At 39.7% G+C, this 72,089-nt stretch overlaps 3 protein-coding genes across 3 annotated transcripts; 2 read left to right on the top strand and 1 right to left on the bottom strand.

Moving 5' to 3' along the window:
• The first annotated feature begins 42,782 nt into the window (after positions 1-42,782).
• LOC107786989 (DNA-directed RNA polymerases II and V subunit 8A) lies at positions 42,783-53,808 on the top strand. Its single transcript, XM_016608505.2, has 5 exons — positions 42,783-42,886; positions 43,517-43,599; positions 47,860-48,017; positions 52,793-52,887; positions 53,372-53,808. Exons 2-5 carry the CDS (start codon positions 43,527-43,529, stop codon positions 53,481-53,483), a joined length of 438 nt encoding a protein of 145 aa, XP_016463991.1. The 5' UTR covers positions 42,783-42,886; positions 43,517-43,526; the 3' UTR covers positions 53,484-53,808.
• Positions 53,809-53,904: 96 nt separating this feature from the next.
• LOC107786988 (subtilisin-like protease SBT5.4) lies at positions 53,905-60,486 on the bottom strand. Its single transcript, XM_016608504.1, has 12 exons — positions 60,239-60,486; positions 59,742-59,851; positions 59,557-59,654; positions 59,247-59,411; positions 59,056-59,164; positions 58,632-58,851; positions 57,785-58,105; positions 57,270-57,364; positions 56,632-56,877; positions 55,833-55,947; positions 55,536-55,749; positions 53,905-54,860 (listed from the first exon to the last, which is right to left on the bottom strand). The coding sequence occupies exons 1-12, from the start codon at positions 60,320-60,322 to the stop codon at positions 54,304-54,306; spliced, it is 2,334 nt and encodes a 777-aa protein (XP_016463990.1). The 5' UTR covers positions 60,323-60,486; the 3' UTR covers positions 53,905-54,303.
• A 7,577-nt stretch (positions 60,487-68,063) lies between these two features.
• Positions 68,064-70,184, top strand: LOC107786986 (cell number regulator 6-like). Its single transcript, XM_016608502.1, has 4 exons — positions 68,064-68,187; positions 69,140-69,254; positions 69,369-69,634; positions 69,765-70,184. Exons 1-4 carry the CDS (start codon positions 68,089-68,091, stop codon positions 69,996-69,998), a joined length of 714 nt encoding a protein of 237 aa, XP_016463988.1. The 5' UTR covers positions 68,064-68,088; the 3' UTR covers positions 69,999-70,184.
• The last annotated feature ends 1,905 nt before the right edge of the window (positions 70,185-72,089 follow it).

The raw sequence follows: 72,089 nt of genomic DNA, 5'->3' as shown, positions 1-72,089 counted from the left end.
GTCTAGGAGAAAGGAGTGTAGTGGTCACAGGTGCGAAGGTTTGACCGCACCTGCGTGGTCGCAGATGCGGTGAGGTTGAGCACAGAAGCGAGGGGGAAGCGCAGGAGCGGAAGTAAGTCGCACATGCGTGTGCGCAGAAGCGAAGAATGTTTCCGCATGTGCGAAGGTCTGTCCCTAATGAATTTTTGCAGAAGCGGAAGAGGTGTCTCTTCCGTGAAGCTGCAGGTGCGGGTAAGTTGTCGCAGGTGTGAGAAAGCCTGGACAGAATATAAACGTTTGGTTTCCAAGGGTTTTATCATTTCTTGACTTTGCAAACTCAGATTAGGGCGAATTTTTAGAGGGATTTCAAAGGGATTTTTAAGGTAAGTCACTTGTTATTTTTATTCAATAATTATGTTTCTCCATTGAATTTCCCACCTAGATTGTGTGATTTTGAGGTGTAATTTTGGGAGTTTGAGGCTAGGGATTTGGAGAGTTTAAATTAAGGATTTGAGTAATGATTTGGTGTCGGATTTTGGTAAATTTGGTATGGTTGGACTCGTGGTTGAATGGGCTTCCGGATTTTGTGACTTTTATTAGATTGCGAGACGTAGGCCCGAGAGGCTGGAGAGATTTATGACTGAGAGAGGCCGAGGGCCTGATTGAGAGGATATTTATGGGAGCGGGTTGCATGCCGCAGCATGTTTATTTGATTCATGCCATGATTGGCTTATTATAGTGCTTGGGCTGAAATTGCCCCTCCGGAGTCTGCACATCCATAGTGGACGCATGTACCTATTGAGTGCGAGTGTGAGGGTCGAGCGTGAGTGCCGAGCGATTGTGAGGATGGAGTGACTGTCATGTAGTTACTGAGATGTGCAATATCCTGTTTCAATTGAACTTGACATGATTTAACTATTTTGGCTTTAACTGTCGAACTTGGAAGCATGCCTACTTTCCTGTATTGAAATTCTATAATTGAACTGTACCGTGAAGCTTGTCACTACTTTCAGTCCAATAGTTAGTCTTGTTACTTACTGAGTTGGTTGTACTCACGCTACACCCTGCACTTCGTGTACAGATCCAGGTGTTTCCAGACACGGTGAGTGCTGATTATTTGAGCAGCTTATTCATTCGGAGATTTCGAGGTAGTTGCTCGGCGTCCGCATACCTTGACTCTCCCTCCCTATCTTTCAACTTTATGTTTTGATCACGTCCACAACACACTTCAATAAGAGATATGACACGGTCGTATGGAATAATAATTACCCAACTATGAGTCGGGGTCGAATCCACTAGAGTTATGATGGGAGTTAGGAGTATATATTTGAAGCAAGCAAATGGGTTATCTAGATTGCACTTCCACAATAAGGTTTTGGTTTCCAATTTCTACTGTTAATCTAATGATTGCAAGATAAAGAAAATAGATTAGAGATAAATGTTTTTAAGATTTTTTTCCAAATGGGTAAAATGCCTAGGGTTGTAACCATAACCTAGGTGTTTGACTAATGGGATAAAGACGTTAATGCTTGTTTTGTTGATTGGGGTGTATTATATCTCTCAACTCTACGTTAGTAATAGTCTAGCAACTCATAATGAGATTTGAAGAAAATATGGAAGAAAAGCTAATTAAACTCATAATGGAAGATTAAATGATTAAATCTAATGTAAATACACTAAAGTAATGTAAAGCTTCCTAAAGTAGTAAAGAAAAACGGCTACAGCTACTTCAGATGTTCAAAACTTGATCTAATTTTGTGAAACTTGTCTATTTATACAGGGCTGAAAATCTCGGACAAAAATGCCCCTCGGGAGGTTCTCCGGCCGCACAACTCCATGTGCGATCCACAGATTTCTTCAGCTGGCAGGAAGTGGAGTTCTGCAGCCGCACATTTCTGAATTTCGGCTGCGAGGCAATATTCTACGACCGCACATTTTTGCGCTGCGGCCGCGAGGCAATCTTCTGCGGCCGCACAATTCTTGTGTGGTCCGCAATTCACAAAGGCTCCTGGACTTGGTCTTTTTGCATACCCTCTGATCTTTGACTCTTAGCCCAGTTCTGCAGCCGCATAATTTATTTGCGGTTCACACATTGTTGAAAGCTCTGCTAGATTTTCCTTCTTGGTTTGCGGCCGCAGATGGAATTCTGGGATCCACAATTTCTTCTGCGGACCGCACTTTTGTGCTTATGCGTCCTTTATTGCTTTATGCTTCGGAACACTCCTTTTTGGGTCAGATTTCATCTCTGGAGACAAAACTTCTAGCATTCCTACAGTTTGCACAATTTTATTAGTTTCGGGAACACAATTCAATACTTTCGGACTAAAACAAAAGCTAAAAGTGCTAATAAGCATTCAAAATTTCCACTTATCAACTCCCCCAAACTTACGTCTTTGCTTGTCCTCAAGAAAATAAATTAGTTCCCTCCTCCAAAAGTTAAGGGTCATTTCAGCGAGTCAAAGGTGAGCCATCCACACATCAGTTGGGACCAATAATTACCCACACTACTCATGTATTATCAACAAGGCGACAAGTTAAACATTCATGCACATATAGTTCTAATGTGACATTTGAGCTTCAAGAATTGACTTTACTCATCAAGGACTCTTATTCTATCATATAGGTCATGGTGGACTCCAAACCCTTCCTCCTCTACTTTCCATTTTCCTAGATCACTTAAGAAATTTAGCGCTCAATCCAAAGATTTATGAAAGGTTCACTTTTCTCTCTCAAGAGAATGTCGCAAGTACGGCTTCAAGTACCATAGGCTTGTCCCCATGTAGATCGCCACTAATGTAAGCTCACTCGGTTTGAAATCAAGTAGGACTTCTTTCGGGATGTAATGAAGGCTTTCGGGTTAGGGTAGGATACCGTATGGGTAAGTGGTTACACCTTTCCTCAAGCACTCTATTTTTCATTTCTCGGTTCACACTTTGCCAATTCTTAGAGATAATTTCTTTTTATTGGAGATTAAAGAGACTTAGTATCGCTCTTTCTTGATCATTTCATTCTTTTTCTCCCCTTTTAATTTATCCATGTTTGGGATCATTACCTTTCTTTGAATCCCGGCAACTCTTCCACTTATTCTCTTTTTGTATTTTTCTTTTTGTTCTTTTCTTTTCTTGCCTTTTCTTCTCATCATTTCTTTTCTATTTTTGTGCCTTGATACCTTTTTCAAGTTCCTCGTCTCTCCCCCAAACTTACGTTTTGGGCCATTTGTTTCACAAGAGTGTTAAGGAAAGCTCGGGTGCCAAGAGAGGGTCACGACAAAACGGGTAAAGGCTTGTAACATGGTTATCAAATGAGAAAGGCTAGAGGCTCAAAGGGGGTGACTAGAGATAATGACATTGGTTGGCAATAGAAAACTCAAACGGGCCAAGGAGAGCCTACAATCACTTCTCAAACCAAGCAAAACTTAGGATTTCGCCTTGAAACATATTCGGGGCAAGTTCTAGACCCTTCGCACGGATACTTGGATTAGCAACAATGCATCTCACCCCTCACGTAACCGAATTGTTAAAGAGGACAGAGTCAAGGGCCCACAATGACCACATTCAAGTTTAAAGATCACTATGGTCCAATTAAACCACTCGATGATTGCCAAAGTCAACACATAGTCACAAAGTCACTAACTAGAGCTATTTCTTTCAAAACACTTGTCTCTAACCATAAGCACGTAGTTAAGTGTGTTGGTACCAATTGAAGCATGGTTGAATCTTAGACCATGACTTAATTAGGATTTTTTATTCATTACTACTACTATTATTACCTAAACACAAAAATGGACTCGTTCCCTTTAGAAGGTTGTCATCCATCCATCGTTGGGATGAGTCACCCGATTCACACAACAACTACCTTTGGAAAGAACCATGGCATTAAGAAAATCAAAGACTTATTATCTACTAAATTATAAAAAGAAGCTACTAAATCAAACAAAGAACTAATAAAGAAACAAAATAAAGAAGCTACTAAGCAAAAACTAATGAAGATAGAATGAATATACATAATGAGAGAAAGAGAGAGAATATATACATAATAAGAAAATAGAGGATAATGTCAAGTTATTACAGGCCAAATGTCTCAGAATGTATCAAATATGATCAATAAACTCCACCCCCCCCCCTAAACTCCACCCCTCCCCCTCCCCAAATAAAAATAAGCATTGTCCCCAATGCTTAACAAAATAAGAGTAAAATAGGGGAAAGAGTGAAGAAAACTCCCTATGGCTCCTTCGACATCTCTGTGTCCCCAACAATGTCACCACCCTCAGTCTCATCCAACTGAATCTCATCATCCTCAACTCTGGGTGTTGCTGGGTTGGTGAATATCTGACGCACTGCCTCGGCAATATCGGCAGCAAGGTCTGGCTCCTCAAACTGTCCAGCTGGTGCCACCAGTGCTGATGGTGCTGTAGGATCTGGGCTTGAATGGTGTGGATCAATCATCATGTCAAAAGGGAGATCTCCGGCTGCAGCAAGCTTGGTCACCTGTCTCCGGAGCTTGTCCACTAACTTCTTGCTGGCCTAGGACTTTCTCATCTTCTTTACTTCTTTTCCCAGCTCTTTGATCACTGACCCGTGATGTACCAAGGTAGCCATAATAGTGTTCTGGTTCTCTAGGATCTTCTTCAATGTCTCCTCAACTGCCAGGGGAAACTGAGGTGCCTGAGTAGTAAATTGTACTGCAATAGTACTGGATAAGTCAGACAGCTTTGCAGTTATTGTCTGCATCCAGTTGTTAAGGCCCGTCAATGTCTGGGAGACTCGCAGCGCAGAAAGTGGGACAGTAGGCATGTGCACCGGCTTCAAAGCCGAAGTGAAAGTTGTGGCAGGAGCTGCAGTAGGGGTTGTGGATGATGGCAGAGGCATAGCTGCGGCAGTGGAGGAAGGCTCGGCCAAAGTGGATGGAACATCAACTACCTTAGCAGCTACCATAGCTGGCTCGTCAGACTGGCCCGCAGTGGTAGGGGGCTGAACTTTCTTCTTCGGATTGTTAGCATCCATACGAAGTAAAAGGCTTCTTCGGCTTCAACTTTGTGTCATAATCCCTCGGCTCTACCCTTGTATCTGTGAGGTATTCTGTGATAGTGTTGGGATACGGATAGGACGAGTTATCTTGCCGAGCAATCACTGAGATGTTGGATGGCATCACGGCCCCCACATTGATGGGGTACCCGGCCATAATAGAAGCAACCAAGACTGCCCGAGGAATCGGAAGGTAAGTCTCATTCTGGCACGAGTTCAATCTGCTGCAGACAAAGGTTTGCCACCCCTTCGCCTCAGAACTCAAAGTGCTCCTATGGATAGGAATCTTAACGACAATCCATGGTGGTGGTGGCCCTAGTGCTGCTAGAATCTCCGCTAACCAAGGCCGGGCGGCGTCTCCCATTTCAAACTTCTCCAAATATTCCTTTGGCTCAACATCTTCGAAGCCCAAGTATGTGTTGAGTGTATGCTGATCAAATCTCACTTTGAGGTTACGCACTTTGGTTACCTTTGTCCCCTTTTTGATATGCTCCACATTGGCGTAGAATTCACGGACAAGGTACTCTTTGGCATCCATGACACTATGGATGAACCACATCCACCCATTGCATTCCTTGAACTATCTCAACACTGCGGAGTTGAAATTCTCCAAATCTTTCAACTGAAACTATCGCTCAAGAGTTAGGGGCCTCACTGGCCACCATGTACAAAAGCTGGTGAAGGCGGCCAGGCTGACAAAATGGTCCTCCTAGACTTCTTTCTTCTTCGACCTTTTAAGGCCGGCAGCTGTAGCATCTCCCCCTCTGCCATCATCGGGGATATCCTGAATTGGTGTATCGTGTGCCTCTGGGACAGGTGTAGTCGATGGCTCAGAAGCCTGACTAGCACTTTTCGATCCCTCAGAAGTGCTATGAGATGAGGACGACTCATCCCTGAGTTGGTATCTCCCTTGCGGCCTTGACTGTATGGCTGGATGCTCTTGAACAGAGGCTGAGTTGCCTTCTGATACTTCCCTAGACAGGACATAAGAGCTTGTCTCGGAGATATCTGCACCTCTCCCTCTTCCATCTGTAACTTTCTTTGTAATTGTCCTTTGTTCGCCGAGGGGTAAGGCACTCTTGCCTCGACCCCGAGAAGGTTCACCCCTACCTTTAGAAGTGTCGCCTCTGCCTCTAGATCAAACCATTATCTGTATCAAGCAAAAGTGATTATTAGTTACAGTTCAATGTTCAGACATATAAGGAGATATGCAAGTATACACCAGAAAACACAGTGAGGTTCACAGTTAAAGCATGCTTGCAGGATAAGGATCTGTGGTCCGCACAATTCTCTTGTGGCCGCAGATGAGGCCTTGCGTACTGCATAATTTTGCTTTGCGGCCGCAAAAGTGAAGTGTGGTCCATACATTTTCACTTGCGGCCACATCTAAGAAATCCAAAATATGCCAACTCTCTAATGACAGAGAATTGGCTGATGTGCAGCCGTAACATGATTTTTGTTGTCCGCACAAGTAGACCTGCGGCCACACATTTGAGTCACAAAGTGTAGACTCTCTAATGACAGTAAAAGGGCCGTTCTGCGGCCGAAATGGGAATTCTGCGGTCCGCACATTTTTACCTTACAGCCGCAGATCCCTTCTTCACTAATGATGTCCTAGAATCAATTTCTGCGGACTGCACAATTACAGATGCGGCCGCAAAATTCAAAAACTACGAACAGTTCAGTTAGGCCATTCTAGGTTTTGCAATTTTGTGCATAATTTGACATGATAACATCATAGAGGCATGAAAATATGTTGACATAGTCCCCATAGAGCATGTATTAGTTAACCCACTATAGATTTAGCCCCACATGGATACACAATTGAATTCTACTGACAAATGGCCTAAAAATCTACAAATTAAAATAAAACGATTAACAAGAAATTGAAGAATACCAGATGAATGAGTGTGATGAGTGACTAAACAACGATGTTGTGTGTGTGGACAGATAGATTCACCAAAATGTTTCAAGAGAGTGCTATTTTTGTGCTCACGGAGTGAAAAAACGTAACCCTTGCCCCTGCCCTTTTATTTATACTTATAGTTTATGAAAGGGAGAAGAAGGTCGAGTGCGGCTGCACATTTTCATGTGTGGTCCGCACTCTGTTACCTGGGGCTTCATTTTTGGTTCTCCATCTGCGATCTGCAATATTCTGCGTGCGGCCGTAGATCTTCTCTTACGGTCGCACATCGACCTTTGCTCTGATAGACTAAACTTCAGAGAGTTTGCATTTCCAACTTTTCATTTGTGCGGTCAGCAAGATAATTTTGCGGCCGCATTGCTCTTTCGCTACAGCACTCCAAATTGAGCGGTCCGCACAAATCAACTACGGTCTGCACTTCTTTCAATACTTAGCCATATTGTTTTCCACAGTTTCTGTAAGTCACACTCAGCCCTAAAGCACACTTCAAATCAAGTTAGCACAAAAATAACACCTAACTACAAAGAAAAAAAGAAAAGAAACATGGGTTGCCTCCCAAGAAGCGTCTGATTTAATGTCGCGGCACAACGCAGAATACTATCAATTGAAATGAATGACCGCCATGACGTGGCTATCTCTAACTTTTCCCAAATAGTGCTTCACCTAATGACCATTGACTCAGAATACTTCATTGTGTTTGTTCTTCAAGTCCAATGCACTAAAAGGTATCACACCCACAATTTCAAAAGGACCGCTCCATCTAGACTTTAGCTTTGCGGGAAACATCTTTAACCTTGAGTTAAACAACAACACAGGATTGCCCACCTTGAACTCTTTGTTCCAGATGTATTTGTCATGAAGATATTTCATATTATCTTTGTACAAGGACGAACTTGCATAAGCATGGTATCGGAACTCATCCAATTCATTCAAATATGCAACCCTCAAGTTAGCGACTACATCCCAATCAAGGTTCAACTTCTTTAGAGCCCACATGGCCTTGTGCTCAAGTTCCACCGGAAGATGACAAGCTTTTCTGAACACCAACCGGTATGGCGACATTCCGATAGGTATTTTGTAAGCCGTCTGATAAGCCCATAATGCATCATCAAGCTTCTTGGACCAATCTGTCCGGTTAGCATTCCCTGTTTTGGACAAAATACTCTTTATCTCCCGGTTGGAGACTTCCACTTGACCGCTATCTTGTGGATAATAGGAAGTTGTGACTTTATGAGTAACACCACACTTGCTAGTAAAGTGTCGAAAGCCTTGTTGCAAAAATGTGACCCCTCATCGCTTATAATAGCTCGCGGTGTGCCAAACCTTGTGAAAATATTTTCTTCAAGAACGCCACCACACTTCTCGCCTCATTATTGGGTAGAGCAACGGCCTCAACCCATTTGGACACATAATACACCGCGACCAAGATGTAGGTATTTCCACAAGAACTTACCAAAGGACCCATGAAGTCAATACCCCACACATCAAAAATATCAATCTCCAAAATGGCAGTGAGAGGCATTTCATTTTTCTTTGAGATTCCATCGGCCCGTTGACACTCATCACATCTTTTCACTAGCTCACTAGCATCGTTATAAAGAGTGGGCCAATAAAAACCACAACTTAGCACTTTGACCGCGGTTATTGCTCCACCATGATGACCACCATATGGCGAAGAATGATAAGTCCCAAGAATTTCACCTTGCTCTTCTTCCGGTACACATCTTCTAATCACCCTATCCGTACAAATTTGAAAAAGGTATGGTTCATCCCAATAATAATCTTGACAATCCATTTTGAGCTTCTTCCTTTGGTTTGAAGAGAACTCATACGGGATGATTCCACACAAAAGGAAATTTGCTAGATCCGTGAACCATGGCACCTCTTTCATGGAAATAGCCAAGAGTTGCTCATTGGGGAAGGAGTCATTAATTTCAATACCATCATGCGGCCTCCCCTCCTCCTCCAAACGAGACAAATGATCCGCCACTTGGTTTTCACTCCCTTTTCTATCTTGGATGTAAATATCAAACTCTTGCAAAAAAAGCAACAATCTTAGCAACCGAGCTTTGATGCCCTTTTGCTCATAAGATAACGAAGAGCCGCATGATCTATGTGGACAATGACCTTTGCTCCCATCAAGTACAGGCGGAACTTCTCAATTGCAAATACAATGGCAAGAAGCTCTTTCTCCGTAAAGGTGTAGTTAACTTGGGCATTATTAATGGTCTTACTAGCATAGTATATTGCATGAAAAATCTTCTTGATGCGTTGCCCCAAAATAGCCCCAACCGCTGCGTCACTTGCATCACACATGAGTTCAAAAGGGACACTCCAATTTGGAGTGGTGATGAAGGGAGTAGTTGTCAACTTGAACTTCAACAATTCAAAAGCTCTCATGCAATCATCGTTGAAGTTGAACTTAGCATCTTTCTCAAGAAGCTTGCACAATGGATTCACCACCTTAGAGAAATCTTTGATGAAGCGCCGCTAGAAACCCGCGTGGCCGAAGAAACTCCGCACACCCTTTACCGAAGTTGGAGGTGGAAGTTTAGAAATCACCTTAATTTTTGCCTTGTCAACTTCAATTCCATTCTTTGAGAATTTGTGGCCAAGGACAATGCCTTCCTCAACCATGAAATGACACTTCTCCCAATTGAGCACCAAATTTGTTTCTTCACATCTTGCCAACACTTTATCCAAATTTGCAAGACAATCATCAAAAGAATCTCCAACCACCGAAAAGTCATACATGAAAACTTCAAGGTATTCCTCCACCATGTCCGTGAAAATAGCCATCATACACCTTTGAAAAGTCGCTGGTGCATTGCACAAACCAAATGGCATCCGCTTGAAGGCGAAAGTACCATAGGGACATATAAAGGTTGTTTTCTCTTGATCCTCCGGAGCAATAGGAATTTGGTTTTAGCCCGAATTCCCATCAAGAAAGCAATAGAAGCACGGCTGACCAATCTTTCAAGCATTTGATCTAAGAAAGAAAGTGGAAAATGATCATTCCTTGTGACTTTATTGAGCTTGCAATAGTCTATACACACCCTCCATCCAGTCACCATTCTTGTAGGAATCAACTCATTCTTGTCATTGGTGACTACCGTCATGCCCCCTTCTTTGGGACACATTAAACCGAAGAAGTCCACGAACTATCGGATATGGGGTAGACAACCCCGGCATTCAACCACTTGATAATCTCCTTTTGATAACTTTTTGCATATCCTCATTGAGTCTCCTTTGATGTTCAATATATGGTTTGGCACCCTCCTCCAAGTTGATCTTATGCATGAAAAATGCGGGGCTTATCCCTCGAATATCCGCCAAAGTCCACCCAATAGCCTTCTTCCTCTTGTAGCACCGGCAAAGTGGAGTCTACCTGATCATTAGTCAAACAAGAGGAAATAATAACCGATAAAGTAGAACAAGGACCAAGAAATTCATACCAAAGATGTGGAGGCAATGGCTTCAACTCCAAGGTAGGGGGCTCTTCAATAGAAGGCTTTGTAGGAGGATTTGTCCTATTTTCAAGATCCAAGGACAATTTTCGGGGTACATAGTTGTACGACCCCATTCCTTGCAAAGAGTTCACACATTCCATGAAGCCTTCCATCTCGTCATCATCAAAGTTGAGCAAGACGGCCTACAACATATCACTCACATTGATCATAGCACTTGTATCATCAACAATAACATCGGTCACCAAATCCACAAAAGAGCACACCTCATTGCTATTTGGTTGCCGCATTGATTTACACACATGGAAAACCACTTTTTTATCACCAACCCAGAATGTAAATTCTCCTGCTTCAACATCACAAAAAGCCTTCCCCGTAGCAAGGAAAGGTCTTCCAAGAATAATCGGCACCTTATAATCAACTTCACAATCTAGAATGACAAAATTCGCCAGAAGAATGAATTTATCAACACGAATCAAGACATCTTCAATCACTCCCAAAGGTCTCTTCATAGTACGATCGGCCATTTTCAATCTCATAAAGGTGAGTCTTGGTTTCCCAATTCCCAAGGTCTTGAAAACCGAATAGGGCATCAAATTAATACTTGCCCCATGATCACAAAGAGCTTTTGCAAACTCGGCACTTTCAATTGTACAAGGAATCGTGAAAGCATCGAGATCTTCCAACTTAGGAGGCATAGAGTGCACAATTGAACTCACTTGATGAGTGACTTTGATGGTTTCAAAATTCATTGACCGCTTCTTTGTCAAGAGAATCTTCATAAACTTTGCATAGCCGGGCATTTTTTCCAAAGATTCAACTAATGGCACATTGATTGAGAGAATTTTCATCATTTGAATGAACTTTTTGAATTAATTCTCACCATTTTTCTTGGAAAGTCTTTGAGGGTATGGAGGTGGAGGCTTAGGAATGGTGCCTTAACCTTTTGTACTACCGGTTTTGGTATGTCAATAATGTGATCCCTAGACGGGTTCACCTCCTCTTGAGTCTCTTCCACACTATCATCAATATCAATCCGAACTTCATCATTTGATTGTACCATATTGTTTGGGACCTCTTCTTCTTGTACCACTTGCTCATCATACATAAGTTGCCTTTGACTTGAAGTGGGTGCATTCCCACCTCTTCCACTTTTTGTAGTAACGACTATGGCATGCCCTGTGTTGTTTCCACCCTTTGGGTTTACTACCGTGTCACTTGATAGTGTCCCCTTAGGACGAGAATTTAGAGCTTGAGAGATTTGCCCCATTTGCACTTCTAAGTTACGGATCGATGTGTTGTGTGAGGCAAGTTGGGCATCCGAATCAGCATTCTTTTCCATCATTTGCTTTGAACATATTCTCAATACGCCCCATCTCGCTGTTTGAAGAACTTATACCATGGGAAGGATAAGGTGGCGGGTTGCTCGGTTGTTGATACATCGGGGGCCACTCTAATTTCCTTGATTATTGCCACTCTAATTTCCTTGATAGTTGTTGTTATTCCAATTCCCTTGATTGTTGCCACCACTCCAATTTCCTTGGTTGTTAGAATTCCAATTACCTTGATTTTTTTAAGGTAGCCATTGTTGTTGGTTTGGGCCTTGAAAGTTGTTCACGTATTACACCTCCTCTTCTTATTCATTATAAGAATCACCTTGATCAAAACCACTATCTTCTTGCACATGATTCTCCACTCGATTTTGCACTTGTGGACCCTTGGTCCTTCTTTTGTTTACCATCATGTTCACCCCCTCCATGGCATTGACTTGCTTAGGATTTTGCACTTATTGAAGTTGAGCCTTTGCTAGTTGATTCATGGTGGAAGTCAATTCAGCAATGACTTGCCCATGGTCATGCAACTCTTTGTGAAGGTGGATCACGTTCGGATCACCTTGTGGAACATTAGCCCGGGATTGCCACGCCGATGATGTTTCCGCCATTTCATCCAAAATCTTACACGCCTCCAAATACGGTGTAGTCATAAAGTTACCACTGGTAAGTTGATTCACTACACATTGGTTAGTTGTGTTAATCCCACGATAGAAGATTTGTCGAATCATATTTTTCGTCATATCATTGTTGGGACATTCCTTGGCCATTTTTCTATACCGCTCCCAAATCTCATGTAGTGGTTCATTCAGCTCTTACTTGAATGCCAAAATCTCATCCCAAAGTGTAGCCATGTGCCCCAGAGAGAAGAACTTAGAAATAAACTTTTCCGCCAACTCATACCAAGTGTGAATGGAATGGTTCGGCAATCGTTCCAGCCAATCTAAAGCTTTCCCCCGTAGAGAGAAGGGAAAGAGCCTTAGCCTCAATGCATCCTCAGAGACATTTATTTGTTTTCTCCCCCAACAAGTGTCCACAAACCCCTTCAAATGTTTGTACGCATTTTGATTTGGAGCACCGGTGAAGAAACCTCGTTGCTCTAGAAAAGTGAGCATCACGTTGGTGATTTAAAAGTTGCCCGCCCTAATACGGGGAGGGACTATTGCACTAGCATATTATTAATTGGGTAACACCCGGTGTGGAGCTGCTCGTGGTGGAGGTGGTGTGGAGTCGGGACATTGTCATGAGGCACTCGTCCTTTTCTATTGGCTTGAGGTTCAAGAGGAACCTCATCAACTTGCTCATCCTCGACGTCCACATCCCCCAAAGGCAAAATTCAGAGCTCATTGTTCGCCATGGTTGTATCTACGATTTCTCAAAGAAGTTAGTAACATGGAAGGAAAAGAAAATATTCCAAAAACACACCTAAATATATAGGTAACACCGTTTTTAACCCCAGGTAACGGCACCAAAAATTGATCACGTTTACGACACATCTCAATAAGAGATATGACACGGTCGTATGCGATAATAATTACCCAACTAGGAGTCGGGGTCAAATCCACTGGGAGTTATGATGAGAATTAGGAGTATATATTTGAAGCAAGCAATTGGGTTATCTAGATTTCACTTCCATAACAAGGTTTTGGTTTCCTATTTCCACTATTAATCTAATGATCGCAAGATAAAGAAAATAGACTAGAGATAAATGTTTTTAAGATTTTTTCCAAATGGGTAAAAGGCCTAGAGTTGTGACCATAACCTAGGTGTTTGCCTAATGGGATAAAGACGTTAATGCTTGTTTTGTTGACTAGGGTGTATTATAGCTCTCAACTCTACGTTACCCACTCAATACCTCTCGGTCACAGAGTGGTTTTCCCTAATTTGACTTTCTCAAGACCAAATGGGTATCACCCAAAACAGTTGATAAGAGCTCAAGTTGGGTTATTACTATCTCTAGGTTGTACCTTTTAATTGGGTTAATCAATCTCTCAATTGACCCAATTCCTTGTTAGCTAAGTTATCCTAGACTAGGTCCCTTTTTCTCAAGTAGAGACTACGTCAAATAGGCATGAACTAATGTATGCAACCATTAATTCTACAATTAAAGCATGAACTAAGCTAAATAATCAACACCCAATCATAAACAAGCACTAAATTAGATACCCATAAGGTTTACACATTAGGGTTGGGTCACAACCCTAGTAATAGTCTAGCTACTCATAATGAGATTTGAAGAAAATAAGGAAGAAAAGCTAATTAAACTCATAATGGAAGATTAAAATGATTAAATCTAATGTAAATACACCAAAGTAATGTAAAACTTCCTAAAGTAGTAAAGAAAAACGGCTACAACAACTTCAGATGTTCAAAACTTGACCTAATTTTGTGAAACTCATCTATTTATACAGGGCTGAAAATCTCGAACAAAAGTATCCCTCGGGAGGTTTTGCGGCCGCACAATTCCATGTGCGGTCCGCATATTTCTTCAGTTGGCAAGAAGTGGAGTTCTGCGACCGCACATTTCTAAATTTCGGCTGCGAGGCAATCTTCTGCGGCAGCACATTTCTGCACTACGGCCGAGAGGCAATTTTCTGCGGCCACACAATTCTTGTGCGGTTCGCAATTCACAAAGGATCCTGGACTTGGTCTTTTTACATATTCTCTGATCTTTGACTCTTAGCCCAGTTCTGCGGCCGCACAATTCATTTGTAGTCCGCTCATTACTGAAAACTCTGCTAGATTTTCCTTCTTGGTTTGTGGCCGCAGATGGAATTCTGCGGTTCGCAATTTCTTCTGCGGACCGCACTTTTGTGCTTCTGTGCCCTTTATTGCATTGTGCTTCGGAACACTCCTTTTTGGGTTGGATTTCATCTCAGAAGACCAAAATTCCAGCATTCCTACAGTTTGCACAATTTCATTAATTTTGGGAAAATAGTTCAATACTTTCGGACTAAAACAAAAGCTAAAAGATGCTAATAAGCAGTCAAAATTTTCACTTATCATGTATTTAGTTTTAGTTTTTCATAGACAATATTTTCAAACTTGTGTTGTATAGATCGGGGGCTTTGGCTCAGATTTTGACTGTGTTCACCAGTCTTGCTCAGGAGGTTTCTGTTCAGATCATGCCAGCCACTTCTCAGGCCGGTGGAGGTACCCAGACTCCCGCCGCCCGTACTCCGGAACAGGTGATGTAGGGACTTCAGACACCGGGGGTACTACTAGCCCAGCCGGTTGCAGTTGCTTAATCCCAGGTGGATCCTGTGATGATTGATGATGAACAGAGAAGACTAGAGAGGTTTGGGAAACTCCAGCCTCCATCCTTCAGTGGGGTTGAGTCAGAGGATGCCCAGGATTTCTTGGACAGGTGCCAATGGATTCATCGCACGGTGGGTATTCTAGAGGCCAGTGGGGTCTCATTTACTACTTTTCAGTTCACTGGGGCTGCTTTCAAATGGTGGGAGGCCTATGAGAGGTGCAGGTCAGTCGGTGTAGCACCACTTACATGGCATGAGTTCTCCGTTCTCTTCTTAGAAAGTTCGTGCCACAAACTCGCAGGGAGGAGCTGCGCAAACAGTTTGAGCAGCTATGACAGGATGGCATATCTGTGACCCAGTATGAGATAAGGTTCTCAGAGTTGGCTCGTCATGCAGTTGGTTGGTTCCTACTGAGAGGGAGAGGATTAGGAGGTTCATTGATGGCCTTTACTACCAGTACCATTTTGTTATGACTCGGGAGAGTGTATCAATTGCTATATTTGATGAGGTGGTTGATATTTCTCGGCGGCTAGAGATGGTTCGCAGTCAAGAGCATGAGGAGAGGGAGGCCAAGACGCCTCATGGTTCGGGCAGTTTCAGTAGTTGTAATGACCCGGCCGGTCATTTTGAGAGTTATAGCCATGATCCCCTGTTTACTGCTTTCGCCATATCTTTTTCTGCTTATGTGACTTGCCAGGAGGTTTTTGTTGTAGTTTCGGAGTAAATTAAGACACTTAGTCCCTAAACGGAAGCTTAAGTCTTAGGATTATTGACTATAGTTGAAACTTTATGAAGACGACTCCGGAATGGAGTTTCGTCGGTTCCGTTAGCTCCATTGGGTGGTTTTGGACTTAGGGGTGTGTTCGGATTGTGTTTTGGAGGTATGTAGTTGATCTAGGCTTGAATTGGCGAAAGTCGAATTTTTGGAGATTTTGGCCGGTAGTGGACTTTTTGATATCGGGGTAGGATTCTGATTCCGAAAGTTGAAGTAGGTCCGTAATGTTGAATATGACTTGTGTGAACAATATGAGGTCAATCGGGCGTGGTTTGATAGGTTTCGGCATCGATTTTAGAAGTTAAAGTTTTAAAGTTTATTAAGTTTGAATCAGAGGGTGATTCGTGTTTTTAGCGTTGTTTGATGTGATTTGAGGGCTCGACTAAGTTCGTATGATGTTTTAGGACTTGTTGGTATGTTTGGTTGAGGTCCCAGGGGCCTCGGGTGTACTTCGAATGCTTAACGGATTGAAATTGGACTTGTGCAAATTTGCTGAAGTTTCTGGTTTTTGGCGTTTTCGCACCTGCGGTGGGGAGACCGTAGATGCGGACTCGCACGTGCGGAAGGAGGAGCGCAGATGTGGATTTGGGCAGCTCGGGCTGGATTCGCAGGTGCGGATCTATTTGCGCAGAAGCGCCCTCGCTTCTGCGGTGGGATGGTGCGCAGGAGCAGTGAGAGTCGCAAGTGCGGTTCCTTGATCGCAGGAGCGCATCCGCAGGTGCGGCATTTGCCTCGCAGATGTGGACCCAGGGGACTTAAGTTAGGTCTGCACCTGCAATGGAATTTCTGCAGGTGCGGCATCGCAGGTGCGATTATAAGCCTGCAGATGTAGAATCGTTGGGCAGATAAGGGCCAAGTTCGAGGGTTTTATCACATTTTTAATTTTGGGACTTTGAGAGATCGGATTGAGGCGATAATTCAAGGATATTTCAGAGAAAACTTTGGGGTAATGATTCTTAACTCGTTTATGGTTATATTCCACTAATCTATAGTTGATTTCATCATTTAATTAAGGAATTTGGTTGAGATATTTGTGGAAAATGGGAGAAGTTCTTCAACTAAGTTTTTGAGTTTTGATTGGGATTTTGATATCGGATTTGGATAATTTTGGTACGAGTGAACTCGTGAGTGAATGGGTGTTCATATTTGGTGACTTTTACCCGATTCTGAAACGTGGGACCGGGTCGACTTTTTGGGACGATTTTCTAATTTCTTGCTTTAGTTTTGATTTCATTAATTAGATTAGTTTCTTATAGTTGTATTTATGGTATGTAATTGATTTTGGCTAGATTTGGTCCATTCAGAGTCGGATATTCATGAAAAAGGCATTGTTACCAATTGATTGAGCTTGGTTCGAGGTAAGTGGCTTGCCTAACCTTGTATGGGGGAAATCCCCTTAGGATTTGGTACTGTTGTGATATTTGAGCGTCGTGTACGTGAGGTGACGAGTACATACACGGGCTATTTGTTGTAAAACCCGATTTATTTTACAGAGTAGCAACCTGTTTTTCCTTTAATATGAGTTATACCATTTAAATGCGTATTAGTCTGTTTTCATTCTTAATTGAGCTATTCCAATATGTGTAGTTATCCTGTTTAGTCTAATATCGCATGTCTACATGCTTTAACTGCTTATTTGAACTTTGTGAAGCATGCCTAGTTGATTTCCTGCTTTTCCTTGTTCTTTACCAGTATAACTGTAGAAATCTTGTTGTTAACTGTTGTATTTATCGGTTTGATCTGTGTGTTTACTTTTGAGACTACGAGGCGGTTCCTCGGGATTTCTCCCTGTACATTTACTTTTGAGACTACGAGGCGGTTCTTCGGAAGTTCTCCCTCCACATTTACTTTTGAGACTACGAGGTGGTTCCTCGAGAGTTCTCCCTGTTGTTTACCCCTGGGTATTGTATTGTTGCCTTGTTGTGTTTCCTTTTGTTAAATTCTAGTCTCTCATTATACTGTATATTCTCCTGCCTTATTTAATATTTACCAGTGGGCCTGACCTGACCTCGTCACTACTCGACTGAGGTTAGTCTTGGCACTTATTAGATACCGTTGTGGTGTACTCATGCTACTCTTCTGCATATGTTTTGTGTGCATATCTAGGTGCTTCTTATCAGCCCCGCTACTAGCTGAGAGTGCTTGCTGTTGTACGGAGACTTCAAGGTATATTTGTCGCGTCTGTAGACCTCAGAGTCCCCCTATATTCTCTCATATGTCATTTACCTTCCGTACTTCTTTATTAGATTCTAGTGTGTAGAGATACTAGTTTCCTCATGTAGCTTGTGACTTACGATGTTTCGAGTTTTGGGAAAACTGTGTATTTATAGAGTATTGGTTATTGTACATGCCGAGCGGCATTGTTACTAGTTATTCAGTTATCCACTGCTATTAGTTGCCAAGTTTTACTTTCGTTTTTTTTGTTATTTTTCGCAATTTGTTAGGCTTACCTAGCCGTAGAGACTAGGTGTCGTCACGGCGTTATATGGAGGGAGTTTGGGTCGTGACAAATTAGTATCAGAGCTCTAGGTTCATAGGTGTCGTGAGTCACAAGCCAGTTTATTAGAGTCTCGCGGATCGGTACGGAGACGTCTGTACTTATCTTCGGGAGATTATGGAACTGTTAGGAAAAAACTATACTTCTTTGATTCCTTGTCGTGCAAAATGTGTTGACATCAAAAATTCTAAACTTTTGTATTCCATTTTTTCTCACAGATTGTGAGGGCCTATAACGGAGGATCTGAGGACCATGCACCCGCGCCCCCTGCTAGAGCCACGAGTGGCCGGGGCTGAGGTAGACTCTGAGGACGTCCATGCAGTGCAGCCAGAGCACCCGCGCGAGCTGCGACAGAGGAGCCCCAGTAGCTCCAGCTGGAGGGCAGGCACCTGAGGTACTTGTTGCTGCGCCAGCCCTCCAGGAGACTCTAGCCCATTTCATGAGCATGTTCAGTACCTTAGCTCAGGGTGGATTGATTCCACTTGCACCTGCCACATCTCAGGCCGGGGGAGAAGCACAGACTCCCGTCGCCGGTACTCCAGAGCAGCAGGTTCAGGTTGACCAGGTTCCGAGAATTTTACCAATGCAGCTAGTAGCTCCATCTCAACCCGAGGATAGGGTAGCAGTTTCTGAGGCGGAGTAGCTCATACTTGAGAGGTACAAGAAGTACCACCTTCCTACCTTCAGTAGATTGGCGTCAGAGGATGGACGGGGTTTTTTGGAGGAGTGTCACCGTATTCTCCGTACTGAGGGTTTAGCGGAGTCGAGTGGGGTTTCCTTTACTGCATTCCAGCTTAGAGGAGCAGCCTATCAGTGGTGGCATACTTATGAGTTGAGTAGTCCGGCTGAGGCAGCTTCACTTACATGGACTCAGTTCTCGGACATGTTTTTGAGAGAGTATGTCCCTTAGAGTCTCAGGGACGCATGGCGCACGAAGTTTGACCAGTTGTGCCAGTTCGAGAGAGGGTTCGTCAGTTTATTGAGGGACTCCACCCCAGTATCAGGATTAGTATGGTCAGGGAATTGGAGATGGATATTTCTTACCAGCAGGTTATGAGTATTGCAAGGAAATTGGAGGGCATGCAAGCTCGGGATACAGAGGAGAGGGAGGGCAAGAGGTCTCGAGAGTCTGGCACTTATAGTGGTACTCGTTCCCCAACTATAGTTTGCCATGGTAGGGGTAATGTGAGTCGCCCTATTCATTCAGCTCTTCTAGCCGCCAGTGGTATTTCGGCCCTTTTTAGACCCAGGAGCCTTATTATGCACTGCCAGTATCTAGTGTGCTTCCTGCGTGGGGTGCTTTTAGCGGTCAGTCCAGCAGACTTGGCCCGAGCCAGTCACAACAGCCACGCTCTCCGAGAGCTTGTTTTGAGTGTGGCGACACTTGCCATATGGTGAGGGATTGCCCTAGACTTAGGAGGGGTAAACCTCTATAGACTTCTCAGCCACTGCGTGCTCCACCGGGTCCTCAGGCAATGATTCCAGCAGCAGCTACCGCCCCACCTGCTCAGCCAGTTCGAGGTGGAGGTCGGGGAGGTCGAGGTTGCCCTGGAGGGGAAGTCCAGGCCAGATATTATGCTCTTCCGACTCGTACAGAGGCAATTTCTTCCAACTCTGTCATTACAGGTATTGTTCCAGTCTATCATAGAGACACGTCGGTCTTATTTGATCCAGGCTCTACATATTCCTATGTGTCCTCTTATTTTGCCCCGTATTTGGGCGTATCTCGGGATTCCTTGAGTTCCCCTATTTATGTGTCTACTCCTGTGGGAGATTCTCTTGTTGTGGACTGCGTGTATCGGTCGTGTTTGATTGCTCTTAGTGGTTTTGACACCAGAGCCGATTTATTATTGCTCAGTATGGTAGACTTTGATGTTATCTTGGGCATGGACTAGTTGTCACCCCATTATGTTATTTTTGATTATCACCCTATGACCGTGTCGCTGGCTATGCCAGGATTACCGCGATTAGAGTGGAGAGGTACCTTAGAGTATACCCCCAGCATAGTTATTTCATTTCTTAAAGCTCAACGAATAGTTGAGAAGGGGTGTGACGCGTATCTAGCTTATGTGAGAGATGTCAGTATTGATACTTCTACAGTTGAGTCAGTCCAGTAGTGAGGGATTTTCCATATGTTTTTCCAGCTGATCTTTCGGGCATGCCGCCCGACAGAGATATTGATTTTGGCATTGATTTGTTGTCGGGCACTTTGCACATCTCTATTCCTCCATATCGTATGGCTCCTCCTGAGTTGAAGGAGTTGAATGAGCAGTTATAGGAGTTGCTTGTCAAGGGCTTCATCCGGCCCAGTGTGTCGCCTTGGGGTGCTCTTGTCTTGTTTGTGAAGAAGAAGGATGGTTCTATGCGTATGTGCATTGATTATCACCAGCTGAACAAAGTTACAGTGAAGAACAGGTATCCATTGCCTCGTATGGATGACTTATTTGATCAGCTACAGAGTACAAGAGTGTTTTCCAAGATTGATTTACATTCAGCTAACATCAGTTGAAGATTCGGGAGCCAGATATCCCGAAGACTGCTTTCAGGACTCGGTATGGTCACTACGAGTTCCTTGTGATGTCCTTTGGGTTGACCAATGCCCCAACAGCTTTTATGCACTTGATGCACAGTGTGTTCCGGCTTATCTTGACTCTTTCATCATTGTGTTTATTGACGACATTCTGGTGTACTCCCGGACTCGGGAGGATCATGAGCAGTACCTGAGGACTGTGCTTCAGATCTTGAGAGAAAAGAAGTTATATGCAAAAATTTTAAAGTGTGAGTTTTGGCTAGACTCAGTGGAATTCTTGGGTCATGTAGTATCGAGTGATGGGATCAAGGTGGATCCGAAGAAGGTGGGAGAAGTGCAGAGTTGGCCTAGACCGTCATCAGCTATGGAGATCCGGCGTTTTCTTGGTTTGGCAGGGTATTACCGTCATTTTGTAGAGGGATTCTCATCTATTGCACCACCTATGACCAGGCTGACCCAGAAGGGTGCTCCGTTCAGGTGGACAGAGGAGTGTGAGGAGAGCTTTTAGAAGCTCAAGTCGGCTTTGACTACGGCCCCAGTATTGGTATTGCCTACAGGTTTGGTGTCTTATACTGTATATTGCGATGCATCGTGGATTGGTCTCGGTGCGGTGTTGATGCAGGACGGTAGGGTGATTGCCTACACGTCCAAACAACTGAAGGTACATGTAAAAAACTATCATGTCCACAACCTTGAGTTAGCAGCTATTGTTCATGCCTTGAAGATTTGGTGGCACTATTTGTACGGTGTCCCTTGTGAGATTTACATCAATCATCGGAGTTTGCAGCATCTATTCAAGCAAAAGGATCTTAACTTGCATCAGAGGAGGTGGTTGGAGCTACTTAAGGACTATGATATCACCATTTTGTACCATCTGGGGAAGGCCAATGTGGTGGCCGATGCTTTGAGTCGTCGATCAGAGAGTTTGGGGAGTTTAGCATATCTACCAGCAACAGAAAGGCCATTGGCGTTGGATGTTCAGGCCTTAGCCAGCCAGTTTGTAAGATTGGATATTTCTGAGCTGAGTCGAGTATTGGCTTGTGTGGTCTCTCAATTTTCTCTTTATGATCGTATCAGGGAGCGTCAGTATGATGACCCCCATCTGCTTGTCCTTAAGGACACAGTCCAGCACGGTGATGCTAAGGAGGTCACTATTGGGGATGATGGTGTATTGATGATGGAGGTCATGCTATGTGTGCCCAATGTAGATGATTTGCGTGAGTTAATTCTCTAGGAGGCTCACTGCTCGTGGTACTTCATTCATCCAGGTGCCGCGAAGATGTACCAGGACTTGAGGCAACATTACTGGTGGAGGAGAATGAAAAAGGATATAGTAGAGTATGTAGCTCGGTGTCTAAATTGCCAGCAGGTGAAGTATGAGCATCAGCAGCTAGGTGGGTTGCTTCAGAAGTTAGAGATTCCGGAGTGGAAATGGGAGTGGATCACTATGGATTTCATTGTTGGACTCCCACGGACTCATCGGAGGTTTGATGCAGTTTGGGTGATTGTGGATAGGCTGACCAAGTCAGCTCATTTCCTTCCTATGATGACTACCTATTCTTCTGAGCAGCTGGCTCAAATTTATATCTACGAGATCGTCAAACTTCATGGCGTACCGGTATCTATCATCTCTGACCATGGTACGCAATTTACATCACAGTTCTGGAGGGAAGTACATCATGAGTTGGATACTTGAGTGGAGCTGAGCACAGTATTTCACTCTCAGACGGACAGACCGTCCGAGCGCACTATTCAGATATTAGAGGATATGCTACATACGTGTGTGATAGGTTTTGGAGGTTCTTGGGATCAGTTCTTGCCACTTGCAGAGTTTGCCTACAACAACAGTTATCAGTCGAGCATCCATATGGCACCGTATGAATCTTTATATGGTAGGTCGTGTCGGTCTCCAGTAGGTTGGTTCGACCCGGGTGAGGCTAGATTATTGGGTACAGACTTGGTTCAGGATGCTCTTGAGAAGGTTAAGGTGATTTAGGATCGACTTCGCACAGCCCAGTCCAGACAGAAGAGTTATGCAAATTCGAAGGTTTGTGATGTTGCATTCATGGTTGGAGAGCGGGTCCTGCTCCGGGTGTCACCCATGAAGGGTGTTATGACGTTCGGAAAGAAGGGCAAGCTGAGCCCAAGGTTTATTGGCCCATTTGAGATGTTGCGACGTGTTGGGGAGGTTGCTTATGAGCTTGCCTTGCCTCCCAGTATAGCAATACTTCATCCAGTATTCCATGTCTTGATGCTCCGGAAGTATCACGGCGATTCGTCTCATATGCCGGATTTCAACCCAGTCCAGTTGGATAAGCATTTATCTTATGTTGAGGATCCGGTGGCTATTTTGGATAGGTAGGTTCGAAAGCTGAGGTCGAAGAACATTGCTTCTGTGAAGGTTCAGTGGAGGGGTCAGCCATTCGATGAGGCAACTTGGGAGACCGAGCATGATATGCGCAGCCGTTATCTTCATCTTTTCACCCCTTCAGGTATGTCTCTATACTCATTCGAGGACGAACGATTGTTTTAAGAGGGGGAGGATGTAACGACCCGGCCAGTCATTTTGAGAGTTATAGCCCCGATCCCCTGTTTACTACTTTCCCCGTATCTTTTTATGCTTATGTGACTTGCAGGGAGGTTGTTGTTGTGGTTTCGGAGTGAATTGGGATACTTAGTACCTAAATGGAAGCTTAAGTCTTAGGATTTTTTACTGTAGTTGGAACTGTGTGAAGACGACTCCGGAATGGAGTTTCGTCGGTTTTGTTAGCTCTGTTGGGTGATTTTGGCTCATCTAGGCTTGAATTGGCGAAAGTCGAACTTTTGGAGATTTTGACCGGTAGTGGACTTTTTGATATCGGGGTCAGATTCTGATTCCGGAAGTTGGAATAGGTCCATAATGTCGAATATGACTTGTGTGCAAGTTTTGAGGTCAATCGGGTATGGTTTGATAGGTTTCGGCATCGGTTTTAGAAGTTAAAGTTTCAAAGTTCATTAAGTTTGAATCGGAGGGTGATTCATGTTTTTAGCATTGTTTGATGTGATTTGAGGTCTCGACTAAGTTTGTATGATGTTTTAGGACTTGTTGGTATGTTTGGTTGAGGTCCCGGGGGCCTCGGATGTGTTTCGGATGCTTAACGAATTGAAACTGGATCTGGTTTTTGGTGTTTTCGCACCTGCGGTGGGGAGACCGCAGGGCGGACTCGCACGTGCAGAAGGAGGAGCGCAGATGCGGATTTGGGCAGCCCAGGCTGGATTCACAGGTGCAAATTTATTTGCGTAGAAGCGGCCTTGCTTCTGCGGTGGGATGGTGCGTAGGAGCGGTGAGGGTCACAGGTGTGGTTCCTTGGTCGCAGGAGCGCATCCGAAGGTGCGGCGTTAAGTCTGCACCTGCGATGGAATTTCCGCAGGTGCGGCATCGCATGTGTGATTATAGGCTCGTAGATGCAGAATCACTAGGCCGATAAGGGCCAAGTTTGAGGGTTTTATCCCATTTTTAATTTTGGGACTTTGACAGCTCGGATTGACGCGATAATTCAAGGATTTTTCAGAGAGAACTTTGGGGTAATGATTCTTAACTCGTTTATGGTTATATTCCACTAATCTATAGTTGATTTCATCATTTAATTAAGGAATTTGGTTGAGAAATTTGGGGGAAATGGGAGAAGTTCTTCAACTAAGTTTTTGAGTTTTGATTGGGATTTTGATATCGGATTTGGATAATTTTGGTACGAGTGAACTCGTGAGTGAATTTCATATTTTGTGACTTTTACCCGATTTCGAAACGTGGGTCCGGGTCGACTTTTTGGGGCGATTTTCTAATTTCTTACTTTAGCTTTGATTTCATTAATCAGATTAGTTTCTTATAGTTGTATTTATGGTATGTAATAGATTTTGGCTAGATTTGGGCCATTCGAAGTCGGATATTTGTGGAAAAGGCATTGTTACCGATAGATTGAGCTTGGTTCTAGGTAAGTGGCTTGCCTAACTTTGTGTGGGGGAAATCCCCTTAGGATTTGGTACCGTTGTGATATGTGAGCGCCGTGTACATGAGGTGACGAGTACGTACACGAGCTATTTGTTGTAAAACCCGATTTATTTTACTGAGTAGCAACCTATTTTTCCTTTAATATGAGTTATAACGTTTAAATGCGTATTAGTCTGTTTTCATTCTTAATTGAGCTATTCCAATTTGTGTAGTTATCCTGTTTAGTCTAATATCACATGTCTACATGCTTTAACTGCTTATTTGAACTCTGTGAAGCATGCCTAGTTGATTTCCTGCTTTTCCTTGTTCTTTACCAATATAACTATAGAAATCTTGTTGTTAACTGTTGTATTTATCGATTTGAGTTGTGTGTTTACTTTTGAGACTATGAGGAAGTTCCTCGGGAGTTCTCCCTGCACATTTACTATTGAGACTATGAGGCGGTTCCTCGGAAGTTCTCCCTGCACATTTACTTTTGAGACTACGAGGCGGTTCCTCGGGAATTCTCCCTGCACATTTACTTTTGAGACTACGAGGCGGTTCCTTGGGAGTTCTCCCTGCACATTTACTTTTGGGACTACGAGACGGTATCTCGGGAGATCCCCTGCTGTTTACCCCTGTGTATTGTACTATTGCCTTGCTGTGTTTCCTTTTGTTAAATTCTAGTCTCTCATTATACTGTATATTCTCCTGCCTTATTTATTATTTACTGGTGGGCCTGACCTGACCTCGTCACTACTCGACCGAGGTTAGGCTTGGCACCTACTGGGTACCGTTGTGGTGTACTCATGCTACTCTTCTGCATATATTTTGTGTGCAGATCCAGGTGCTTCTTATCAGCCCCGCTACTAGCTGAGAGTGCTTGCTGTTGTATGGAGACTTCAAGGTACATCTGCCGCGTCCGCAGATGTCGGAGTCCCCCTCTATTCTCTCTTATGCCATTTACCTTCCATACTTCTTTTATTAGACTCTGGTGTATAGAGATACTAGTTTCCTTTTGTAGCTTGTGACCTACGATGTTCCGGTTTTTGGGAAGACTATGTATTTATAGAGTATTGGTTATTGTACATGCCGAGCGGCATTGTTACTAGTTATTCAGTTATCCACTACTGTTAGTTTCCAAGTTGTACTTTCATTTTTGTTTTGTTATTTTCTGAAATTTGTTAGGCTTACCTAGTCGTAGAGACTAGGTACCGTCACGACGTTATACGAAGGGAGTTTGGGTCGTGACAGTAGTGCACCTTCTGGGGGCAGTCTTACCACAACAGAGGTCGTCCTTATAGGCCATCTCAGATGGCTCGTCCAGTTCATCATGGTGCATCGTCTAGCCATGGTTCATACAGTGCCCGTCCGGGTCAGTCATATCTCAGTGCCCTCTCAGCTCAGAGTTTATCTCGTGCTCCATCGGTTCAAGGTTCATCTATGCTAGGTCCTTCTAGCAGTTACTCCGGTACTTGGGGCCCAATTCAGTCCCCACCACCACCATTATCGGGGAGTTGCTTTGAGTGCGGGGTTTGGGCATATGTGGAGACTGTGCCCCCCGTCGCTCGGGAGGTCCAGTTCAACAGAAGAGTCATGCTATGTCTTCCGCACCAATTACTTCACTACCTGTCCAGCCAGCTCGGGGTGGGGGCCAAGCAGCTAGAGGTCGCCCTAGAGGGGTAGGCCGATAAGGTGGCGGTCAGGCTCGATTTTAGACTATTTTTGCCTGGCCATGTTGTTGCTTCAGATGCAGTGATCATATGTATTGTCTTAGTATGCCACAAGGATGCTTCTGTATTATTTAACCTTGGTTCCACTTATTCGTATGTATCATCATATTTTGCTCGTTATCTGGCTACGCCCTGGGAGTCCTTAGTTTCATCTGTTCATGTATCTATGCTAGTGGGAGATACTATTGTTGTGAACCGTGTATATCGTTTATGTGTAGTGACTATTGGGGGATTGGAGACTAGAGTTGATCTCTTAATTGCTTAGTATGGTTGATTTCGACGTGATCTTGGGTATGGACTGGTTATCTCCATGCCATGCTATGCTGGATTGTCACGCTAAGATTGTGACGCTGGCGATGCCAGGGTTACCAAGGATCGAGTGGAGAGGTTCTCTAGATTATGTTCCCAGCAGAGTGATTTCTTATTTGAAGGCCCAACAGATGGTTGGGAAAGGGTGTCTGTCTTGTTTGGCCTTTGTGAGAGATATTGGTGTTGATACTCCTAGTATTGATTCTGTTCCGGTGGTGCGAGACTTTCCGGATGTGTTTCCTTCAGACCTGCCGGGCATGCCACCCGACAGGGATATTAACTTTGGTAATGACTTGGTGCCGGGCACCCAACCCATTTCTATTCCTCTGTATCATATGATACCAGCTGAGTTGAAGGAATTGAAAGAGCAACTTCAGGAACTTCTTGATAAGGGGTGTATTAGGCCTAGTGTGTCACCTTAGGGTGCACCAGTTCTATTTGTGAAGAAGAAGGATGGTACTTTGCGGATGTGCATAGACTATAGGCAGTTGAACAAAGTTACAATCAAGAACAAGTATCCTTTGCCGCGTATTGATGATTTATTTGACCAGCTTCAGGGAGCGAGGGTATTCTCTAAGATTGATTTGAGGTCTGGGTATCACTAGTTAAAGATTTGGGATTCGGATATTCTAAAGGCGGCATTAAGGACCCGTTATGGTCATTGTGAGTTCCTTGTGATGTCTTTTGGGTTGACCAACACCCCAACAGCATTCATGCATCTGATGAACAGTGTATTTCAGCCTTATCTCGACTCGTTTGTCATAGTATTCATTGATGATATCCTGGTGTACTCTCGTAGCCAGGAGGAGCATGCCCAGCATTTGAGGATTATGTTGCAGCGACTGAGGGAGGAGAAGCTTTATGCCAAGTTCTCCAAGTGTGAGTTTTGGCTTAGTTCGGTGGCGTTCTTAGGGCACGTGGTGTCCAATGAGGGGATTAAGGTGGATCCAAATAAGATAGAGGCAGTGCAGAGTTGGCCTAGACCGTCCTTAGCTACAGAGATTCAGAGCTTTCTCGGCTTGGCCGGTTATTATCGTCGCTTTGTGGAGGGTTTCTCGTCTATTTCATCGCCTTTGACCAAATTGACCTAGAATGGTGCTCCTTTCAGGTGGTCAGATGAGTGTGAGGAGAGCTTTTAGAAGCTCAAGACTGCCTTGACCACAGCTCCAGTTCTAGTTCTACCTTCAGCTTCTGGTTCTTATACAGCGTATTGTGATGCTTCTAGGATTGGTATTGGGTGTGTCTTGATGTAGGGGGGTAGAGTAATTGCTTATGCTTCGCGTCAATTGAAGCCCCACGAGAAGAATTACTTGTTCATGATTTGGAGTTGGCTGCCATCGTTCATGCATTGAAGATTTGGAAGCACTATCTCTATGGTGTGTCTTGTGAGGTATTTACAGATCATCGGAGTCTCCAGCACTTATTCAAACAAAAGGATCTAAATTTGAGACAACAGAGATGGTTGGAGCTGCTAAAGGACTATGATATTATCATTCTGTATCATCCTGGGAAGGTCAATGTAGTGGCCGATGTCTTGAGTAGAAAGGCAGTGAGTATGGATAGCCTTGCATTCATTCCTGTTGGTGAGAGACTGCTTGCAGTTGATGTTCAGGACTTGTCCAACCAGTTCGCGAGATTAGATGTTTCGGAGCCTAGTCGGGGTTTAGCTCGTGTGGTTTCTTGGTCTTCCTTATATGATCGCATTAGAGAGCGCCAGTATGATGATCCCCATTTTCTTATCCTTAAGGACACAGTTCAGCACGACTATGCCAAGGATGTTACTATTGGGGATGATGGGGTGTTGAGGATGCAGGATCGGATTTGTGTGCCTAATGTAGATAGGTTACGAGAGTTGATTCTTGAGGAGGCCCACAGTTCACGGTATTCCATTCATCCAGGTGTCGTGAAGATGTACCAGGACTTGAGGCAGCACTACTGGTGGAGAGGGATGAAGAACGATATAGTGGGTTTTGTAGCTCGGTGCCTAAACTGTCAGCAGGTGAAGTATGAGCATCAGAGACCGGGCGGATTGCTTCAGAGGCTTGAGATTCGGGAGTGGAAATGGGAGCGTATTACCATGGATTTTGTAGTTGGGCTCCCACGGACTTTGAGGAAGTTTGATGCTATTTGGGTGATTGTGAATCGGCTGACCAAGTCCGCGCACTTCATTCCAGTTGGGAATACTTATTCTTCAGAGCAGTTGGCTAAGATTTACATCCGCGAGATTGTTTGCCTTCACTGTGTGCCGGTGTCCATCATTTTAGATCGGGGAATGCAATTTACATCGTAATTTTGGAGAGTCGTGCAGCGAGAGTTGGGCACCCAGGTTAAGTTGAGCACAACATTTCACCCTCAAACGGACAGACAGCCTGAGCGCACTATTCAGATATTGGAGGATATTCTACGCGCTTGTGTCATAGATTTCGGGGGTTCTTGGGATCAGTTTGTGCCGCTCGCGGAGTTTGCCTACAACAACAGCTACCAGTCGAGCATTTAGATGGCTCCGTATGAGTATTTTATAGGAGATGGTGTCGATCTTCGGTAGGTTGGTTTGAGCTGGGGGAGGCTAGGCTATTGGGTACTGACTTGGTTCAGGATGCTTTGGATAAGGTAAAATTGATTCAGGATCGGCTTCACACGGCGCAGTCTAGACAGAAGAGTTACGCCGATTGGAAAGTTCGCGATGTTGCTTACATGGTTGGGGAGAAGGTACTGCTCAAGGTTTCACCTGTGAAGGGTGTTATGAAGTTCGAGAAGAAGGGCAAGTTGAGCCCTCGATATATTGGGTCGTTTGAGATGCTTTAGAGGATTGGAGAGCTAGCTTACAAGCTTGCCTTGCCACCTAGTTTGTCGAGTTTTCATCCAATATTTCATATATCTATGCTCCAGAAGTATGTTGGCAACCCGTCTCATGTTTTGGATTTCAGCACGGTTCAGTTGGACGGTGATTTGACTTATGATGTGGAGTCGGTGGCCATTTTGGTTCAACAGGTTTGAAAGTTGAGGTCCAAGGATATAGCTTCAGTGAATGTGCAGTTGAGAGGTCATCCAGTTGAGGAGGCTACTTGGGAGACCGAGTAGGAGATGCAAAGCAGATATCTATGCCTATTTGAGACTCCAGGTACGTTTCTAAACCCGTTTGAAGATGAATGTTCGTTTAAGAATGGGAGGATGTAACGACCCGGCCGGTCATTTTGGGAGTTGTAGCCTCGTTCCCCCATTTACTGCTCATTTTATGCCTATTAGTTTCTTTGTGACTTGCCGAGGTAGTTGGTTCGGGTCCGGAGAGGTTTTGAAATGAGACGAGACACATAGTCTCAAGGTTGGAAGCTTAAGTTGAAAAGGTTGACTAGATGTTGACTTATGTGTAAACGACTCCGGAATGGAGTTTTGATGGTTCCGTTAACTCCGTTGGGTGATTTTGGACTTAGGAGTGTGTTCGGATTATGATTTGGAGGTCCGTAGTTGAATTAGGTTTAAAATGGCGAAAGTTGGAAATTTAGGAGTTTGACCTTGTAAGGCCCCGTTAAAATTTCCTAATGATTTAATATTTTAAAGTGCGACAACGGTATTCAGGAATAACGTATTCGAGTATCAAATGAGGTCTATGGGGTGGAACCGCATTATTTTGACATCAAAAGTGTTTCAACGACGTTGTTCCTTCGAGTATATGTGGTATCACATTAAGCAAACGATATCCAAATTGAGTTTTGATTGAAGCATTAGATCTGTATTGAAATTGCGGAACCATATCAAAAATAATCGTTGAATTCGGACATCGTATGAGAGAGTTATGCCCATTTCCGGGCAAAATAGAAATGATTTCCCATCGCCAGCGCCCAGGGTAGCGTGGGGCGCTAGCCCTGGCGCTGGGATTTTTGAGGTTCTGGAAATTGGGCCACAGGTAGCGCCCCACGCTGCCTATGATGCCCAAAATGCTATATACTCATTCGGGGCTCATTTTACCCCATTTTTCTTGACCGAACTTTGGGGTTTTCCTCCACTCTCTCAAGACCTCCAACTCCCCCCATCTTCAAGGTGAGTAATCCCTACTAATTTGGTATTTCATCCCCTCAATTCCACCCTAACACTAACCCAATCCTCCATAAAATACATAGATCTTCAAGAAATTTCTTCAAGAACTCAAAGGAGGGTTTTGCAAGATTTCTTCCAAAAGGTAATCCTACACCCTTAGACTTACATGTATGGATATATTATGAGAATATGAGTATGAATTAAATATTGGAACTTATGGTATGGTGATTGAAAGCCATAAATTCCCAATTTAAATACATAACCATTGTAGAGATTGAAAGGTGATTATTTGATGGAATTTTGTTAGTTGAGGGTGGATGGATGGTCATGTATGTGATGTATGGAGTTATGGATTGTTCAAGAATGATGGTGGGATAAATTATTGGTAAATGGTAGAATTGGATGAACTAATTTTATGGGTAAGAGATGTAGAGATTCATGCCTACTAGGTGTTTGATAAAATGCATAAATGGCCTAAACTATGGAATTTGTTACTAATATTGGTTCCATTGGATGTTGTCATTGTAGATTGAAGTTGCTTAGTATAGTAGATCGTTGTAGTATCATTAAGATAAGGATTGAGGTATGTATGGCTAAACCCCCTTCTTCTTAGAATCGAATTCCACGGTGTTCATGTAATTGAAGTAAGACCTTGATCATTATTGAATTGGCTATTCGTAATATGGTTGTGTCGAAGGATATATGTTCAATATTTATTCTAAATGGTTTTATCATGTCATCTTGCCATTTGAGGATATGTTCAAAATGTGTAATATGTGTTAGAAATGTTATGATTTCATGTCAAGATCGAAATAAAGGTTGATATGCCAAATTGTATGAAAAGCCTCTGTGTGACTAAGATTCCCAAATTGTTGTGTTATGTGAACTTACTGTCTTGAATGGGAAGCCTTATTGTGTTGATAATGATTATGATAATGATATTTAAATATGGAAAAGGGGACTAAAATTATGAAATACAGCCAAGTGCCAAGAATGATTTTGTAATTGAAATCACTAGTGCCAATGAATTGAAAGTATATGAAAGAAGTACGATGTGAAATGATTGACAGAAAATGGTTGATGTCTCAAGTGAGATGGCCTAGCCGATCTGGCCGAGATCGGACACCGTGTAAGAACACGGTGGTATTGTGGATTAAATTATGAAAATGGTTGATGTCTCAAGTGAGATGGCTTAGCCGATCGGGCCGAGATCGGACTCCGTGTAAGAACACGGTGGTATTGTGGATGAAATTGTGGATTGTGGCACTATGCTGGAAATGATAATTGAGATTGTGGATATGGTTGATGTCTCAAATGAGATGACCTAGCCGATCGGGTCGAGATCGGACTCCGTGTAAGAACACGGTGGTATTGTGGATTGTGGCACTGTGATGGAAATGATAATTGAAATTGTGGATATGGGTGATGTCTCAAATTAGATAACCTAGCCGATTGGGTCGAGATCGGACTCCGTGTAAGAACACGGTGGTATTGTGGATTGTGGCATATGGCACTAAAGATTACCCAACCTAATAAGATGGAAATTAACTTGAGAACTTATGTGATCCTTACTTGATGTTTTAGTATTTTTTTAAAGCTTTTATTGAACTCATGACTATTTCCCCCTTGTATTATTGTCCATTCTATTGAGATAGTATTTAGCTATACATACTAGTGCTATTCGACGGTACTAACGTCCTTTTTGCCGGGGGCTCTGCATCTTTAAATGGATGCAGGTGGTTACATAGCAGACAATGTTGATCACAAATAGTGTTGCATCCTCATTTTCTCAACAGACTCGGTGAGCCCCATTTCATTCCGGGGTCATGTATTGTACCTTATGTTTATATTGTGGTCACTTTTGAGGTATAGTCGGGGCTTTATTGCTGGCAGTATCATTGTACTTTTCTTTATCCATAGAGGCCCTGTAGACATAGTGTGGGTTGTGTATTGGTGTTGGGAAAGTCAAAATATGTTATATTGTGGTTGTATTATTTGTCCATTTGAGACTTTAAAATAAATGATGAAACTATTGGTAATGAATGGGTATTGTAGACATGAACACCTTTTTGCCTAATTAATGAAAACATGTATTATCTCCATTCGTGGATGAGTTTGGGTAGAATAAAATATAACAGCTTGCTCGGTCGGGTTCACTCGGTTGAGCGTCGGTCGCGCTCCTCGGTTTTGGGGCGTGATAGACCGAGAGTGGACTTTCTGGTTACCGGGCTCGGATTGGGGTTCCGGGAGTTGTAATAGGTCCATGGGATCAATTGTGACTTGTGTGCAAAATTTACGGACTTGATTTGATAGGTTTCAGCGTCGAATGTAGAAGTTGGAGGTTCATTTTGCTTGAATCGATGCGCGATCCATGGTTTTATTGTGGTTTGATGTGATTTGAAGGCTCGACTAAGTTCGTATCATGTTTTAGGACTTTTTGATATATTTGGTCGAGGTCCCGGGGGCCTCGGGGGGAGTTCGGGTGGTTAACGGATCAAGGTTTGGAGTTAAAGGGTTGCTGAAGCTGGGAGTCTTCTGGTGCAATCTCACCTGCGGAGCTTTGATCATAGGTGCGAGCTAGGAAGCGCAGATGCAGCCAGGAGGAGGGAGTGCAGTGGTCGCAGGTGTGAAGGTTTAACTGCACCTACGTGGTCACAGATGCGGTGAGGTTGAGCGCAGAAGCGAGGGGGAAGCGCAGGAGCAGAAGTAAGTCGCACCTGCGTGTGCGTAGAAGCGGAGAATGTTTCCGCAGGTGCGAAGGTCTGTCCCCGATGAATTTCTGCAGAAGCAGGAGAGTTGTCGCTTCCGCAAAGTCGCAGGTGCGGGTAAGTTGTCGCAGGTGCGAGAAAGCCTGGACAGAATATAAACGTTGGTTTCCGAGGGTTTTATCATTTCTTGACTTTGCAAACTCGGATTAGGGCGAGTTTTGAGATGGATTTCGAAGGGATTCTTGAGGTAAGTCACTTGTGGTTATTTTTATTCAATAATTATGTTTCCCCATTGAATTTCCCACCTAGATTGTGTAGTTTTGAGGTGTAATTTTGGGACTTTTAGGCTATGGATTTGGAGAGTTTAAATGGGGGATTTGAGTGATGATTTGGTGTCTGATTTTGGTAAATTTGGTATGGTTGGACTCGTAGTTGAATGGGCTTCTGGATTTTGTGACTTTTATCGCATTTCGAGACGTGGGCCCAGGGACCGACTTTTGAGTTGACTTTTTGACTTTTGATTAAGAACTTAGTATTTTCTTATGGAATTAATTCCTTTAGCTCGTGTTGATTGTATCAAACTATTTGTGGCTAGATTCGAGGCATTCGGAGGCCGTTTCACGAGGCAATGGCTTGTTGGAGTATAGTTTCGCATAGTTTAAGGTAAGTAACACTTCTAAATTTTGTTCTGAGGGTATGAAACCCTGAATTACGTGTTATGTGATTGGTGGTGAAGTGACGCACACGTTAGGTGACAGGCGTGTGGGCGTGCACCGTAAGAATTATGACTTAGTTGAATCCATGGAACCATATAGTTGATTAATCTTGTCGTTACCTGTATTTCCACCATGTGTTAGAGAAATTGAGCTGTTGTTATGTTAGAAAATCATGCTTAGGCTATGTGTTGATACTGTAGGGACCCACATAGGTCATGTTACATGTTGAATTATCTGTTAAATTATCATTTTATACTCAGCCACAGTTTTTACTTGCATATTATGTCTTAGTCTATGTTGTCCTTTATTGATACATTATATCATCATTGCTTGGGCCGATTATCATGATTCTTGAGAGCCCGAGAGACTGGAGAGATCTATGACTGAGTGAGGCTGAGGGCCTGATTCTGAGAATATATATGGGAGCGGGTTGCACGTCGTAGCATGTTTATTTGATTCATGCCATGATTGGCTTATTATAGCGCTTGGGCTGAAATTGTCCCTCCGGAGTCTACACATCCACAGTAGGCACAGGTACCTATTGAGCGCGAGTGCCGAGCGATTGTGAGGATGGAGTAACTGTGAGGAATGAGTGATTGTGAGGTTGGAGTGAATGGGAGGACTGAGTGACTGATACTCTGAGAGTATGCACACGATTTCATTACTATCTGTACATCAGTTGGTGTGCGTGTGTATATATATGTCATGTAGTTACTGAGATGTGCAATATCCTGTTTCAATTGAACTTGACATGATTTAACGATTTTGGCTTTAACTGTCGAACTTGGAAGCATGCCTACTTTCCTGTACTGAAATTCTGTAATTGAATTGTACTGTGAAGCTCGTCACTACTTTCAGTCCAATAGTTAGTCTTGTTACTTACTGAGTTGGTTGTACTCACGCTACACCCTGCACTTCGTGTGCAGATCCAGGTGTTTCCGGACATGGTGGGTGCTGATTATTTGAGCAGCTTATTCATTCGGAGATTTCGAGGTAGTTGCCCGGCGTCCTCAGACCTTGACTCTCCCTCCCTATCTTTCAGCTTTATGTATTTAGTTTCAGATTTTCATAGATAGTATTTTCAGACTTGTGTTGTATAGACGCTAATGTACTCAGTGACACCCTGGTTTTTGAGAATTTTTGAGTTGAGTCTTGACCTTTTATCCCGTTTATGAAATCTTTAATTATTAAACCTGTTTTAGTTCATTTTTGTTTTCATTTAAAAGTGTTGGACATGTTTTGAGGTGTCGGCTTGCCTAGTACCATGTTAGGCGCCATCACGACGGGCTAAGTTTTGGGTCATGACAATAAACCTATATGCAATGGAAGATCAATTTTAACTTTATATATATATATATATATATATATATATATATATATATATATATATATATATATATATATATATATGGTGACACTAACATACGTAAGAAATAATTAACTTGACAACAAACATGTACGGTAGAAGACCAATTGGTATTAAAGTATTTAAGTATTCTTCTTGGTAGTATTTGTTGGTATCATCTTCTATTGAGTCAAAACTGAAAAATATTTTATTTTTACCATAAAACTTAGCAATCAACTTTTTATTTAGTTGATCAACATATTCATTTCTACTAGTTAAGATAGCTCTTTAATTTCTATCGTGTAATTTGCAAAAATTGTGTTTTAATCTAATGATGAAAATATTTTCCTTATTAAATGTACTACTATTACCATTGGAGTTGATAACCACGTGTTGTAGAAGAACCAAATCATCTTTTATTGGATGCTCTTCTTCGTTTCCGACACGAAGCAAGAAGTCACTGAATGTTGGATCTTTTCTTACTTTTACATTTCTTGTCATTTGAATATTTTTCATTTGAGGTCATAAGTATAATTTTGGCAAGCTAGCTTTTACAGTTTCTGCTTTGGTCATTTTTGGAACTATTGATCGGGCTTGACAGAAATCACCTCCCAAACTATTACTTTTCTACCAAACGGTTCATCGATATCCAATATATCTCTAAAACTCTGGGCGATTGTTTCGATCGTCTGACGCTTAGCCAAAAGCACTTCATCCCATATTATCACTTTTGCTTTCCTTATAAATTTAGTACTATTGATCTGATTTGATATATTTGTGATGGTTGTTTCATTTATTTGAAGAGGTATATCAAATCTAAAGTGAGTTGTACGTCATCATAATAAATTCGTTGTTTGTACACCACTTGTTCTTATTGCTAACAATATCATGCCTCTTGATATGACATTTACAAGTAATGCATGACATAGGAATATTATTTCGATTCCGCCGGAGGCATCTACAAAAGATAATCCCGCTATACCAGGATCAATTTTTTATAATATAGTCTTGAAAGCTTAATCTTGTTCAGGATTTAGCTTTGATTGTGCTTCCTCAAACACTTGTATGGCCTTCTTAATATTATATTTTTTTCAATTTGAAAAATAACTTTACTCATATGATGAATTTAAAAAATAATTTAATTGGATTTTCTTGCTAAATAATTAATTGAAAGATTTAATTATTTAGTTTTAACATAAAATATAATTTATTTTCTGTTGATTTAGATTTTTAATATTAGTTCATCTCATGTTTGAATATTTAACTATGATTATAATTTTATCCACCATAAATTTTATTTTCAAAGAGTAAAAAGATCAATGACATTTCATTTTTAGATCTTTATGTTTGTAAAATCATTAGTGGTATTGGCTTTTACCAATATTTTTCTTTCTTTTATCACACATTTATATTCTTAAAATATTTCTTAGTTGTTCTTTAATAACTTGGTATATTTTTCTGTATTACACAAAAAATTAATAATAAAAAAATTATTTGAGTAGGAAAGCAATTCAAATATAATATAATAATATATTATCGTGGGATTTTTTTTCTTCTCAATTTCAATGCTTTATGCAGTCCATTTAACATTACTTTTTTTTTGTATTGAATATCATAAAGTGGTAATGTATTACCAATATGGAGGATTCTTATGAAATTGATTTTATTAAACCTTCCTATATATTTTTAATAAGAATTCAATAGACAAGATTGCATTAATTTTAAAATCTTAAATATTTAAAAAATTAATATAAAAGTTATTGTACAACAACAACAACCACCCAGTAGAATTCCACTAGTGGAGTCTGGTGAGGGTAAAATGTATGCAGACCTTACCCTACCCCGGAGGCATAGAGAGGTTGTTTCCGGGAGACCCTCAGCTCAGAGACAATAGATCCGTAACCACAACAGAAACCAGAAAAATAGTATCAGCATCGTAAAATACAGCAAATAAATGGAAAGGCCAAAATGTGAAAGACAACAACAACAACAACAAAATAATAATAATAATAATAATAATAATAATAATAATAATAATAATAATAATAATAATAATAATAATAATAATAATAATAATAATAATAATAATAATAATAATAATAATAATAATAATAATAATAATAATAATAATAAAAATAAAAATAAAATAATAATAAAAATAAATTATGAAACACAACAAAAATCGCTAGCAGTCCTAGACAAAACACTATCAGACTAGCTGGTGCAGCGAGGAGAAACATTCGACTACCCTCTAACCTACAACCCTAATGCTCGATCTCCACACCTTTCTATCAAAGGCCATGTCCTCAAAAATTTGAAGATGCACCATGTCCTGCCTAATCACCTCACTCCAGTACTTCTTAGGCCGCCATCTACCTCTTCTCGTAACTGCCAGAACCAAACGCTCACACCTCCTGACCGGAGCATCTGCGCTCCTCCTCCGCAAGTGCCTGAACCACCTAAGTCTCGCTTCACGTATCTTGTCATCCACGGGAGCCACACCCACCCTCTTCCGAATGACCTCATTCCTAATCTTATCCATCCAAGTGTGCCCGCACATCCATCTCAACATCCTCATTTCTGCTACTTTCATCTTCTGGATATGTGAAATCTTGACTGGCCAACACTCAACCACATACAACATGGCCGGTCTAACCACTGCCCTGTAGAACTTACCTTTAAGTTTCGGTGGTACATTCTTGTCTCATAGGACTCCAGACGCTAACCTCCATTTCATCCACCCCACCCCGATACAGTGCGTGACATCCCCGTCGATCTCCCCATCTCCCTGGATAATAGACCCTAGATACTTGAAACTCTCTCTCTTAGGGATGACTTGTGAGTCAAGCCTCACTTCCACATCCGCTTCCCCTGAAACGTTGCTAAACTTACACTCCAAATATTCCGTCTTGGTCCTACTCAACTTGAAACCTTTAGATTCTAGGGCCTGCCTCCATTCCTCCAGTCTCACGTTAACACTGCCTCGCGTCTCCTTAATCAGAACTATATCATTAGCGAACCGCATACACCAAGGCACCTCCCCTTAAATAGGGTGTGTCAGTGTGTCCATCGCCAGGGAAAATAAGAACGGGCTGAGCGCAGATCCTTGGTGTAACCCCATAACCATCGGAAAAGGCTCTGAGTCACCTCCCACTATCCTAACCCGAGTCTTAGCTCCATCATACATATCTTTTATCGCCCTTATATAAGCTACCGGAACACCTTTCACCTCCAGGCATCTCCAAAGAACATCCCTAGGGACCTTGTCATACGCCTTCTCTAGGTCAATAAACACCATGTGCAAATCCCTCTTCCTATCTCTGTATTGTTCCACCAACCTTCTAATAATATGGATAGCTTCCGTAGTAGAACGACCCAGCATGAACCCGAACTGGTTCTCTGATATAAACACCACCCTCCTTATCCTCTCTTCCATCACCCTCTCCCAAACTTTTATGGTATGACTCAGTAACTTGATACCCCTATAGTTGTTATAATTCTGGATATCACCTTTGTTCTTGTATAGCGGAATCATCGTTCTCCACCTCCACTCATCTGGCATCCTCTTCTGGGAATAATATTAAACAGTCCAGTCAACCACTCCAAGCCTGCTCTACCCATATACCTCCAAAATTCTACTGGGATCTCGTCTGGTCCGGTTGCTTTGCCCTGACTCATCTTACGCATCGCTCTTACTACCTCCTCAACCCTAATACGCCTACAGTACCTAAAGTCTCGGTGACTCTCCGAGTGCCCCAATCCCCCTAACACGATGTTTCCGTCTCCCTCTTCGTTCAACAGTTTATGAAAGTACGACTGGCATCTTTTCTTAATCCGGGCCTCTTCCATCAATACACGACCTTCCTCGTTTTTGATGCACCTAACTTGATCCAGGTCACGAGCCTTCCTCTCTCCCGCTCTAGCCAGCCGAAATAACTTCTTGTCCCCACCTTTGGCCCCCATTTCCTCATACAGCTGACCAAATGCAGCAGTCTTAGCCTCTGTGACCGCTAATTTTGCCTCCCTCCTAGCTTCCTTATATCTTTCTCTGTTCGCTCTCCTATGCTCCTCGTCGGTGCTCTCCACTAACTTAAGGTACGCCACTTTCTTTGCTTCCACTTTACCCTAGACCACGTCATTCCACCACCAGTCGCCTCTATGCCCGCCAGAGTAGCCCTTCGAGATCCCTAACACCTCCCTTTCCGCCTCCCTTATACATTCTGTTGTTGTCGTCCACATAATGCTAGCATCCTCATCGCTCTTCCAGCCCCCATAGCCGTTAACCGCCTCTCCAACTCCTGCGCATTGTCCTTAGTCAAAACTCCCCACATGATCCTCGGTTGACCCCGTGCAGACCTCTTCTTCCTCTTTAACCAGATACCGATGTCCATCACCAAGAGCCTATGTTGTGTCACAAGGTTCTCACTCGGGATCAACTTAAAATCCTCGCACAAACCCTTATCACACCTCCTGAGGATGAGATAATCAATCTGAGTCTTAGACACCATACTCCGAAAAGTAATCAAATGCTCCTTGCCCTCTTCTGAAAAATAGAGTTCACAATCACCAACTCAAAAGCTCTAGCAAAATCCAACAGTGAAGTTCCTCCTCCGTTCCTATCCCCAAAGCCGAAGCCTCTGTGCACCTCGCTATAGCCACCAGCAGACGTCCCAATATGACCATTGAAATTCCCTCCTATAAATAACTTCTCTGTAGGTTGAATACATTGCACCACCTCATCCAACGCCTCCCAGAAGCGCCTTTTAACCTGCTCGTCCAAACTCGCTTGCGGCGCGTACGCGCTAATGACATTCAGAGTGCTCCCTCCAACTACTAACTTAATCCTCATCAATCTGTCATTTATCCGTTTAACCTCTACCACTGACTCTCTGAGCTCCCTATCCACCAAAATACCTATCCGTTCTTGCCCTTCACGCCTCCGGAGTACCACAACTTATACCCGTCCGCATTTCTCCCCTTCGATCCTACCCACCTAGTCTTCTGAACACATGCTATGTTGACCTTCCTCTTTTGGAGAATTTTCACCAGCTCTATAGACTTACCCGTCAACGTCCCTATATTCCACGAGCCAATTCTCAACCTATAGGAACCCTTGCTCCCCTTCCCCTCTTGGGCCCCGTCCCGCCCCTGCCCCTTGCCTTACCCCCCGCCCCACCACCCTCCTTCCCCGAGGACATAACCTTACACTGTCATTACAAACCACAGCCGCTATACCTACGGAAGTCTAGAAGGAAAGAAAGCCAACACAGATCAAGCAAAGGTCCAAGCTCGAAGGAAACAAATAGTAACTACAGGCCCACTACTAGAATGACTAGATTAGTTACGAACTACTACGATAACAAAATAAACTACCACAGGAGAAAGAGAAACATGAGACGGGAGGTACCAATTCCCGCGAATATAACCTGGACTTTCGACTTGGTGTAATCCGGATGCTAAGAAACCCGCCGCACTGCCCTTGTTCTTGTCAGCCGAAATGCTCTGTTGCTTTTGCGCGTGCGCTTCCCTCCCGCCACCAAACGGCCACAAAAATGCTACCTGGATATAATAGGGGAGCCGAGGTGTTACTGAAGAACCAGACGATGTCAGTTACCACCACGTACCGCCACTACCGCTAGGTGAAACTGCTGAAATCTCCGCCGCAGCGAACCCTAAGCACTATTCTGATTAACCTGCATAAAGAAAAGGAGGAGACTAAAAAAAATGATGGTTCCGCTGCCTCTACTACCACTTTACAGTGGGCAACAAAGTTAAACGGGGAGGCAAAATAGGGGGTAACAGGGAAGAAAGAGAGGGGAAGAAAGAAGGGGAAATAGAGATAGGGGAGAAAGATAGAGAGGGGGGAAGGCGTGGGGGAAAGAGAAGAGAGATGAGGGGGGAAAGAGAGGAAGATAGAAGAGGGGAAAAGAAATCGAAGGGGGAATTGACGTCGTTGGTATTCGCCGGAAAATCTGCCGGCGCCGGTCACACCAGAAGGAAAGGACAAAGAAAAATAAGGAGAGAGAAAGAAGAGCAAGAGAGAGAAAGAGGGAAAAGAAAGAGAGAAGGGACGAGAGAGGAGGGGAGGGCCTTGGGGAGGGGGGGCTTACCTGTGACTCGCCAGCAATGGAGCGCCGATGGAGATGGGTGCAGGTACGTAGCAGGTGAACGTTAGGGAGATGGAGAGGTGAACGTTAGGGAGATGCAGTACTACTGTATTACTGTATATAGATGCTATTCTTAAAGTTAGAAGTTATTGTAGTCCAAAAAAATAAGTTATTACAGCTGTGTCCTTTCCCTATGAGTTCTTCTGTTTAATATTTTAGGGGTATTTTGGTCTATCAATATTATATTCGTGCTTTTATAATAATATAAGCTCTCATATTTCTAAATGGATTTGGACAATATAACACGTTTTCAAATTAAATTAGTAATATAATTTTTTTAAGAAGTATATCCTAAAAGTAATAGGATTACAAGGCTAATATCTATGCCGAAAAATAATTATACTAATAGGATTCCTAAAGGTAATCATGTAGGATTCCTAACGTGTAATATTATGTCCTAAAACTAATAGGATTACAAGGCTAATGTCTAGAATTCCGATTATGTCCTTTTCTTGTGAGTTATTATGCTTAATATTAAAAGGTTATTGTTCTTCTGTTTAATATTTTAGGGGTATTTTGGTCTATCAATATTATATTCGTGCTTTTATAATAATATAGGCTCTCCTGTTTCTAAATGGATTTGGACAATATAACACGTTTTCAAATTAAATTAGTAATATGAATTTTTTAAGAAGTGTATCCTAAAAGTAATAGGATTACAAGGCTAATATCTATGCCCGAAAATAATTATACTAATAGGATTCCTAAAGATAATCATGTAGGATTCCTAACATGTAGTATTATGTCATAAAACTAATAAGATTACAAGGCTAATGTCTTGAATTCCGATTATATCCTTTTATTGTGAGTTATTATACTTAATATTAAAAAGGTTATTTTTGTAAATCAATATTTTATTCATGTTTTTATAATAATATAGATAGATAAATATAGATAGATATAGATATAAATATTAATAAAAAATTATTTTACTAAACACGTAAATAAGCTGAAAAGGCTCTTATTAGCTTATAGCTCTACAAGTATATCAAAGTCATTTACCTTATTATCCCTCACATATTTTTATAAATTCTAAAGTACCTTTCCCTCATATGCCCTAACCCCACGTTATTTCTTTCCCTTCTTCAATCTCTCGTTCCTGCTTATTCTCCGCCATAGCAGGTAACCTTTCTTCTCTTTATAATTGCAATAAATATTTTTGTTGATCAAATTTGGTATTTTGTCACGTGACTTCCTCATTCATCTGTCTGCACATATTCTCCGAAATTAGCCTAGTAATTTTTATAACATACTCAAAGATAATACTAGTGATACTTATGCAACCTCAGGCAATGAGACAATCTGCAGAAAGTGCAAATGATAGAAGTTGAAATAGGAAGTTGTCAAGTATACAGAAAGAATAAGGGAAAAAAATCCCTCATAAATTGAAATAATTTTATCTAATAAATTTATAACTTTAAAATAAATCAAAAGTACTTAAATCAATTTAGATTTAAAATATGATAAGTAATTTATTTTAGTATTAAAAGTTTTAAGGATATTTTAATGGCACTTTTTCACCAAACATATTATTTGCTTATTTTAAGTCTCCGCACTGCTTTTTCTTTAAATTCAGCACTTTAAAAGTGCTTTTAAACCCAATTAAGCTAATCCAAAGGGGTTAGATTATATATTTTAGCTTTGTTGGAGAAGGGTAAAGGGGTGGGAGAATCCTCCACTGTATTTTGAACCGTGCGCCATCGACCTGGATTTCTCAGTTATTAAAAAAAGATTTGTGACGACGTTTTGCAGGTTCTTCAAGATGGTTGAAACACTATTCGAAGATATATTTACAGTCACTCAAAAAGATCCGGATGGTAAAAAGTTCGATAGAGGTATGCCAATTTATCATTCTTCCCCGCTGTAATTCATCAATTTGCTTATGCTCTGTATTAGTTGTTCTTGTCAATTTTTTTCTTTTCAATTGTTAATTGAATGAACTTTACACTATGTGAAGAAACGCTGTCGGTAGATGTGAATGACACTCTAAGGGTGTGACCTAGTGGTGAAATAAGTAAAGAACCATGAGGTCTCAAGTTGACAAAAAATATTAGGTGATTTCTTCTCATCTGATTAAGCCTTGGTGGACAGAGTTATTCGGCACTTGTATTGGTGGGAGGTAGCAAGTACTCGGTGAAATAGTCGGGGTATGCGCAAGCTAGTCCTGACACCACTGTCATAAAAAAGATGTGAATGATTGATGCATCACCCTAGATGATGTCCTAACTTTGCATTCCATGATAATATACTTGTTCTGACCATATTTATTTTTATCTCAAGGGGAAGTGATAATATGGTCATGTTACACCACTTGAAGAATAAGTTCAAGGAAATTAACTAAGATAGTTTGTTCACAGTAGACCAGGGATGATTAGGATATGACCTCTTGTCACGCCCCGAAACCGAGGAGCGCGACCGGCGCTCAACCGAGTGAACCCAACCGAGCAAGCCTATTAGATTTTCTTCTACCCAAACTCATTCATGAATAAAGAGAACATATATTTTCGTTAATCAAATAATAAAGTGATCATGTCTGCAATACCAATTTCTTACCATTAGTTACTTCATTTTAAAGTCTCAATTTCACACACATTTTTCATAATCTGAAGTGAAAATAGTAATTCAAACACAACATAACGAGTTTGACTTCCCCAACACCAATATACAACCCACACTATGTCTACGGAGCCTCTATAGATAAAAAAGAGTATAATGATAATGCCGGCAACAAGGCCCCGGCTATATCTCAAACAGAATACACAAAGTACAAAAGATTCATGACCCCGGGATGAAGTGGGGCTCACCAAGTCAGCTGGGAAGAAGGTGTACTGCTATCACTGATAAATATCTCCTGCTGTGGAACCATCTGCATCCATTTAAAGATGCAGCGCCCCCGGCAAAAGAGACGTTAGTACTGTCGAATAGCACTAGTATGTATAACTAAACACCCTCTCAATAGAATGACAAATAATACAAACAAGATTATCATAATATCAATGGAAGCCTTAATCAACATCAAACCTCAATTTAGGATATCAAATTAATTATCATATCTCACATTGGGAGATTTTTAGTATCGATATATTATTGTCCAAAATACCACTATTCGCAATACCAGTACCACCGTACTCTCAGCACGGAGTCCGATCACGACCCGATCGGCTAGGCTATCTCATTAGAGACATCAACCACAATTACTCTCAATATCAATACCACCGTCTTTAACACGGAGCCCGATCACGACCCGATCGACTAGGCTATCCATTAGGGACATCGACCACAATCACTATTTCAATTACAATTTCCAGCACAATCACCACCATATGTGCAGCATGGTGTCCGATCACGACTCGATCGGCTAGGCTGTTTTATTCGAGACATCAACCTTTTTATATCAATCATCGCATTTCATACTTCTTTTACCTCTTTACATTTCATTTGCACTAATGGCCATAATTATATAATCATTCTTGGCACGTTGGCCGTATTTAGTATTTTATGCTCACCTTTTCACTTTCAAACATCAACATTATCATTACCAACAACAACAATTCAATTCAAGGTGTGTAATACACATGTGAGCAATTAAGAGTGTAAGGTACATAGAGATATTTCATAAAATTTGGCATAATAGCCTTCGTTTGAACTCGACTTGAAGTCGAAACATTATTAATGCACAGCCCATACTTGAACACATCCTCAATTGATAACATAACATGAATAAAGTATTTAGGATACTTATTGAACATATAACTCTTGACCCAATCTTACGGAATAGCCCATTTTATAATGAACCACTCGGGACTTACATAATTTACATGAATATCGTGAGATTCAATTCTTAGTGAAGAGTTTAGCCAACATACCTCAATCGAGCTTCCTTAAACTCTAAAATGTTCCGGAATTCTTAGCAACTTCAATCTACTGTAGAAATATAACAAATTGAACCAAAATTAGGAAGATGCTCATGGTTCTAGCTTATTTGAGCATTTTATCAAACACTAGGTGTGCATTAAGGTTTCAAGGCCCTTTTATGGAGGATTCCATCACCCCACAACCCAATCTTTACCATTTTTAGCTCAACAATCTTCCTACGCCCTTTGATAACACATGCATGTAAAATAAATAACTCTCATGCCCAAAAATTATCTTGCTAATTACCCATTTCTCGAAATTGAGGATAAGGGTGTAGAATCTTACCTCTAGGATGAAGACCTAGTGAGTTTCCTTCTTAATCTTTCAAAATTTGAGCAAGAATTGAAGATCAATTGTTGAGGAACACCTTCTCACTCTAGGGCACTCTCTATCACTCTAAAATGTCAGATTTTAGCTCAAAAATGGCCCAAAGCGTGTATTTAACGAAGTAGGGTCGGGTTTTAAAAACCCAAAAATGGAGCTCCGGAACAAGGTCTGCGATCGCATAATCGATATGCGGACCGCATATCGGCCGCATAATTTGGCCTCCAAAACTGGACGCGATTGACCTGGTATGCGGCCATTATGCGGCCCGCAGACCTGTTCTGCGGTCACATAATGCACCGCAGAATTGGTCTGCGGTCGCATAATGCGCTGCAAACCTGGTCTCCAACCTGCCCTTGCCTGTCTCACTCTGCGATCATTATGCGGTCCGCAGAGTGATTCTGCGGCCGCATAGTGGGCCGTAGAAACGTCTTCTTTTGCCGAAAATTTTCCTTTACTCTCCGATGCATTGTTCAGCCCAAAACGTCCGAGTCGCGGCGAGCATGCTCGCCGCGAAGAATTTCTAAAATCCTTAAACATCTTAAAACCAATTCGGTACCACGAAATATTATTTTTCCTTTGCGAAATTTCACAGGGCCTTACACCACTTATCCCAGATAACTTGAGTTTGTCTTCGTTCTCTTCTTAGACAAATGAAACTTTGCTTAGATGGTTTGGCACCCTTAGTTGTCGATCGAGAAACAGGGGAACTTGTGAAGAAAAAGGCAGGTGTTGTTGCTTTATCATTGCGTCTATAGTGCGAGCCATATGAACACTTTGAAATAAGTGTGCTTTCGTTATGTAATTTGGCCCACCCCAGGATTCTGACGACAATTAGGAGAAAGAATAAGGTTAAAGGAAACAAAGGTGGTGTTTTTAAAGTTATCCTTGTCACGTGGACATGTCAAAAAAAGTATTCATGTAGTTTACCTGAAATGCCTATGATGAATTTTGATAAATTTTGTGCGTCTGTAATGGCTTTCTTATAGCCTATTTGGCCAAGTTTCTCCAAAGCCAAAAATATTTTTTTTTAAAGTGTTTTTTTTTTTCAAAGTTGAGGTGTTTGGACAAGCATTTAGAAGAAAAAAAATATTTTTGAGTAGAAGCAGAAGCTGTTTTGGAGAAGCAGAAAAAAGTAGCTTCTCGCCAAAAGCACTTTTGAGAAAAATACTCTTAGAAGCACTTTTTTAAAGTTTGGCCAAACACTAATTGCTACTCAGAAGTGATTTTTGAATTAATTAGCCAAACACAAATGCTTGACCAAACATCCAAAAGTACTTTGAGAAAAGCACTTTTGAGAAAAAAACTTCTCAAAATAAGCTGAATTTAGAAGCTTGACCAAACAGACTATTAGACATCCATGTTTGCTGGACTTCGTAGTCTTTCTTTTTTCTTGGTTTTCTTTTCCTGGGCAAACAACATCATCCGTCATACAGTAAGAGCGCTACCTCTGAGACAAAGATATGGTCTTGTGGTCTTATATGACCTTCTTTCCGATAGTCTCCAGTATAAATGATCCAATCTTTTCGTTTTATAATTACACCTTCTAGTGTCTTTCTCATGAGCGATAATGGGCATAGGAAAGGGCATGTGGTTGTGTGGTGGTTCATCAGACTGTACAGACCAAATTACTATTGGGAGCAATGAGCATTGAACACTAGAGTACCTATAAGTGTATTGCTCATTGCACATGCGATCGAGTAATAAAATAGAGTTGGTGCAGTTTCTTGACAAACTGTGAATTTTGGCATATGATAGACTAAATTTGGTTTATTATTGCCACCACGAATTATTAAGCTGCAGTAACACATATTTTTGCAAATGATGTGATCAAGAATATCTTGTGCATTTTGTAGTTAATCGTATTGAAGCACGAAGTGAGCAGTTTGATATGTACATGCTGTTGGATGTGAACACTGAGATATATCCTATGCGTGTGAAAGAGAAATTTATGATGGTTTTAGCATCTACTTTGAACTTGGACGGGACGCCAGATACTGGTTATTTCATTCAGGTAATTTGCTGTAATGATTTATGTCTATCCTTGTAGATTTGCAAGTGTTAGCCTAACTGATATAATTCTAATTTTTGTGATTTATATTAAGAATCCTAAAGATGGTACTTGAAGTTACTTGAAGTCTCCAGGATTTGTGTTTAACTTACCATGGCGAATTATTTTCATCAAGTAAGAAACATCATGTGCCTTTTGATGCAAATATATGTATATTCGTTAGAAAACTAACTTGCTATATAATGGCTTTTGGAATGTACTGTTCTTGAAGAAATGAGCCCCTTAAAATATTTTGGTTTTGTGACCTTGTCTATCTGGAAGTGTTTATTAAATCTCATCAATTAGATAGCTCTTCTATTAACTAGATCTAGAAACTAGTGAATATATTAGCTTATTTTTGATGTCTCTTTTGATGTGTCATAGGACACATTTTTGCTCCACAGAGGTGTGGTTCCTTATGATACAGTATGTGATGGCTGTTTGATTGCATTCTAAGATAATTGGCAGGACAAACTAGTGTTTAAGATAGCGTGTGGCGACAAATAGCGACGAGGGCCCGCTTCACTGAGGTGAGAGGCGAGAAGCGAAGCGCTCGCCTTTTTGATGTGAAGCGACAATTTATACAAAAAAATAAAATATTAAATTTGAAGCGACAATAGCAACAATATATTAATAAATATATCAATTCAAAAATTAAAAACTCAATAGATAGTGTTGCTCGATAAAAAACAGAGTTGAATGCTACTCTCTGTTGAGTGCTGCTCGATCAAAAACAGAGCAAAAATAAAAAAGAAGAGAGGAAGAAAGAAAGAAAGGAGAACGAAGAAAGAAGACTAAAGAAAGAAGAAAGAAAAAGAAATGGCAGAAGAAGAACAAAGGAGAAGAAGAGAAGCGTACCTGGCTGAGTCGACTTGGATGAAGAAGAAAATGGTAGAAGAGATGAAGAAGAAAGAAGAATCACTGTGGGTGGGTCGACTTGGAGAAAGAAATTGCTAGTCTGCTCGGCTGCTTGAAGCTTGAAGAAGAAAGAAATCCCTGAAAACCCTAATCGCGGGTCTTTTTCTTTTAATCCCTGCGCTTTTTCTTTTATTTTTTGAAAAAGCGACGCTACAGTCGCCTCTCGCTACACAGGCAGAGGCGAGCGCTATTTTGAAAACGCAACGCAACAGAAGAAAAAGGTGTTGGATGCTTGCATCGCTACGCCTCACGCTATTAGCGCTAAGGCGAGCGCTATTTACAACACTGGGACAAACAAATGGTATCTGCCAGATAAAGGTGTAATCATTTGGTATTGCCATAACTGGATTTTATCGCCATTCGGCACTGAAGGATCCATCTATAGTGCTATTTGGATGGTAACGAAATGTTATTTGGTTCTTTTTCTGTTCTTAGGATTTCATTAGCTTTAAAGAAAGAGGAAGGGAAAATCAAGGAAAGCAAGAATAGATAAGAAACGACTATGACATATGCAGCAAGAGTTTCTGTCATATATAAGATTATTTATAGATGGTGCAATGCTTTAAATTCTGAGCATCTAGAGAAAGAAAATTTGCTTTGCATTTCTTATATGTAAGATGGCCTCCAATTTTATGATTTCTGCTATTTGTATATTCATTATGCTTCAATATGTCATTATCCTCGCTGGAGCATTTGTTATATCGAGTGGATGTACATTTATATACATGGCTCCGTTCCTTTTACTTTCCACGAACACACTGTTCTGCAGAGAACTGAAATAACCCTCTTCTAAGTAGGTATACCTTACTAATGATTTTAGTTTCACTCATGGGCTAATGAGAAAGGAGCCCTTACAGTTGCTATTCTCTTCATTTCCCTTTTCTTCCCTTACCTCTGTAGAAATAATCTTGATTTTAATGTTAAATTGTTGATTTATTACATATATTATTAATCTGTTTTGTCAACTCGCCTGAGACTAAATCAGGCCCCTTTTTCATTTTTTTCTCCAACAATAACAACAATGATGCCTCAATTCCAAACAAGTTCTATATGAATCCATGTTTATCCTTTTTCCATTTCTTTCTCCTTCTCTCCTTTTTTGAGAAATATGAACACTGATAAAAGATGACTTCGGGATTTATTTTGATCTTTTTCACCTTTTCTCCTCTTTTTACATGAACATTGATAAAAGATGACCTTGTGATTTATTTGGTCTTTTTCGAAGTTTCTTTGCCTGAAATGAAAGCTTTACTGGGGTTAACATGATTCTAGCTTGGAAAACACAATTGGTGAATATGAAAAGAAACAAGTCACATGAACTGGAAATGTCAATCTGGCTCAGGCTTGATTTGAAACAGAGAAAACCAAATTTATGTGGTTCTCCTTTTAGTTTCCAGCTCTTGCATTTTGGAGAGACCGAAAACCTGTATGCATACACACATTTTGGTTTCAAAATCTTCTACAGATTTGAGTACTTTCTAGTTTCTACTGAGTCTGAATTTCTAATTTTCCTCAATGTCCCTTGGTTTTCTCAAACTCCCTGCTGATTTCCAACCTTCTTCTTGCTATCCTCCCCCCCCCCCCCCAGGGCTTGAAAAAGCTAACACCAAGCATTAGAACTGGCCTGTTATGGCACATCATGACAAATGTGGCTTTCATATTTACTTTGCTAGAAGCAGAGGGACATGCTTATCAGAGTTACTTATATTCCTTTACAAGACTTCTGTTCCTTTTGTATGAAGCAATTTTGAAAACTACAGGAACGTCATGGCCGCCCCAATGGTTATGTGAACTAACCTTCTGTCCGTACTTTGATATCTCTAAGACTTAAACCATGGAATCAAAATTTTCCCAAATAACCTTGTTTTTCTTTCTCCTTTCTATATCTTGATTTTTTAATGAATCTTTCTCATTTATCTTCTATTAAATGTTTTGGGTTCACGAGATTTTTGCGTTATTGTTTTCTAAAAGGTACTATGCAATCTCTATTTTTGTCAAATCCAGTTAACTGGGAACCACAATAAATTTGGTAACCTAGCAGAATTACCTAACATCTTTCAGTTGGTGTTTGCTTATGGATTTCCTTAAACTGACTTTATGGGTTGTCGAGCCAACATAGTAAATAGTACTGCCCGAAGTCTTCAGTTTTGAAAATTGTCACTATAGCCAAACCAGAAAACCTGTCTAGTGGTCATTTAACTTCCTAATCTCATAACATATAAATATTTTTTAAAGACTTAAGACAACTGTGATGCATAAGGAAACACATCAAGATCTTTCAAGTCTCCTTTGTGACAAATGTCATTTTTTGGAATCTTTTTGCCATGATTGTAATGTGTGGTATTTATTATCTTTAAGTTCGCTTTGGCATGTTTCCTCGTCGTCAAATAGCTATGGAGCTCCCTTTCAATGCCCATTCTCTTATTCCCCGCCTTACATTCTCCGCCATTGTACAAATTCCACAAACCCTAAAGAATTTGTAAGATGGGTTTTCAATCAACACGCCATTTCCAAAAAGATCTATTGCTTGATTTATGTGATTCTACGCCTTACATTCTTCGCCATTGTACAAATTCCACAAACCCTCCCCAGACCCCACTTGTGGGATTACACTGGGTTTTTTGTTGTTGTTGTTGTTGTTGTTGTTGTTGTTGTTGTTGTTGTATCTTTTATTGCTACATATTTTTATGGACTCGACTATGGATTTGTATCTGATGTGCGTGTATAAGCATCCGGTACAGGTAGATGCATTTTTTGTAGCTAATCTTTCGGTGTTTCTTGAAAGATCCATGCAATATCCACAACCATACCACATTGACATAATAACGGAGACCTAGGAATGAGTGGTGTGGAAACCTAGTCTGCAAGTATGATCCTTGTACCTGCTAACATCAGAAAGAATGTTTCCTAGCTGTTGTTATTCTCATCCTTGTGTACTTGAACATCCTCCTGTATGTATTTTATAGTTGGATGTTTATGTGCATCAGAAGTAGGCTAAATACATAAGAACCCCTTGTCTTTTTTCAATGAGTAGCCCATAATTTCCTTCAGTTTATGCATCCTCTTGTGTTTTCAATATATAGGCTTATCAATAATTTCCTTCACCAGTGAAGCTTACACTTGGTTTACTCAAACAGTGTACTAAAGTTAAATATTTTTTGTTCAATTTAATAATACACCTGGTCTGGAAATCCATATAAACTTGTTGAAAAATAGTACACAACATAAGCAACAGATCCATATAGGTTATACCAGCTACTTGGAGTTAAGTTTAGTCGTGATGATAACCCTTACTTAGGTCTAGTGTTTGTTAGTATATCAGTAGAAAATATAGAGGGAGGCTCTCATAGGGATTCACATAGGCGTACTTGTTGCTCTGAAACATGTATATAAGAAAACACTTCTATGGAAGTCTTTAATATGCCACATATTCTCCCATGGCTTCAACCCATGCAAACAAAATATTGAAACTCTGAGTAAACTTCCATGCAAAAGATGATGTGGCCAAACTTGAAACGATAATTAAGACTTCTGTTTGGCAACTTAAATATCTTAAGCTGCTAGGCTTGACCCCAATATCCTAGGTAAGAGATAGAATCTCGCTAATTGGAAGGAAAAGGAGGGCTTCGATCTATTCTAGTTCAGTTTCTTGGTATAGAAAGACCTCTAGCTAACCTCTAATGCAATTGTCTGGCTAAATGCATGTATGAACTTCTTTCTTTTTCTTCGTTTTTCATTTGACTGTCCGATACTTGTTATGTCTGGTGGTCAAACTCTTAGAAATCCAGATAAAACTTGATGGTATTGCAACGTGATGGCAGGGTAACAAGAAATCACTTGCTGACAAGTTCGAATATGTCATGAATGGGAAGCTATATAGGATCTCGGAGGAAGGTTCAGGAAAGCATGTTAAAGCGTATGTTTGGATAACTTTTCTCAAATTCAATTCAATTCCATGAACATGAATTTATTATTTCTGACATGTTTTTGCCTTGTCATTTGTGCACACCTTAGCAATATCTGCTTTTTGCTTCTTGTTTCCAAGAGTTGATATGGAATTGGCTCAGATTGACTTCTTAGATCTCCCATATGCGAAGATTAGATTCTAAGTGCCATTTCTATTTTATTCCTATGACTTATTTCTCAGTAAGAGTTTTTTCTATTGCATTTAATTGTGGAATATAAATGTACTTTCCTATACTCGGTTTTCTCTGTTTTCAACTTTTGGGCTAGAAGTCCACTTTTTTTGCTTAATGTGTAATCTATTTCAATTTAACGTCTAAATTTAGTGTTTGAGATTTGTCTATCTTCTGGTTGTTGGGACCAATCGATTTACTGGTTTTTGATAAGCAACATTTTATTAACGTAACAATGGATTTACTGTTTTTTTGGGTTTTCAGAGACATCTTTGTTTCTTTTGGAGGACTTCTGATGCAGCTGAGGGGAGATCCATCCATTGCAGCTAAATTTGAGCTGGATCAGAAGATTTTCCTTCTCATAAGGAAGGTTTGATTTAAAGAATTGGTAATAATAACTCAATTTTAACTTGAAGGCGACAGAGCATTTGTCAGCTAAGCTACTGGCACGTGATAAATTTCGCGTGGAGTTTAGTTTCAAGAAATCGAAAGAATGTAACTGAGATGATAATAGAGACCAAGGAATGGAGCTCTATATATGTTGTTGAGGTGCGGAAACCTAATGTGCAGTTATGATCTTTATATCTGGTGACATAAAGGGGAGAATATTTTCCAACTACTAGTATTCTGTGATGGAAATATTTAGAACTCTTATCAACTGGCAATATAATTGCAGTCCATGAATTAGCTGTTATTATTCAGAGCCTTGTGTGTGTTTGAAAAATTTTCATGTATGCATTAGGAGGTTGAATACATAAAAAGCACTTGTGTTTTCAGTATATAGACTTGAAACCAAGTGAAACATAATCTGCTTTCTCAGAACTTTGTAAAGTGAAACAAGATAAATAGAGCTTTGTACATGTGTTTAGTAAACTGCTTACTGAAGGTGGAGCAGATGAGTGTTACAACTGAGATCCGAACCTATAATCTTCAAGTTGTCGCTCCTATGCCTCGGCCAACCATCCGTCACACGAGGACAAGGATGAAGTATATAATAGACCTAACCTTTTTTTTCTTCTTCTGTATTTTTTCTTTCTTGATACAGAGACCTAGCTACCTAAGTGAGAGGGTGATCATTCATTCACCTTACACTTGTTACAAAAAGACAGATCAACTATGAAATATGTTCTAGTATAAATAGGTTGTTGTTGTTGTTGTTGTTTAGCTAAGCAATAATCAAAGTATGATATATGATCTCAACGAGCAATTTCCACAGTAATTGGACTTGTGACAGTATGAGTACCATCTGACCATACCAACTCTCCATATACGTGTTGATCTACCCCAGCAAGATAATAAGTAGTATTCACAGCTTTAATATGCAAACTAAACCTCTCCTTCTGACCTTGGCTCTTGAATATCAACACATTTGGTTCCACAACCACTGAGATTCCAGGAGGCTGGCCAACTCGAGCCGTGTAAGTACTCGGTGGACCGACATTTGTCAGTGTACGAGTCACAATTAAGTTGCCAGAAAGAGCTGGAACAGTTATTGAAGGATAATTGAATTCCAAAAGACTTGAATTACTAAGTGGTGGACATATATAAGGAGCTTTGTTGAAGGTGCGAATGACTTGACTATCATAGCCAGATGCACATAGAAAGTTTAAATAATCATTCACTTCTAAGTCATATACTAGTCCAGGATCAGAAGCAAGATTTGGTCTTATATGCCCAGCTCCAGATGCAAATGGTGTTGCTGCTTCCTTGGTGGTATCAAGCAACGGTTTTCCTGTATTATCTATTGGGCTTGCTGAAAATAAATAAAACCATTTGATACATTTGTAAAACTAGATCAAAATCAGATAAAGTATTATGACTGTGTAAAGAATTTTTATGCTACCTGTGTAATTTTAGCTTTTTTTAGTAAATTACATGCCTTTTTTTTTTATGATTAACTAATTCCACTTATTAAGGGGTAGTTAATTACCTTTAGTTATATTTTAAGTAGCTAATTCAACTTATTATGGGGCAGTTAATTATCTGTAGTCATATTTTGGGCAACCTAATAGCGTAGAAATTCTTTTACACTATTAGTAATTAAACCATTTTCAAAAGGATTTATTTTAATAGTTCTTTTACACTTTAGTATAAAAAAGTTAAAACTCTTTTCGAAATGGTTTAACTTACATCCACTAATAGTGTAAACGTTTTTACAACTATCTAAGTCATCTTAATACCAAAAGGCCAGCCCGGTGCACTAAGCTCCCGTTATGAGTGGGGTTCGGGGAAGGGCCGAACCATAAGGGTTTATTGTACGCAACCTTACCCTGAATTTATGTAAGAGACTGTTTTCATGGCTTGAACCCATAACAACAACTTTATCAGTTACGCCAGGGCTTTCCTTTAGTTATCTTAATACCATAACCTAAAAAAACAAGACAGATAAAGGGTGAATAGTTTTGAGAACAAAAAAAAGGGTATGTACCAGTAGTCATGAGGGCAGATCGAATGGCAGCAGGACTCCAATCAGGATGAATAGCTTTGAGAAGTCCTACAACTCCAGAGACATGAGGACAAGACATTGATGTTCCAGACATTACATTGAATGTTGTTCTACGATTGTCAAACACTTCATTTGAGGGGTTATTTCCTTCTGTATAGGCAGCTATAACATTCACTCCAGGTGCAGTGATATCAGGCTATATATACAACATTAACACAAAATTAATTTTGTACAATATAAATAATTAAGTAGCTAACCAATAATTCCTCTACAACAAACCTTGAGGATTGCAGGTGTAATCAAATTAGGACCTCTGGATGAAAAAGAAGCCATAGTTGGAGCAGGTTTTATGCCTAATATTGCCTTTGGTGCGGTTATTGAACCCATAGCATTGCTAGTTAATACAAGGTAGAACCATTAGTTTCATGAGCATCCAATAAAGTAGTCTATGGACTTATTGAACTCGTATATGTGCAATTTAATCACTTATATTTATAGAGATTGGGTTTTATACATTGACAATACATATAAAAGTATATTTATATAGTTATATTACTTATAAAGTAATTACAAATATATCTCTATGATAAGTATTAATTAGTAATCTGGTCAAAATGATAAATTACATATTATCGTAAGTTACATACACTGACCATGCAAAACATTAACCTAGCTATTATATTAGGTTAGTGCATTTTTACTAGGTTATCAATTCATGCAGATTTACTTGTAATTACTTTAATAGTAACATGATTGTATAAAAATTTTAGTATTTCATCGGGATATAGAACTCAAAACTTTTTATAAAGTAGAGTTAAAATTCTATACTTTGACGACCTAAAAAATATTTACATAATTAATAAAGTCACTTGTAAGTAAATCTTTATAATAAATATTAATTAGTAACCTAGTAGACGTGATACTACTAACTAACTTGTCATTATAGATTTATGATACATTAATAGTGTAAAAAATCTTTATAATATAGTCTATATAATGTAAACCCATTTATAATAGGAATGGTAAGTTTGTTCTTACACATCAGAGGTTTGTTTGAGTAAAGAGAAAGAGAGCATACTTTGTAGAATTGATGTAGGCAAAAACGGCAAGACCGTCGTTGTAAGTGATATGGGAAGCTGGGAGGAGATGAACGTCTGCAATAATGTCATTGCCACTCGTTTGGTCATTGCAAAGTATCATTCCAACAGCACCTCCAATTACAGCTTGGTGCCCTTTATCTACTCTGGTGTTATTTCCCCTTAAACAAACCAAAATCTTGCCTTTCACTTTACTAGCATCCAATGTTGCTTGCTTACAAAGCTTACTGCATGCATAAACAAAAATCTAAATGAAAGCTGGGAAAACGTACTGTGGCGAAGGAAGCTAAAGCGGACAAGTCGATCTGTTTTATTTTATATGACGGTATTGTTTGCCTGTTTAATTTTATTTTATATGACAGTGTTTGCTTCAACATAGAGGTTAAGAAAGAAGTATTTTGGCACATACTCAAATCAAACTATCCTTAGAACTTATAGTCTTATATATGACATGACTTTTCTATGATTATAAGAATATATGTTATTAAGGTAAAATAAGAAGTTTAAATTTAAAGAATTACTATTATATATAGAATTGTACCATTTTTGTACTAAACAGAAAACGTGTCGTATAAAATGGAATAAAGAGAATATTAGATTAGAAGTAGGACGATCTTACGCATCTTCAACTGTTGCATTTGCAGCTTTAGCTAGCTCCCCACTAATAAGTGGATAGAATTTTTCTTCTGGCAATGGATAAGAAATGCTCGTTCCCTACTTGATGAAGAGAACAAATTTTTTGATATATGTGTCATGATAACAAAATAATCAATGAATCATGTATGAATAAAGAAATACGCCATTCCTTTAATATTATATGTGACGATATTTGATTATTAGGCATGAAGTTTAGCAAAATATATCGATTTTTCACACGTCAAAAATATCATTACAACTTGAGATATTAAATATGTGATAGACATTTATTAAAAGAGAAAGAGTGTCGTATCACAAAACAAAGGAAGTCGGTTACACATCTTTCTACTTCAAGAACTAATAAGGCTCGACAACTTATATGACATCAAATTGGTGAATTCTCAAGAAAATTTTGAAGTTGAATTTAGAGGGCCAAATAAAATGCTAATCATAGATGTACATACTGCAAAATATAGAGAAATTTAGTCAAACTATAACCTTGATGGTAAGTCCATTTTGAAGTTTGACGTTGGATTCAAATTCACGATCAATAGTACTTGCTCCCACGGTTATCATCCAAGGTGCAATATTGCCTACAGTTGAAAGCATAGGTCCTGAGTTTCCTGCAGAAGTAACCACTACAATACCTTCTTTCATGGCGTGAAACGCCCCGATCGCTGCCGCGTCTCTAAAATATGGGCGTGGTTTTCCCCCAACAGAGGCGGAGATCACATCAACACCGTCATCTATGGCGAAATCGAATGCTTTGAGGATATCAGCATCAAAACACCCTCCTCCTTGTTTTGCTGGCCAACACACCTTGTATTTAAAGAGAAATGAAAGTATGTTTTCACCTTATATTATTGTTTAAGCTTTTAATTACAACGGGAATAAGCTAAACGCTATAATCAAATGTACAAAAGTTTACACTATCATTTCACTTCAAAGATAACTATTTGTAATCGTTCACATTCGAAAAATAAGGTTGTGTTACCTACTTCTAACAGGTTAAAATACACCAATAATGTAAAAGTCTTAAACTTTCCGGTGTATATAAGTTAAATCCTATTTTCACGAGCTTAACTTCTTTTAAAAAAATTAAAGAAAAAACGAGCTTAAATGTAATTTTTTAAATACTATCCGATCACCTAGCTAGAAAATAACTATAGGTAAGGATCATAAAAAGTAGGATTGGTTAGTTGAAAAATAAGATATGTTACATGGTTAAAGCACACTAATATACAGTGTAAAAGATCTTTATGTTGTCAAATTAAATCTTATGTTCATGTTATAGTGGTTTGAACTTTTGAGTGAAATGGAATGCTATAATCTAATACTCCATTACCTTATAAGCAGCAACTCTAGCTTTAGGTGCACCACCTTTTGCAGTTCCATTGTACACTCCTATGACACTTGCGTTGGGAGCAAAGTTACCAGCCGCAGTGGACAGTGTGTGTGTTCCATGCCCTTCGGTATCGCGGGAAGAGTTTGGAATATTACTTGTATTATTATTTCCCCTTAAATCATCATATCCCTTGTGGAAATACCTAGCTCCTATAAGTTTCCTACAATTATATATCAAATCACAACGTTATATTGACCATTTTTTTTTGTAATCCGTCCAACTCGTTTAAGTTTAACCAACTAAACGCAAATTATTAGTTTGACTATAGTTTTAATTTCTTTTAAGTTTGACTCAACCAGCCTATTTATCACCTTTAAATCAAGTAGAATAGAACTAGCATGCATTTCCAATTAATGTTATATACCTATTGCAGGAAAATGGAACCTTATCGTCATTTTGACATTCACCCTTCCATCTTGATGGAATGGGCCCATAACCTTCGTCATTGAAACTTGGATTTTCTGGCCAAACACCTATAGGAAAAAAGTGAAACCTATATATTATAAATCTCTATAATTCAAATCTAAAATGAAAGGCTGAGCAGAAAAGAAATACCTGTGTCAAGATTTCCAATGATAATGTCTTGGCCAAACTTGGCTTTTTCCCACAAAGAACCTGGGGTAACTACACCGTTGTCTTCCAAAGACAAAAAATCCCAAGAATGGAATGTGTGTAATTCTCTCCTTTCATTTGGGAAAACAGAAATCACCTTAGGATGCACTGCAGATGATAACACATATACTAATATTGTTTATCAACGGAGTAATGATTAATCAGATAGTAAAAACATGATTAGACGGATTCACCTTTCAATTAAGTTTAAAACTTAAAAACTCTTCCCTTCTCATAAATAAGGCTTACGTACATTGAATTAGAGCTACAAATTTCTCTTCCAAATCAGCTGCAAAACCGTTAATACGCCTTCTATATGAATAAAATATGGATTCCTTTGCTTTATCTTTGCTGCATGCAAAAATAAATATTAGAAATAAATGTTAAGATGGGAACTCTATCTATGAGCAAATTATTTTCACATAAAGTTTTTCATACCATCCCAAGAATGTTGCGAGGAAGTTAATGTGGAAATCTGATACCCTTTGGAGAATAGCTCTAGTAAGAGCTGAGCCATGCGAGTGGGATCCCATATATACCACATAAGACTGTAGTCGAAGAATATGAAATTAGACAGAAGATATAAAATTTACTAGTCCAACTAATTCAAATTCGTGTTGCGTAGGTAAGTTGCTCCTGTCCAGAAATTCTCCATTCTATATCCATTCCGTCAAGTTTAAATTCCTCTCCACCTATGTCCATTCCTAACGCTCGAACACGATTAAAAGTGAAAAGATCACCCATCACATGACAACCCTCGGTGGTGGGGTGGTGGTAGAAGAAGAAGAAATATTAGAGACACATATAAATGTTGTATTATTCAATTCATGTTTAATTATTCTAACCTAAGATGGTTTCACTTTTTCTAAACCTAAAAGACCATGATTACAAGTCAACGAATTTTTATAAAAATAAACAGGATCAAGCAAACTTACCTTTTTGGTCGCAGAAGCTGGTGTTGTCCATACGGAGAATAAAATGAAAAAAAGAAACAAAATAGAAATTTTTGGAGAAGACATCGTTTTATAAGGGACAGGGATTAATATTTCCTATATATGATTAATGTGCTTGATATTGCAACTTCTACGGAATTCATCATACGAAGAGAGCCATTTTTTCTAGGTGTTTGATGAAACAATGATAACTCAAAGAAGAGAGAAAAAGAAAGTGTCAAGTTTATTTTAGTTTTGTTTGCTTTCATTTTATACTAATGATGATAGGATTTGTGAAAGTCATAGAAAGTCGAATTAATTGCCTTTTTTGATTTATCCAACACGTGGGTGATTTCCCTCTTTTCTTGTAATCTCCAAGTTGCAATAATCATATATACAACCAGTGCTCGTTGAAAATGCTATACTTCAATATTTCACAACTGACTTTTTTGTGAAAGGCGAAAGTAAAATTACTGTGCAAAATGCTGTTCTTGGACTTAAGAACAATCTCATGCTGGAAGCCTGGAACAAGTTTCAACTTTGCCCATTAAAACATTACTTCCATCTATTACTGTAAATATACCTTTAATTTAACTCTAAAAAGCTCGTTCCATCTTATGTTGGTGATGTTTCATTCGGTAAGAAAAGAAGTAAATTAAAATATGAAAAGAAAACACGTGGCTCAATAATATTAACATAAGATGTGATTATTATGTTATGTCGTTTATAAATCAGAATTTGATATAGTAAAATATTTTAGCAATTCTCATTTGATCAAGAATTAGAAAACATTTTAAGTGATTTCATTTGGTTGCGTGGCGTTATCAGCTTGTTAAACATTATCACATCTTGTTCATCCTTAAATTCTATAAATAAATGATCAAGAAAGAACATTTTCTTTTGAAGGAAAGAATTTATTTATTTATACTCCAAATCAGTCGGCTCAAACAAATTAAATGATATATTTTCGAATATCGCATTGACACTGTGGATTAATACGTGGGAAGAAACATGAATCACACTAGTTTGGATCTCCATTTTTAGTTTGATAGCGAATTTATTGGCGTACAATGTTTTCTTCTTTTGTTTCTACGTTAAAATGACTTGAGTTTGATTTTGGAATATTTCTTTCACATATGGCTAAACACATGCATTCTCTCTGCTAGTCGACCAAATGCATTTGCTGGATGCAGTGTTGGACATGGTACTGCCCGAGGAGGATGGTGCTAAACCGTCTATTGAACATTAAAGAAGACTCAATGATGCTATGCAAGAGGTGGTCAAAAAGGAGATTATCAAATGGTTGGATGCCAGGTTTGTCTACCCCATTTCCAATAGTTCATGGACTTCTCTGATTCAATGTGTCCCAAAGAAGGAGGCATGACGGTTGTTACCAATGATAAAAATAAGTTGATACCTACAAGAACGGTCACTGGTTGGAGGGTTTGTATGGATTATCGAAATACTAGCAATGTAGAAGGATCATTGTCACGGCCCAAAATCCTAAACCGTCGTGATGTCGCCTATCTCAATACTAAGCAAGCTGACAACCTCAATAAGCCACATTTTCTCTTAAGTTTGAAGTCATAATATTTGAATTTCCATAGAAAAATCTCACAAATTACTGACATAAGATACATTCCCAAAACCTGGTGTCACTGAGTACATGAGCATCTAAATAATAACAAAGTCTGACGGCAAAAAAAAAAAAAAAAAACAAATTGTCTGAAAATGTAGAACAGTACAAAAACTGAAAGGAAAGATAGTCAAGGTCTGCGGGCGCCAAGCAGCTACCTCGATAATCTCCAATAGATAAAACTCCGAGAACTAGCAACTGTTGTGTTCAGAAGTACCTGGATCTGCACACGAGGTGCAGGGTATAGTATGATTACAACCAACTCAGCAAGTAACAATACTAAATAAAGAACTGAAAGTAGTGACGAGCTTCACAGCTGAGTCCAGTTACAATAATTTCTAACATAATAAGGTAGATATGCTTTCAAGTTCAACATTCAAGGCCAAAACAACAATTTCATGTCAAGTTCGACTGAAAAAGAAGATAATATCTTTCAGAAATTTCCAGTGCAGTGATATATGACAACTGTAGTGCAATAAGAATAAAATCAAATGCATCCCCTCAGGACCACAGTCACCCAGCCATTTCATTCACTCACCTACTGGCACTCGCACTCAGTAGGTACTTGCGCTCACTGGGGGTGTATAGATTCCGGAGGGGCTCCTACAGCCCAAGCACTATAATCTGCACGGACAACTCACGTGCTGCACGGATAACTCACGTGCTGCACGGACAACTCATAAGGATCCGCACGGACAACTCACGTGCTATAGTATAATATCTCACAATCAGGCCCTCAGCCTCACTCAGTCATAAATCTCTCCAGTTTCTAGGGCTCTCAATAATCATGAGAATCAGCCCAAACAATAATGATATGATGTATCAATAATGGACAATAGAGAATGAGATAAAATAAATAAGTAAACTGTAACTGAGTATAAAATAACAATGTAGCAGATAGTTCAACATGTACACGGCCTCTGTGGGTCCCTACAGTGCCAACACATAATCTAAACATGATTTGTGGTTCAATTTCTCTACTACATGGAGAATTTACAGATAACAACGAATTATTCAACTATACAGTTCCATGGAATTTGACCAAGTTATAATTCCTACGGTGCACGCCCACACGCCCATCACCTAGTATGTGCGTCACCTCAAAACCAATTATATAACACATAATTCGGGATTTCATACCCTCAGGACCATATTTAGAACTGTTACTTACCTCAATCCGAGCAATTCTTTATTCCAATAAGCCTTTGCCTCGCGAATCGGCCTCCGAACGCCTCGAATCTAGTCACAATTAATTCAATTCAATCAATTCAAATTATAGGAATTAATTCCGTATGAAAATACTAATTTTCCAACAAAATCCGAAATTGCACTCAAAAATTGCCCGTGGGTCCCACTCCTCGGAACCCGACAAAAATTATAAATTATGAACGCCCATCCAACAACGAGTCCAACCATATAAATTTTACCAAATTCCGATATCAACTCGACCCTCAAATCTTCAATTAAAATCTATGAAGATTTTTACCATTTTCAACCTAATCTTTACCCATTTGAACTCAACAATCTTTCCATAACCTTATTTGTACGTGTATGTATAAATGATACTCTTACGCTCAACAATCATAATCTCAATCACCCATCTTTATCCAAACTCAAAATTGAAGAATTGGGGAAAGAAATTCTTACCTCTTTGAAGCCCTAGCAAGATCCTTGTGAAAATTTCAAACCTTGAACAAGAATTCATGAACAATTGACTAGGTCTTCACTTTCTCTCTCTAAGATGCTCTTACCACTCTCTAAAATATCAGATGAAAGCTCCAAAAGAGTCCCTTTGCCTCAATATATCGAAATAGGGTCGGGTCAAAAATTAAAACAATTAAAGCCCCGACGCAGATCTGCGGTCGCATATGCGACCGCATAATGTTTCCGCGGTCTGCAGAATGGGCCGCATAATTGCCTTCCGGAATTGGGCGAAACTGACTCAGTCTGCGGTCATTATGTGGCCCGCAGACCTGTTCTGCATTCGCATAATGTACCGTATAACTGGTCTGCGATCGCATAATGCGCCGCAAACCTGATCTCCAAACTTGCCTCAACTGCTTTACTCTGCGGCCATTATGCGATCCACAGAGTGATTCCGCGGCCGCATAGTGGGACGCAGAAATATATTTTCCTGCCCGAAATTTTCTTTTACTCACCAGCGCATTGTTCAACCCAAAAGGTCCGAGCCTTGTACTAATTGATCTACTTCGGCACCACAAAACCTTAATTTCCTTAGCAAATATTCTCCGGGGTCATTACACATAAGTCAACATCCGGTCAACATTTTCAACTTAAATTCTAAACCTTGGAACTAAGTGTTCCAAATTATTCCAAAACCTCACCGGACCCGAACTAATCACCCCAGCAAGTCACATAACAATTGTAAAGCATAAATTGAGCAGTAAATGGGGGAACTGGGTTGTAATACTCAAAATAACCGCCCGAGTCATTACAATCATTTTTCTCTCTTTCATTGATCAAATGCTTGATAGATTAGCCGGTCGTGCTTTCTATTAATTTCTTGATGGTTACTCGGGATACAACAAAATTCTTATTGCATCAGAAGACCAAGAGAAAATTACATTTACATGTCCATATGGTACCTTTGCTTTCAAACGGATGCCTTTTGAATTGTGTAATACGCCGAATACTTTTCAACGGTGTATGATGGCTATCTTCACGGACATGGTAGAAAACTACATTGAGGTCTTCATGGATGGCTTTTCGGTAGTTGGGGATTCATTTGGTGATTGTCTTGCTAATTTGGACAAGGTGTTGGTTAAATGTGAGGAAACAAATTTGGTACTCAATTGGGAGAAATGACATTTCATGGTTGAGGAAGGCATTGTCCTTGGCCATAAGATTTCAAAGAATGGTATTAAAGTGGATAAGGCGAAGATTGAAGTTATTTCTAAGCTTCTACCTCCTAGCTCGATAAAGGGTGTGAGGCATTTCTTGGGGCATGTGAGATTCTACTGGAGATTTATCAAAGACTTTTCTAAAGTGGTGAACCCTTTGTGTAAACTCCTCGAAAAGGATGCCAAGTTCAATTTCAATGATGATTGTATGAGAGATTTTGAACAATTGAAGCTCAAGTTAACAACCACTCCTATCATTACATCTCCAAATTGGAGTTTGTTGTTTGAGCTCATGTGTGATGCAAGTGATGCAGCGGTTGGGGTTGTTTTGGGGCAATGTATCAACATTGTTTTCTACCCTGGTATACTATGCTAGTATGACCATGAATAGTGCCCAAGTCAACTATACCGTTACGGAGAAGGATCTACTTGCTATTGTATTTGATATCGAGAAGTCACGCCCTTACTTGATGGATGCCAAAATTATTGAGCACACGGATCATACGACACTTCACTATCCGATGAACAAAAAGGAATCTAAAGCTCGTTTGATGAGATAGGTACTTTTGTTGCAAGATTTTGATATTGACATCTAAGAGAAAGAGAAAAGTAAAAATCAAGTGGCGGACCACTTATCTCGTTTGGAGGAAGAGGAGAGGCTACATGATGGCCTTGATATCAATGATTCTTTTCTCGGTGATCTAACTCTTGGCACTTTCATTAAAAGAGGCACCATGGTTCGCGAATTTGGCAAATTTCCTTGTGAGTGGTATCATTCCGGAAGAGTTCACTTCAAACATAAAGAAGAAAATCAAGAGGGATTGTAAAAACTACTATTGGGATGAACCATACCTTTTCTGGATTTGCATGGATGGGGTAATTAGAATATGTGTGCCTGATGAAGAATAAAATGATATTCTTGAGGCTTGCTATTCTTCACCTTATGATGGTTATCATGGTGGATAGAAAACAACGGCTAAAGTCCTACGTTGTGGTTTATATTGGCCTACTCTCTACAAAGATGCAAATGTTTGGTGAGAAGATGTGATGACTGTCAACGGACCAGTAGAATTTCAAAGAAACATGATATGCCCCTTACAACCATCTTTGAGATTGATATCTTTGATGTTTGGGGCATCGACTTATTGGGACCTTTTGTGAGTTTTTGTGGTAACACCTACATTTTGTGTAATGATCTAATCGGTCATTTTGACTTTTAGAACTCCGTTCCCTAAAATAAAATTTTTCGTATGTGCTTTTAATGATTTATGACTTGCGGGAATGATTGGTTCGGGATTTGAAAGTGTATGGGTTGAAATTGGAACACTTAGTTCCTTAAGTTGGCTTTAAAAGGCTAAGTTTGACTTCAGTCAATATTTTGAGAAAATGATCCCGGAATAGAATTTTGACGATTCCAACAGCTCCGTATGTTGATTTTGGACTTAGGAACGTTTTCGGAATTTTATTTGGAAGTCCGTAGTTAAATTAGGCTTGAAATGGCTAAAACAGGAATTTAAGTTTGGAATTTTGACCGGGGAGTTGACTTTTTGATATCGGGGTCGGAATCCAGTTCCGAAAATTTTCATAGCTCCGTTATGTCATTTATGACTTGTGTGCAAAATTTGAGGTCAATCGGACTTGATTTGATAGGTTTTGACATCAAATGTAGAAGTTGGAAATTTTAAGTTTCATTAAGCTTGAATTGGAGCATAATTCGTGGTTTTAGCGTCGTTTTATATGATTTGAGGTTTCAAATAAGTTCGTATGATATTTTAGAAATTGTTGGTATATTTGTTCGAGGTCCCGAGGGCCTCGGGTGAGTTTCGGATGGTTAACGGATCAAAAGTTAAACTTAAAACAGCTGCTGTAATTTTTCTCTTCTGTTGGAAATTCTGGGTTGTGATCGAGCCCAAGATTGAGGCCCAAGATCGAGGCCCAGGATCGAGACCCAAGATCGAGGCCATGATCGAGGGTCATTATCGAAGGCAGGGCTCGAGGCTCATGATAGAAAGCCTATGCTCGAGAGCCATGATCGAAGACAAAGGCTCGAGGGCCATGAACGAAGCCACAATCGAGGCCGAGGATCGAGGCCGAGGATCGAGGTCATGATCGAAGACCCAAGCTCGAGGTCCATGATCGAACCACGATCGAGGTCGAGGATCGAGGTCATGATCGAGGGCTGCCTGGGCAGAATTATAAAGGAGGGCATTCGTCTCATTCGCCATTTTTGACAAATTGGAGCTTGAGCAGAGGCGATTTTTGATAGATTTTCAAGGAAAGACATTGGGGCAAGTGATTCTAACTCGGATTTGGTCAATATACATGAATATATCATTGTTTTCACCATTTAATTAGCGTTTTGAGATTGAAATTTGAAAAATTTTAGAAACTCATAGAAACGAATTTTTGAGATTTCGATATCGATTCGGAGTCGAAATTGAGTGAAACTGGTATGGTTGGACTTGTAATTAAATGGGTTATCGGATTTCGTAATTTTTGCCGGATTTCGAGATGTGAGCCCCACTGGCAAATATTTAATTAATTTCGAATTTTTATTGAAAATATAGTATTTTCTCATGGAATTGATTCCTATAATTTTTAGTGATTGTGTCGAATTATTTTGGCTTGATTTGAGCTAGACAGAGTTGGATAATCGTGAAAAATGCCTTCTGGTGGATTAAATTGGAGCAAATTGAGGTAAGTCTCTTGTCTAATCTTGTGAGGGAAAAATTACCTCATAGGTGATTAAATTAATAATTGTTGCTGATTGTGGAGGCTACGTACGCACAAGGTGATGAGAGTCTGTGCGTAGCTACTATTAATGCTAAAGTTCGGGTAGTTTAGGACTCAAAGCATGAATTAGTTATGCAAATTATATTCTTTGTTTAATTAATTGTTGGATTTAAGTTAATCAGTATCTTTTCAAATTTCTTTAATATTTCTAGAATAATAATAAAATTACTTAAAAAATTATTCTGAAAATAATTAATATATATTTAATTTATTTGTTGGCTTGCCTAGCTGTAGTATTGGGCGTCATCACAAACCTATAAGTGAAATTCGTGACATTTTGGTCGTCGCGGTGGACTATGTGTCTTCATTTTGAGTTTTGGCATGCCACTAGCATCTTAGTCGGGTGCGCAAAAACATGTCAACCATGATTTGCAATATTTCCATTCTTGAAATTTTAATGTGATTGTTTTATAACTTTAAACAGAAATTCTCCAATTTTTACGGTTACACAGGCCACCACCCCCCCCCCCCCAAAATATCTAACTTCTTTGTAACTAACATTTCCACAGTAAACGTATATATGTTAGACAAAGTCAATTGTTCGTATTAATTGATGATTAAAGATGGCAACGGGGACTTATGTTCGATTAACAAAGGAACAAGAATCCTCATTGCAGAACATTACTCCTGGCGAGCTTAATCAACCCATCGATGTCCAAAAGGTTCATTCTTCACTTATCTTTTCTTTTATCATTTATAATATTTTGAGATTTGAATTTTCTTCCTCAATCATTTACATACACTTCTAATTGTCATGAGAATCCTACTTATATCTATTGAAATAGATTGTCCTTTTGAATTATTATAGAAAAACCTTAGAAGTGATGGTAATAGAGTAGCAGATCTAATCTCACACTTTTACAGGTAAAAATACCAAAAAACACATCTCAATCACTATGCAAGTATGAATCAAAGAACTTAAAAGTATAACCAGATTAAATTTAATCCTAATCTCCATCGAGAATACTGTCTTAGTTCTTTTTCTTTTCCTTAAATCCTATCTGATTATCCGTATAACGACATTTATTGCTAGATTTTTTGGAGATCTATCTTTCTTAGAAAAAAAAAACAAACATGTACCAAACGCACATACGAGTGCTTACTTATATGTTTAATACATTAATGTTATCAATGCATCATAGATTTATAAATGATTCGATTGCGTGTGTAACGTAAATTAAAATAGATTTATACACACACGAAAATGGAGTTGATTGATGATGATCTATTCATTTTCTTGGAAGTTCGAAGAAGGATGAAATTTTGTTTTATTTACTTGTTTTAAAAAAGAAATTTAACGGGGACCAAGTAGAGAACAACCCCATCTAAAAGGTAAATGAAAATTTTAACTTATCTTTGCCTTTCTTTTATTTGTATGTAATCAAATAAAAAATGAAAATAATCAGTTTAAGGTGAAGTTTGTTTTTGTTGATTGGAATTGCTTTTTTGTTCGTTTGTTTCACTTCTAGCATTTTGAAATTTTCATACACATTCAAGCAAAATAACTTTGCATATGACACTGATGAGAAATACGGTTACATTTTTTTCTTCACGAGGTATATGATCTTTTTATGTCATATTTTTAGCTAAATATTTGTTTTCATCATTTGACAGCAAACAACTGCTAGATGTGAGCATTGTGGGCAAAATTTACCTCCATCTTACCAACCTCCAGCTGATGAAGATTGGCAAACTGGAATTTTTGGATGTACAGAAGATGTTGATAGTTGTAAGGATCTTACTAACTATTTTAGCTATTCTTTAAATATCTGTGTATTTAACAATATATCAATAGTATATAACACTTCCAAATTAATTAGTGTTATACTAATTTGTGTTTTAGGTTTGATTGGACTATTTTGCCCATGTGTTTTGTTTGGACGGCACATGGAAAAGTTGAATGATGAGATATCAAGCAGAGGAGCTTGTATTGGTCATGTGGTTTGCATTGAAGGTGGAATCACTCTTGCTGCACTCACTGCAGCATTTCATGGCATTGATCCTGATACAGCATGCCTCATTACTGAGGGCTTGTTATTTACCTGGTGGGTTTGTGGTATTTATACTGGCATGGCTCGTCAGATGTTACAAACAAAATATCATCTTAAGGTAAACTAAACTTCTTCTTTTTTTTTATTTTACTTCACCTGATGGAGTCAATTAAAAAATGCACTAATAATGTAAGAATTCTTTAAACAACATCATTTTTAAGATTTAAGTTATATAACTATACGTACAGGATTCACCATGTGATCCATGTATGGTGCATTGTTGTTTGCATTGGTGTGCCTTGTGTCAAGAACACAGAGAGATGAAGCTTCATTTATCGGCCAATGATACCCCAGCAACAACAGTTGTAAGCCCACCACCAGTTCAAGAGATGAATGCAAGTGGAAATGATGATCAAGTTGAAGCTAATTCTTCTGGAAAAGAAATTGTACCATATGATAATTTGGAGATGCAATCCTTATAAGAATGCTCTATGTTTTTTTCTTTTCTTTTGGCAGCATTTTACATTGTTTTAAATTGAAGAATTTAGTCATTTGACAATAAATAGTAAACTTTTGTGACAGTAGTAAATTAATTAAGCTGGCAAAGTTTTGTTATTAGTATTAAGTTGATTAAATAATGACATTGCCTGTGGGAAAAATACACTTCATTCTTTTTCCTTTTACTCAACTTTCCTTTATTCTTGCTTATTGGATACCTTATGAAACCTTACTTCTCTTGTCTACTTGATTTTTTTTTTTTAAAAAAAAGATCAACAAGCTTATGAGAAAATTTATTCGTAATTTTAATAGATTGAATTTGTATTTCATATGACAAAAATATAAATTAGACAAGAAATAAAAAATCGGAAGTCGAGAAAACGATATATATAGTTGGTTTTTTGAAATAATAATCAACTAAAACAGAAGTAGTAGCATCCTACAATTATACTCTTGGGGCTAGAGGTGTCAGATGGGCGGGTTGAGCCAATTTTGGATGGGTCAAAATGGGTTGAGCCAATTTGGCGGGTCAAATGACCCGTTCAAAAGTTGCTTCGGCTAAGATGGACTGGGTCAAGATTGCTAAAATTTGGGTCATAGCCCAACCCGTCCAACTCCTAGCAAGCTTTACTTAATATGTGTTGTTTTCATATGAATTGTATAATTATTAAATAAGACTTATTTTTTTCTTTTGTTATGGTCATATATAACATCAAACGAAAAAATTATTTATAAGATATTTTGGCAAAGTTACTCACGGATCAATTTGGACTAAAAATTAGCCCAACTTTAAATGAGTTGAGATGAGTTGAGTCAAAATGAGTTGATTTCAATAAATGAACGGGCCAATAACCAGCCCAACCTTGGACGGGTTTGGTAGGTCATTTGGGCTTGAGCCAAATTTGACAGCCCTAGGAGTCTATTTGGTAGCTGGTTAGGGGTAAGATATTCATATATTAGGAGTAACATAACTAATATGCATGTTTAGTACTAAAGTAGCCTTTAGTTATTTTGTACAAAAATTAATATAACTAATACCATATTTGGTTGATATTTTATAATTCTACACAAATAAAACATGTACTAAAGTTATGAGTTAATCTGTATATTATTTTATACGGAGTAAAAGATGGAACAATTACGTGTATTAATAATATATAAACTAAATATTGAAATAACAAATTTAGCCCCTATCACTTGACACATAAAGAATTTCCTTTACTTTTCCGATATTCAATATAAAAGCCAAGTTTTCCTCAGAATCGATTTTTTAAATTATATTTTATCTCTCTATAACAGCTTTTTACCTATAACTGCAACAACTATATTTATAGCAAAACGCTCTTTGTAAAATTATCCCTCTATAACAGCCATATAGAATCTTTAAGATTACGAATAATAATTCTAAAAATATGCACACAATCTTTTCCATTAAATAAAGTTTCTATCTTGTACTATAAGATATAAGATTTGAAGATTTGTACATGACATCTTTTCCATTGGATAAATTCCAAAAATATTTAGATAGAAAATTCAACCGTTAAGCTCTTAGATTGTTTTCAAGAGAAAACTATTGGATACCTTTTGTTGAAAATTTGGATACGAATATTCGCCAATTCAAGCGTTATATCGCCAGTAAGAGAATGAAATCTACGAAACAAGCTACAATTACAAAGTTTTCCCATCAATCTTGAAAGAATTTATTTTTCTAGGCAGTTTTAAAATGTCTGTCTTAGAGTTTAAATCTTTATACGTTTAGTTATGAATTTATTAATAATTGCTTTCTTCAATATTTAACTTGGGAAATATGCATATGTTTTGAGTTTTTAAATTTGACTAATTTAGGTGAATAATTTTTACTACTATCATACTGTTTGGAGAGCAGGAATGGAGATGCCGAATCGCTGATGCTGCTCACTCAATACTAGGCTCTTCCTCTTCTCAATCTATTAGAGACAAAATCAGTAAACTGAAATATATTTCTCTCGATCTGACGCCTACATGTTGTTCTCTCCTTGAGGTTAGAAGTTTTTGAAACCCTAAACTTTTCTTTGCTTCTTTATTCTCCTTTTTTT

The sequence above is a fragment of the Nicotiana tabacum genome, chromosome 23, assembly GCF_000715075.1.
Source record: "Nicotiana tabacum cultivar K326 chromosome 23, ASM71507v2, whole genome shotgun sequence".
In the NCBI taxonomy this organism is placed as follows: Eukaryota; Viridiplantae; Streptophyta; class Magnoliopsida; order Solanales; family Solanaceae; genus Nicotiana; species Nicotiana tabacum.
The sequence above is the reverse complement of the archived record's forward strand: the minus strand, read 5'-3'. Positions and strand labels throughout refer to the sequence as shown.

Excerpts from the sequence above, each read along its gene's own strand:
- LOC107786986 (XM_016608502.1), top strand. The coding sequence starts at position 68,089 with ATGGCAACGGGGACTTATGTTCGATTAACAAAGGAACAAGAATCCTCA. Across the intron at positions 68,188-69,139 it reads AACCCATCGATGTCCAAAAG|CAAACAACTGCTAGATGTGA; the intron begins GTTCATTCTTCA and ends ATCATTTGACAG. Across the intron at positions 69,635-69,764 it reads AAACAAAATATCATCTTAAG|GATTCACCATGTGATCCATG; the intron begins GTAAACTAAACT and ends CTATACGTACAG.
- LOC107786988 (XM_016608504.1), bottom strand. The coding sequence starts at position 60,322 with ATGTCTTCTCCAAAAATTTCTATTTTGTTTCTTTTTTTCATTTTATTC. Across the intron at positions 59,852-60,238 it reads CAGCTTCTGCGACCAAAAAG|TCTTATGTGGTATATATGGG; the intron begins GTAAGTTTGCTT and ends CTTCGACTACAG. Across the intron at positions 59,412-59,556 it reads ATTTGTAGCTCTAATTCAAT|TGCATCCTAAGGTGATTTCT; the intron begins GTACGTAAGCCT and ends TATCATCTGCAG.
- LOC107786989 (XM_016608505.2), top strand. The coding sequence starts at position 43,527 with ATGGTTGAAACACTATTCGAAGATATATTTACAGTCACTCAAAAAGAT. Across the intron at positions 43,600-47,859 it reads TGGTAAAAAGTTCGATAGAG|TTAATCGTATTGAAGCACGA; the intron begins GTATGCCAATTT and ends TGCATTTTGTAG. Across the intron at positions 52,888-53,371 it reads TCAGGAAAGCATGTTAAAGC|AGACATCTTTGTTTCTTTTG; the intron begins GTATGTTTGGAT and ends TTGGGTTTTCAG.